General features: G+C 37.5%; 4 protein-coding genes, 1 long non-coding RNA gene and 1 other non-coding gene across 8 annotated transcripts; 5 read left to right on the forward strand and 1 right to left on the reverse strand.

Moving 5' to 3' along the window:
* Positions 1-1,231: 1,231 nt before the first annotated feature.
* On the reverse strand, positions 1,232-2,616 carry LOC118435737. The gene is made up of 3 exons (XM_035852139.1): positions 2,370-2,616; positions 2,201-2,279; positions 1,232-2,130 (listed from the first exon to the last, which is right to left on the reverse strand). Exons 2-3 carry the CDS (start codon positions 2,264-2,266, stop codon positions 1,435-1,437), a joined length of 762 nt encoding a protein of 253 aa, XP_035708032.1. The 5' UTR covers positions 2,267-2,279; positions 2,370-2,616; the 3' UTR covers positions 1,232-1,434.
* A 19,869-nt stretch (positions 2,617-22,485) lies between these two features.
* LOC118435974 lies at positions 22,486-22,591 on the forward strand. Its single transcript, XR_004835090.1, has one exon. It is a non-coding gene; the product is annotated as a U6 spliceosomal RNA (small nuclear RNA).
* Positions 22,592-26,133: 3,542 nt separating this feature from the next.
* On the forward strand, positions 26,134-31,137 carry LOC110849838. Of its 2 annotated transcripts, none has more exons than XM_035852173.1 (5): positions 26,134-27,192; positions 27,268-27,317; positions 27,740-28,376; positions 28,898-29,463; positions 29,821-31,137. In XM_035852173.1, the coding sequence occupies exons 1-5, from the start codon at positions 26,246-26,248 to the stop codon at positions 30,228-30,230; spliced, it is 2,610 nt and encodes an 869-aa protein (XP_035708066.1). In that variant the 5' UTR covers positions 26,134-26,245; the 3' UTR covers positions 30,231-31,137. The 2 variants fall into 2 exon arrangements, with proteins under 2 accessions (XP_035708066.1, XP_021952988.2); XM_022097296.2 differs by having other exon boundaries at positions 27,268-27,287.
* A 1,343-nt stretch (positions 31,138-32,480) lies between these two features.
* LOC110850138 lies at positions 32,481-33,806 on the forward strand. Its single transcript, XR_002547934.2, has 4 exons — positions 32,481-32,770; positions 32,849-32,895; positions 32,958-33,100; positions 33,180-33,806. It is a non-coding gene; the product is annotated as an uncharacterized LOC110850138 (long non-coding RNA).
* Positions 33,807-34,202: 396 nt separating this feature from the next.
* LOC118435665 (lazarillo protein-like) lies at positions 34,203-41,907 on the forward strand. 2 transcript variants are annotated; one of them, XR_004834953.1, is made up of 8 exons: positions 34,203-34,325; positions 35,757-35,817; positions 36,450-36,854; positions 39,840-39,925; positions 39,991-40,124; positions 40,191-40,321; positions 41,521-41,613; positions 41,681-41,907. XR_004834953.1 is itself a non-coding variant. In XM_035852039.1 (5 exons), the coding sequence occupies exons 1-5, from the start codon at positions 39,794-39,796 to the stop codon at positions 41,815-41,817; spliced, it is 627 nt and encodes a 208-aa protein (XP_035707932.1). In that variant the 5' UTR covers positions 39,727-39,793; the 3' UTR covers positions 41,818-41,907. The 2 variants fall into 2 exon arrangements, 1 of the variants encoding a protein (XP_035707932.1); XM_035852039.1 differs by lacking the exons at positions 34,203-34,325; positions 35,757-35,817; positions 36,450-36,854 and having other exon boundaries at positions 39,727-39,925.
* Positions 41,908-44,131: 2,224 nt separating this feature from the next.
* Positions 44,132-48,131, forward strand: LOC118435825. The gene is made up of 4 exons (XM_035852271.1): positions 44,132-44,274; positions 45,161-45,385; positions 46,712-46,822; positions 46,910-48,131. Exons 2-4 carry the CDS (start codon positions 45,221-45,223, stop codon positions 47,693-47,695), a joined length of 1,062 nt encoding a protein of 353 aa, XP_035708164.1. The 5' UTR covers positions 44,132-44,274; positions 45,161-45,220; the 3' UTR covers positions 47,696-48,131.
* The last annotated feature ends 23,958 nt before the right edge of the window (positions 48,132-72,089 follow it).

Here is a 72,089-nt window from a genome sequence, read left to right on the forward strand (position 1 = left end):
ATTAATTGATCAATCAGTCAACCAATTACTTAATTAATTACTTAATTACTTTAGTTAATTAACTAAATTAATTTGAGCTTTATAGCGCAAATTAATTCTCAGCATTCTCAGCATTCTCAGCATTATTGCGCTACTTATGCATCGTGCTTTGCCGCACTTTATTTACATTTATTTGAATTCTACACATATTTGAACTAATGTAATCCAACCAGGAAATTTTATTTCGATTATTTTTTTTATATCAGAAACATTTTAGTATCAAAATGTTGTCCAGATTTCAGTCCTTGCAAAATTATTTACGTACAATTCATTCAATGCACAAAAAGTTGAGTAAAATTGCCACCAAGACAACTATTGAGTAAAATTTACCCCGCCAAAGTTAAAATTTACTCAAGTTTTGGCAAAAATCTTTCAACGTTGGATAAATTTTAACTTTTATTGTGTAACTTTTACTCAATAGTTGTCTTGGTGGCAATTTCACTCAAAATCGAGTATATTTTGCTCAATTTTTTTAGAGTGTTGTAGTTTAATCCCAGATTTATAAAACTCCTTCTCTCCAAACACACACGACTCAACCAATCTTGATAAAATCATGCCACCTTAAGTCACACAAGCTGCTTCCTCACTTTCCACTAATCGTACCTTCATCCCCTCAATTTCAACATTTCTTTCATCGCTCCTCCCAATATCCCCAGATGTCTCCAATACACCCAACTTTATCCCACTCTCAATCCACTTTTGAACCTCAAAGTGTCTCATCTTTCTCCTCATTTCATCAATACCAAATGAGTACCGGACGTTTGGAAAAGTAGTTGCAATTCGGTCCAAAAATTTCGCCGAATCTTCCCATTCCCAACAAGTACAGGTGGCTCCCCCAAACCCACATCTTAAGCCCGACCAGACCCTCTCGCCACGCAACTTGAACCTATCTCCGGTTGGAATTGGAACATCAATCTCGCCCAGGGTCTCACAAACATCGCCATTTTCTCCTGAGAGGAACGACCCATACAGAAAATTGGCAATGGTTTCAAAATGCGTTTCCCTGTCTTCTTGTGTTCTGACTTTTTCATAAAGCCCTACCCTGATCCCGTGCAAAACTGGGAATTGCTTTGCGTAAACAATCTTCACACACTTGGCTACATTTTCAGTTTTAAACTGCAGTTGTGGGAGCATATACTTGCAACCCGTAGATTCACTTGCTCCATATATAGCTATCCTAAAACCCCTTAATCTCGGCATGACTGGAATAAAGACAGACTTGTAGTCGGATATCAGTCGAATATGCATCTTATTGATACATACGTGTTCCAATGTGGGGGCAAATGTTCGGAGCAAACTTATACCAAAACGTCCTGCGTCGTGTGTGACGTTAAACTCAAATTTGGTAATTGACCAGACCGGCCGGAAGGTGGGTATTAAGTGGCCAATATCTTCCTAAGGAGCTGTATACTCTATATCCATAATTCTTAACGCGCTTAGTCGAGGAAACGGGTTTGCAATAAGCTGCATCTCAATGGCGTTCCTGTCGGGGTCAAAATACTCGAGAGTGGAAACGTTGGGGAAAAGTGGACCAAGTTTTGCAACAGTTAACCCAGTCGCGTTCTTTGCAACACTCCATGAACATATCGACAATTTAGTAATCGATGGCAGAGGAGGTCGGCTACTTAAGCCTGTTAAGAAAGGCGACATATCGGCAATAGTGGTGGTTACCAGAGTATCAGTGTAATGATAATGATGACACAGACTTAATTCTAGAGCGGATAAATTATGCCCGAATAGGTGTAAAATTTCGAAAAAGCGGCGAAACTCAGGACCCCCCTGCATAATGAAGGGGAGAAATAAATGCTTGATTTTTCCTCGAGAATTTGAAGCTAATTTGTCAAGTTTAGATAGAAACTGTTGAAATTCCTCGAAATATCTGTAGCATGTGTGGAGCCGTTCGTGATAATTACCTCGGACGCTCATTAGTGTGACGTACTCTTCAAATTTGGGATATCCGGCGTATCCAGTTAGTCTAATGGAGATCCTGACGCGGACATGTTTTCGAGCTTCGCCCTCCCACGTGGCATTGACCGTGGAGCAGGTGAGAAGATCCACGGTTGGGAGAAAGGACATGATTCTTTCGATGATCTGCAAATACTTCTTTTTAACCTACCTTTTTTAGTGGTATGTAGTAATTGTAAAAAAGTATAATTCGAACCTCCGGAAATAATGGGGGAAACGTGGAAGTTTCAATGTCCAGATTTCTCGTCATAGTTGACATCATTGTGGATTTCTAACTTTTAGAAAATACAAAAAAGAGTAATAAGTCAGGTGAAATGCAAAATTAATTGTTATTAATTGTTATTCGAAATTTGAAAATCTCTTACATTAGTGGGAATTACGGATGAAAGAAAATGCGGCAGGTTATTTGCTTTCTTCCCTGTTTTCATTAGGTTTTTGCAACCTATCTTTTTAACAGAACCAACTCAGTAGGTGCACTGACCAGGTAAATGTTCCAGGCAGAAAAATCAGACCAAAAAGTTTCGTGTTGTCCGAAAAGGGTTGAAAAATAGCTTAGCAGAAAAGTTTTGTGAGTTCTAAATTAACAAATGTCTAATAATTAAGAAATGAAGAAATGAATATTCCGTTTTGGGTTTCCTCTCTGTAAAAGGGTTCAAGTGGAATTTACCCATGCGGTAAAAATAAAAGCCTAAAAATAGAGGTTTTTTCCAAGGGTTTCTTTCAATGCGAACAAAATTATTTGTATGCATGCAGAGTGAATTAATGCACCGTAAAAATCCGTAAAAATATATGAAATGAAATTTAAGAAATTAATGAAACTTAATGTATGCAATTTAGTTTATTTATGAAATTTAGTCATATTTTCAAGAAATTGAAGTATTTATGATTCAGCCATCCAAAACTGCTGCGATTTTATACCTTCCAGCACCACTTTTAAAATAATTAAGGTTCTGAATGAAACCTATTTATACCTAAAATTCCCGAAATTAGTCTTCAATTTCTAGAAATGGTAGCAAAACCATGAAAACAGCATAAAATAGCACAAAAGTTTCTGAGCGAATCAAATATTAACAAAAATTGAAGTATTATTTGGACTAAAATGATTTTTTTCTTAATTTTCATTCACTTTCGTGCACTTTTCGGGATTTTTGGTGGGTGTTATTAAACGTCAAAAAACAGTTTTATGCCTAATTTCGTGCCGGTTTTATTTAACAGCAGAAACCCTGACATGAAAATGGGTCATTGTTTCCCATTTCCAATATCAATGTCGAGTTTGAAGTCATTTTAGGAAAGGGTCATTGTCCCACCTTATCTTCCACATTTATCCAAAATATATTTATTTCCACCTCATTGAATGAACATTATTAGTATAACAAGATTTTTAACCCTGTCAGACATTGTTATCTTGTTGAGCACAAGTATTTATACTGCTGTGAGATACACTCTTAGCAACCTGGTAATAAAAAAAACAAGCGGAGTAGATATATGGCTCTACCGTGACGGAAGTAAAAATTTACACCATGTTGGTATAGATCTAGTAATAAAGTAACACTTTTTGGTAATAATTTTAACACTAATTTGTGTTACTTTTTTTACTATATATTAAATTTACCTCTAAATTCAAGAATTATGACGGCATCCGGCCAAAAAAAAAACAAAAAATTGTGCCCTCGTCACCTGATCAGTAAAAAATTGACTCACTGGGCTTGCCATCGATTAGTTAGAATACTTGATAAATTATTCATTTTTATCCTTCACAACAGAGCAATTGACACTTGGTGTATATTATCTTCGTTCGTGTTATGCAAAATGAGGCACATATTGACATATTTATTACATATTTACATCGTAAACGAACTGCTCAATGAGTGCGTCAACATTTAGATTACCTGGACTTGATCAATTGTGATGAATCACTTATGTATCAACATCCAGTTTCATTAATATCCATTTATAATAAACGATACCATGTTTGCATTTCGACTATTCCCCCTCGAGGAGTGGGAGGAGGTCAAAGGTGGAAAAATCGCACAGTCTGCGATTTTTGGCGCAAAGGCGGGTCAATATTTTTTAAAACGGTTTTCGCCAAAAGTTTACTAAATTTTTTGTCTACAATAGTTTTCGAGCGTTTTTTGAAATTCCATAAAAAATTTCATATTTCTGGACTTATTTTGGTATTGAAATTTCAAATTTTAAAAAATCGCGCAAAATTGTTGCGAAATCATTGAAAATTACCTTAAACTAGTAAAAACGGAAAAAATTCATATTTATCTGGGGCTGCTTAGTTCCGTTAAAAAATGAAAATATTGCAGTTGGCAAATGTACCCAAACAGCCGTTTTTGCCATCTTCTTGACAAGTTTTTCGATGGAAAGCAACATCCGAGAGTGGGTGTGGCTGGGTAACAATACGTAGACTTGTTAGCCCTAGAACCGCCTTTCACCGATTTTGGATATCATGAGTTACTACAGAATTCCACAGGGTCAAAGTGGGCCACCTGTCACTTTCCGATTGGGCGTATTCACGTCAAGCTTGCGTCTCTTCATACATTTTCCAACTATTTTCATTTTACCATGAAAATATTTCTACATATTTTCATTTTATCATTTTTTAACACCGTTGTTGGTACGCTACTGAGCCGTCATCCATTCATGCCCAACTACTTACAAAATTTACTTTTAACAAATTTGAAACAACTTACAATTTCAGTTTTTCAAATTTAAATTGAAATTTCTCAGATGTATAACCTCGAATAAGTGAGAGTTTTGTTTATTTTTATTATTTAAAACATTAATTTATAAATTCCTCAACGGCAAATAAACATGGAAAAACTTAACTTACTTTCCATTTCCAAAGCTTTGATAATTTTGATATCCAATTCAGTTGAAAACGAAGAAAAAGACCCGTGGGAGGAGGAATTTGAAATTGCCGAAATTTTATTGGATAAATTGTCTGAAATTGTTCACGACTATGTATTTGTTGAAGAGGAAGAATTTACCGAAGGTAGTGTGGAAGCATAACTTTGGGCTTACTATTATTTTTTATTATGGTATTAATCCGATGCAAATAATTCAAAATAGATGAAAGCAGAATTCAAAGTTCTGAACAATATGCAGACGAGCATGGAAATGATATTGTGCAAGACGAGATTCCTATGGATTACAAGGTTAATGCAATAAATGCGTTCGATTCAAATAAAAAATGGAAATATTCGAGCTTTAAGACCAAATTTAGGAAGGTCAAGCATAGAAGTTACATAAACCGATGGAGAAAGCAAATTGCGCAGGGTAACTTTATTATATTCGTATAAAATGCAAATACAGATTTTTCACTCTAAAAATTCTCTAAATTTTTACTCTATTTGCGTTAGGTGGAACAAAGTTTATAATCATGAGAGACATTGAAGAGTATGTGATGCAAGAATTTAGGGAATCTAGGGAGATGTTTTTACCAATTCAAACGAATGACATCCGAAGATGGGCTTTACTCAAGGCTAGAGTATATCCAGATTTCAATTTCAAAGCCTGTGATACTTGGATAACAATTTTCAAAAGAAGAAACAAAATATCTTCCAGAAAAATTCAAAAATTAGTCAAACGAATGCACTATAAGAACGTGCAAAATATTTTAGAAAACACCACTAAATTTCGTGACGAAATAAGGCAAATTATTTCAGCTTACGAACCATCAAATGTATGGAATATAGACCAGACAGGGTTTAAGTACGAAATGATCTCGAATCGAACTTTGACTTGGAAAGGGGAAAGGTCTACTTTTGGAACAGCTTTCTCCCCGAAAAATAAAGCCACACATTCGGATACCGTGCAGTATACAATCGGGTATGATGGATCAATCTTACCTAAAGTATTTATTTGCTTACAGGTAATTACATATGTGTATTTAATATACAATTTCCTACCAAAAATTTTGTAGTAATTAATAAATGGAATGAATAGGAACCTGGCGGATCATTTGGCCCAAATGTGCAAAAAAACCTTTTTCATGCACCAAATATTGTTGTAGTTGCAAGCAAATCCGGGAAGTTGAGTAAAAAATTAGTTGAAGATTTTCTCGATGAAATTATCACCCCCTGTGCGGAGTACAATCAAGTACTATATTTATTGGATAATTGGACGGGACAAACTAATATGCAACTTTACGAAGACAGATATGAAGAGCAAGAAACATTTGACTTTAATGTAAAATTTATTCCGGAAAGCTGTACGGATCTGTGCCAACCATTGGACACCTATTTTCATCGTCAATTTAAATTCCGCGTGAAAAAATTTTACTTCCATAAAGCTTTACAAGAAAAAGGGAAAACCTCACCTTTAAACTTGCGTAACGGTATTTTAAAATTGCATTCATTAGCTCATTATATTTTAAGTGCTCCTATATTTGTCTCAATGATTCGGTATTGTTGGTATTCGAGCGGGTTGTGCGGTGATGCCGAAAAACCCGAGTTTCAAAATGTAAGCGAAGTTTGCTTTAGAGACAGAAATTTTAGTTGCATCCTGAATTGTGGTAATGCCTCATTCATTAGATGTAGCTGGTGCTGTTTATCTTATTGTTTTGAGGACTTTTATGACAATAATCATATGGTCACATGTGCTATGAATAATTAATGTTTTCTTATACTAAACTATATTTATAGTTGATGAAGTGTATCACTTTTCGGAGTCAAAATTAATGCGGGAGGAAGAGAATGTTAATTAATTAAATTCAACATGTACGAGATGTATTATTTCTTATTTAAGCCGTAATTAATATTTTATTCTGGTTATATTTTATTTCACATCACTGCGTATGAATGTTTTTGTGTGAGTGGGAAGCCTGAGTAAAATTGATGCGAGCGGAAGAGAATGGAAGTGGAGTTTTCTTTCTCCGCCTGAAAAAACTCGCCCATTTTTTCAACTTTGACCTCAAATATTTTGACAAATCCCAACCATCGCACAAACTGCCGGAAGAAACGATCATTTTTTTGACCTGGACTGCTTATTTCCAAAATTTGAACCAAGTCTGAGAGTTGCACTTCACACCATCGCATTGTAAGCGTCTTTTATTCCGTGTCGAACTTATTGGATATTTTGATATTTTTTCAGTGTTTCGAATGCCCGAATTGTGGCAAAAGATGCAAATCAAAAGGGGAAGCGAGAAGTCATTCGTCATTTTGCAATAAAAGGAAATGAATTGTCCAACTAGATAAATTTGGCCCAGTATTTTTTACCTGAATTATGTATGTCTGCACAATTTTCAGTGTTATTTAATGGTCGAGATTTTTTTAAAAACATTGGCACCTAGTAAATTTGTAAATGTATAAATTGGTTCGTTATATTTAAACATGATTTGAAATTTTATTTTATTTATTTATATTTTTTTATACTCGTTTCCTTTAATATTTACTGTCCGGTTTAAATAACTTTTCTTATGCTTTGTACCAACACTGGTACCATTGGTCGACATGAAATTCGGGCCGATTGCTTATTTAAAATTTATTCGTACAACTACATTTATGAACCTTTTGAAATAGTATAGTTTTCACAGTTTTTTTTCAATTTTTCAATCGTCTTTGTAATATTACTTTTAACCGAAATTGTATTATAGATTTTAGTTCCTAATAAGTAAATATTTGTCAGTAATGTATGTACACATACGAACGAATCCGTCAGTCACATGTACTCGTGTGGAGGTTGAAATTAGTAAGGTGATAAATTTATTCAACCCGGTGCTATCTGAGAGATTTCAATTTTAGCGAAGGGAACAATACAGGAATTAAATACCGCGGGCAGGTAGAAGCGAATGTGGTGAATTGTGATAAAACCGTTCATATTGGAGAGTCTGGTCATGCCATAGACACAGAGTTGGCATTTCTTTCAAAAAATTACCCATCCCGTCGCCCATTTTATTAAGGTAAAGAAATTATTAACCAACATGCATCCTATTTGATTTGGGAAAGCGAAAGAAATTCGACGGCACCGAAATATATGAAATTTCTAATAAATACGGGAACCTTAGGTAGAATCGAGATAGAATAAGGTGAGACAGAGATATTTAGGCAGAATTCCAGTTGTGAGGGACAAATTTAGAGATTTTGAACCCTCCAAGCTCACCGGGTCAATTGTGACTGTTTTATTTGTCACTTCCGTATTTTTCACTTCCGTTGTGGACAGACATTTCCATCTTATATTTAATAAGATGATCCCTGTTACGTATATTTAGGAGTAAAAAATGAATTATCTGGGGGTAAATCTCATTTCAACAAGTATCCATTAATTGTTAGCACTCTCAATTTTCGTGATTGACGGGCATCTATGCAGTTAGTATTTTGAGTAATCACGTTTCAAATTAATTTATAAAGGGTAGATAGTTTGCCAACAAGTATATTTTTTTTAATTCTATTACGTATCTACACAAATTTCATACACAACCTTTCGTATTTACCTAGATTATACAATAATTGATTAAATGCAAGCGAAATATCTGACAAAATTTACATAAGTCGTGACAATTAATATTTTGATTTTACTTACTTATATGTCCGACTTGTTATAGATCATCCCCACATGTAAAATTTTACGAAGAATTCACTCACTACTACATAGTAAATGAATTATTCGAGTGGCAGGCTTTTTCCTTCCAGATTCTTTTGCAAAATGTATCACTCAAAATACAAGAAATTTTTAGTTCAAAACTTGGCCAATTAGGCAAAAATCCACCGATTTTGTTCAAGTTGACTTGGACCCATGCAACCCATGTGCTCACACAGTCGAGGGTTTATCCGGGTTTACATATACATACATGCATGTAAAAATGCAATATTTCAATGTTTTTAACCAGTCACGGGATCACTTTTTCGAAAAAATATGAAAGAACAAAAATGTCTTATTTTTCGATTTTCTATAAGAAAAAATCAGGCTAATTTCAAAAGTGGCTTTAGCATGTATTGTAAGGGATAGGCTGTCCAGAGGATTCCACCCCGTTATAACACGAGCCGTTTGAACACGATTTTTTGAACACAGCCCCATTATAACACGGTCCCGTCTCATCACAGCCCCATTATAACACGATACCATTATGACACGACACCATTTCAACACTGTAGCAATTGTGGTGCATGAATGCACCCAAGATTCCAAACGATCTCATAATCTAAGCAGGTCCCCATAATATTACCTTACCAAATTAATAAGTATTGGGTCCCCAGAATTTTTAGCATAACATAAAATTTTTTGTTACCATAAAATTATAGCAAACCAATGTAATTTTAGAAAAACTAAATGCACAAAATGAAAGATAAAATCGTTCTCAATTATTCCTCTCTTGTTTTATTTATATAATTAAAAAATAGGTACATAAAACTATTGCAAAATAAAACACGGTTTGGCCCCGATAGTTTCTACGGTGACACCGGGCACTGCACAATTAAAGCAGTATTCCCTCCGAATCAGTTCAGAATGGGTTCCAAGGTAAAATGCTATTTCTGTCCGAGGCTCTTTAGGAGTACCTCGGCCAGATCTAAGCATGTAAGATCCTACCATCGTGCTTTGACCGGCCACGAAACCTTTCGCTGCAGTATATGCAGTAAGGAGTTCGGCCGGAAGGACAAGTACGATGCCCACCATAAGACCCACTTTTCCTCAAGGTGGCCGGGCAGGCCATCGAAGAGGAAATAAGTGGGCAAGTAGGCTGGAAACCCAACGGCCCTTTTCAGGGCCTCGAAACGTACAATGAAGATAATGTGACAGCGTCTTTTACCCGCGAGACGATCTATTGGCATATTACCTACCGGGAAATGTCCCCTTCGAGTAAAATAAGGGGGACCTAATGATTAACAGATTACCCATGGGTAGATTTCCCCTTCGAGTAAAATAAGGGGACCTAATGATTAACAGATTACCCATGGGTAGATTTCCCCTTCGAGTAAAATTAGGTTACCCACCGGGTATTTAGTAACTTACATATATGTCGCATATACCTGACCGTTAATTTTACCAATCCATTCATACGCGTCATTAAAATAAAATTTTTCGTTAGGTCCCCACATTTTCCTAATATTAACTTGCTATTTAACTTAGCGTATGATAACCGATCCCGACCATTCGACCGGGATCGGTTATGGTGGACTTCGAAGCTGCTGCTATTAATGCAATTAGAGACGTACTGCCCAACAGTCAAATTCGCGGTTGCTATTTCCATTTCCAACAATGTCTATGGAGAAAGGTTCAATCTCTGCGAACGATTTCTGAGAGGTATGTTCATGCAACCGTGTTTCACCCCGTAATTAATTCCGGGGACCCAATCTATTGTAGTAACCGAGTTTGACCCCGTAATTAATTCCGGGGACCCGATTGTTTTCCGCCTCTAGATATGATTGGGTTTGCTCTATGACGCAGGTACCGCTCCGACGATAGTTTTGAATTGACCATAAAGCACTTGCCCGCCCTTGCATTTGTTCCCTTGGCCGATGTTAGGAACGCATTTGACGCCCTAAAACAACTTTTCAACAACTTTTCCGGAGTTTCAGATCGGGGGAGAAATGGAGGAGTTGTTGCAATACGTCAGCCGCACGTGGGTAGCCAATGGAGCAACCTTCCCTCCAGAATTATGGAATACCTATGACGCCACGATGGGAGGAAAACACCGCACGAATAACAACTTGGAAGGGTGGCATCGCCGTTTTGCATCAATGATTTCGGCTAGCCATCCCACTTTGTGGAAGTTTATACAGCATCTTATAATTGAAGAGGACTCGTCAACAAGGGAGTGTGTGCGGCTAGAAGCAGGGGGCCAACCACAACCATCTAGGTTAAAGTACAGGCTGCTAAACGAAAAACTACAGACCTACTTTTAGTTGTATTGGATTATCCAAACAGACATATTGTTTCGTACGTAAGATCCATCGCGCAGAATTTAAAACTTGTTTAGATCTTGAGTGTAAGTATTTCACGGCAATAAATACAGGTCCAGATGAATAGAAGTTTACTTTATTTAACACGCATAACCAGGTTACTCATTAGGTCCCCCATATTTTGATCGAATGGGAAATATACGCTAAGTTAAATGGCAAGTTAATATTAGGAAAATGTGGGGACCTAACGAAAAATTTTATTTTAATGACGCGTATGAATGGATTGGTAAAATATGCGCTAAGTTAAATAGCAAGTTAATATTAGGAAAATGTGGGGACCTAAGGAAAATTTTCATTTTAATGACGCGTATGAATGGATTGGTAAAATATGCGCTAAGTTAAATAGCAAGTTAATATTAGGAAAATGTGGGGACCTAAGGAAAATTTTCATTTTAATGACGCGTATGAATGGATTGGTAAAATATACGCTAAGTTAAATAGCAAGTTAATATTAGGAAAATGTGGGGACCTAAGGAAAATTTTTATTTTAATGACGCGTATGAATGGATTGGTAAAATATGCGCTAAGTTAAATAGCAAGTTAATATTAGGAAAATGTGGGGACCTAACGAAAATTTTCATTTTAATGACGCGTATGAATGGATTGGAAAAATTAACGGTCAGGTAGGTGCGGGCATGAATTAAAGTTATTAATTAAGGGGACCCGTAGATACTGAGGGAGCATGCACAACATACTAAGGATGAGTGAGAAAAACGTGTTAAGATGGGGCTGTGGTGAGACGGGGTCGTGTTGAGACGGAGCCGTGTTATAATGGGTCCGTGTTGAAAAAATCGTGTTCAAATGGGTCCGTGTTGACATTTTTCGTGTTGTTCCGGGGTGATACGGTCCAGAGACCCGGATAAACCCTAAGCAATAGGGCTTCCCATGAGATGAGACTTCTCATGAGATTTGAGGTGAGACGAGATATGAGACGAGATGGGACGGAATATTTCGTCTCGGTTAAACTGAGACGAGACGTGAGATGAGATGAGACGGCCTTCATCTCATCTCGACTCATCTCGTCTCATCTCGGTCTCGCCGAGATTTCACGACACACGCCGAATTTACGAGTAGGTAGGGTTTAAGAGTTTATATCTTTCAAAGTTTTTAACTTCCGGGCAAATTTTACTATTTCTATCTCACTACGTACTGGAAAATGTATTGCTGGGCAAACCCAACTTATGTTTGATCGTTATAAATATTTATATTTATATTTATGTAGTTTGACCCGTTCCGAGTCCCTCGTGAACAATTTGAACGTGTGATATGCGGTTTATTGTAACGTATTTATATCGATGAATGTCAATCTCGGGGGGTCTTCCTGAAAACCCCTCACGTTACGATGGAATATCGTTCAAAGCTTGTCACTTTAATAGTGCCCAAACAAAATATAGCATTGGTCATTATTAACTATTTTGAATTTTCGCCATAAACTTTCCGCCAAGTTTAAAATTAATATAACCTAACTTAATTGGCATCGAAGATGTTTACGTTTGACACATTTTCATAAATCAGTTTGGTTTCTACCTCTAACCTTACCTCTAAATTTAGCTTAATGGCATTAAGTAAATGTTAACCTATAGGTTAAAAAAGACTATAGTATTTTTATTTGCTATGTCTTATGGTTATCGAGATATCTCGGTGAGATTTGAGATGAGTCGAGATGAGACCGAGATGAGATGAGACAACTGTCGTCTCATCTCAGCTCGGTTTGGCTGTCTCGATAAGCATTCGAGATGAGATGAGATGGCCCGTCTCATCTCATCTCATGGGAAGCCCTACTAAGCAAGAAACTGCAAGGTGAAAAAAAAACGGAAAAAGTGCAAAGAAACGCACGCCATCTAGCACCATGTAATATGAACAATAGTGGCGGGAGGTAGTTTCTTGCGCCTTGAATTACTTGCGGGTGAAAATAACTGCAACAAACCACTTTCTTGCAGTTATTTCTTGCAGGTGGTAACTTGTTACACCCGAAACACTGCGCTTCATGTCTCGACTAAACTAAAAGGAGTAGAGGGCTAAACACATGAAATAGTTGTGGCATCTCTAACGACTTTTTTATATTGTTTATATTCGTACATATCGTCTTCATGCGAACATATCCTTTATTCCTCTACAGAATTTGTTGTATTTTTGTTTAACAGTATGTTATCCAGAATTTAAAAGGAATACTTATCGAAAATAATCAAAAATTACTCAATAATCGAAAATTACACACATTCATACCTACCTACCATAAAATATAACAAGTTAAACTTCCAATTAAAGATTTTTATCAAGTCCATTTTACATACACGTGAATATCGAAGATCATGAGACTTATTTCGCCACGCGATTATCCTCAAACTTTACCTTGAGCAATTCCTGGGTCGAATTTACTTTCATATTTTCATTCGACTCTTGTTTTTCTCGAATTTTATTTTCAAGCCGTTTGAGCAATCCCACGTTCCATGAAACCATTGCATATGGGACAATTCCACAATATAAATATGTAAATAGGGATAACCCTATATTTCCTAATTTCGGGGTAGCAGAACCTTCCGAGTGGGGCTTTGTTGGACACAAGTTGTACAATATGACCAAGATTATTCCGCAGTAGAGCAGGGTAGAGAAAAAATTCGTCACTTTTATAAACCTCGCCCTCCACCTCGCCTCACCCGCGGTGGTTGCCAAAATTGAAAATATTCCCGAACAATGGAGAAATAATGAGAGGGCATAGAGCACGGTCAAAGTGGGGGCCATGTCCAGAACTAATTTCTTCCCGGCGGCGTCTGGGTCGGTTTGGCTTAAAATTATGAAGTCTTCCGCTGCACCAATCGACTCGGGATGGTTCGCAGAGTCGACCCAAATTTTTGTGGGTAGAAAATACTAAAAAAAATATTATGTTAAAGGTTAAAAGTTATTTCTTGCTTTCAAAAAGTTTTTAGCTCCATTTCAAAATTGCAAACAAGTAGTCGCTATTAATTTATGAAATATTTATTTACAACTATTTATTCACATTGTTAATAAAGTTGGGTGAAATTATCACTAACACAAGTAGTGAGTAAAATTTAACCAAAAATCTTTCTAACTTGGATAAAGTTTAACTTTTATTGGGTAATTTTTACTCAATTGTTTTGTTAGTGGCAATTTCAGAGTAAAATTTCCTCAATTTTTTTAGCGTGTATTATTCATGTTTTGCTTAATTGATCCTAAACTCGCTTGAATAAATGGATGAATATATTGTCCCTGTACTGTAGTAAATTTTTAGGAAAAATTAAGTTCTTCCCTCGTAAATAAACAAGAAACGGTTGCATTATTTCCTGACCACTCTCTGTTTGATGCATTTTAAAACTTTAAAATTGCTTTCCAAGTTAACAAATGCGTAGAGATTTAGGATAGCGTGTTTGTTGAAAATAGCCATTGTCAACTATTTCTGAATTCTTTATTTATTTTTACAGGTCCAATTGCACAAAAGAGTCCAAGTAGTGTAGATGAGCGTGTACGGGCAATTAGCTGGTGACAATCGTCGTAGTGGGAGAGAAGGACTGACAGAGTTTTTGACGGGTTCATGTGAAGTTCACATTGGAAAGTTTGTTCATTCCGATGGAGTGGAAAAATTTGATTCTTAGAAATGTGAGGAAAAGGGTCCCCGAGTTAAATGGATTTAAAACTTGCTAAGAATTTAGGACCCGTTGGTTTCAATGTTGACCTGAAAAGGGTTGTTTTTTGGTTGAGACTGTCTGAGGGTGCTTAGCTGCCAAAACAAGCAGACTGAGGAGGAGACCACGCCAAGGTGATAATGACAGATCCTGATGCCCTTTGCATATGTGGTAGTACCAGGTGATAGAACAAAAAGTGTCAAAGGGTTTGATGCCATGGCCCCATTTGCGCCCGCCACACCCCTTTCAAGGATCGCCCCATGCTAAACTAGCCGCACTAAAACCTTCGCCAAAAATCCAATTTTGCTCGGATTAAAAAAAAATTATATATTCTTGAACCCAGAGAGTTACTGTATCATATCCAATATCAAAATCAACTTTTCGGAATTTTTCACTATTTTCTAAAATTTCCTGACCAGGGGTGTGCCTTCGAAAAAATCAATATTTCAAAAAAGTTGAGTTTGATATTGGATATGATAAAGCAACTATCTAGGTCAAGAATATGTAATTTTTTTGAAAATCCGAGCAAAATTGGATTTTTAGTGAATTATTCAATGAGCCAAAACGGTATTCTCGTGTTTTTCGCACCTTTGAGTGGGTGTGGCGGGCGCAAATGGGGCCACGGCATCAAACCCCTGCACACTTTTTGTTCTCTCACCGGGTACTACTACATATGCAAAGGGCATCAGGATCTGTCATTATCACCTTGGCGTGTTGTCCTCCTTAGATACACTTAATTTAACTGGATTTCATCCATAGATTAATTTGCGCTATAAATGTCATTTTGCCCTAATCACACTGGGACCAGACCCCCTGGCGCCGAGGGGGTGTGGTCCAAAAGTTTACGGGATCCTCCCCCTGGGGTCATGTGTATGATGCCGCAAACCGATTTTGATTATCTTGATGCGTTCTCGAGTTTTAGTGTTGACGGACGGACAGACAGACAGACGGACAGACTAACTATACGATTGCATTAAGTAGCTTGCGCTACTTAATAATGGAAAAATACGACCATCATCGATGCAAGTCCCCTATTGAAAAATAACCTTTTTCAGGTAGACAAATTTCTCGGGTATGCCGCTCTAACACATGCACTACATATTCTGCAGTAAAATCTACCTTATTTTGCGTCCAACTTTGTAAACTTAACAACAAATTATGTATTTCAGGGACATCACATAATTACAACGAGAAGCATTTATTTAATTATATGGACCCGAAACCCTCCGAGGAATAAACCGACTTTTAACACAAAGACTTGTGCTCCGATTTAATTTCCAGTCACGTTTTACCAATTTTAATGTGTGCCAGCATCTTTGTTACTGGACGCGTTCTATTTTTTACGATATCATAAATGAACACGTAGTTCAAAACATTGCTCAGACCTGACCTCTAAATGAAGCTTTTCATTCTTCAAAAATTGTTAAAATTTACTACAAAAATTTTATTACATGATTCACTTCGATTCCATAGTTACATAATGGGTTATTGTTTTGAAACATACATAGGTATGTACATAAATATTATGTGGAGGAAAGGGAGAGTTTGCATTAAAGTCAAACTCTCACGTATGTAGATATGCATATGCAGGGTTGGGGGTTTGTGCTTGGTAGAGTACGAGGAGTAGCGATGCAACTCTCTCGATACACTGCTGCAGTAACTCTCACTTTGCACAAAGCAGCCTTTTGCAAAGTAGGTACCCGACGCAGAAATACTTTGTTCACAAACAAAATGCATGTTTGTACATTGTGATTTTGCACAGTCAGATTTCCTGGAAGGCCAGAAATAACCGCGGGTTTGGGCACGTACACCGCGCGCTTTCACGTCCGCTCGCATATACTTAAACGGGCACGGTCCATAATTCTTCCTATTATCCCCTTTACATTCCGTTATCCACCATAGACTCATCCCATACACCTTCGAAGCTGCACTAGGAGGGCCGTCATGAAAAATATCTTATCTCGTGTGCAAAAATTCAACACTTTTTCTAAAACATGTACCTTCCTGTATCCAATTAGGTCATCAGTTTTCTTCTGTTATCTTGTTATAAAGGTTTCACATTCAATCCAAAGAAAGGTTACGCCCGTCAGGAGAACGATGACGATATAGTATCCCATCCCAGAAGGGATTTGCATGTAGATGAGGCATTCTAATTTTGCAATAACTGGTTTCCAAACGACGTTGATTTGCAGGTTCTTGTCCAAGCATAGGATGGAACTTGACAGTCCGGGCTGACAAGGGACAACCAACACAAGGATTCCGTGTAGGATGGATACTCTGAAGTAACCAAGTTCGATCATGTCAAAGAAATATGCCAAATAGGTGAGGAAATTCTTCGATTTGGCATCATTCAAAGAATTTATCGATGCATAGAAGGACAAGAATGAAACAAAAATCCACTATTTACATACATATTTGATAAATTTCATACCTGACGAGGATAATATGTAGTTCAGTAGTTGCACTCGCACGTAATATGATGAGATATGGAATCGTAAGACAAATGTGATAATGTCTACACTAATTATATAATGCACCGCTAATCACGATTTCGATAAAGTTGACCATCACGGTTGTCATCGACCATAGCTTTCCAGTAATTACGAATACTTGCGGAATGGTGAAGGCCAATACCAGCCTTTCTTTGGTTTTAGAAACATTACTTACTTCACTAGATTTCTTGACCAGTTTTACGAAAATGGTGCACATCCTGTTAGCTAGCTTTATATGGTGATGTTCGCTGAAAAGAAAAACTTTGCTCATTTTGGGAAATAAGTTTTTGAATGAAGGTTTTTGAAAATAAATTTAAAAAAGGGGTTAATTTTCCATGACGTGGCAAGCACCCTTTAAAAAAATATTTCACTAAGGTATTTATATAGATTAAGTTTTCCAAAGGCACACGTATCGTTGTCTGCGTAGTCAACGGATATCTTCAATTTCGTTTTTAGCCAGGGAAAATCATTGATTAAATCAATATTTGTTGATACATTAATGCTGAGTGACATTGGGGTGGTAATATTCCACGAAATTTCGGACGTACATTTTATTAAATTTTCACTAAATTTGAAATATATTTCATTAAATAATGTTTAGAAATATGGGTAGTAGGGTTTTATGAGCGTTCGTGCATCCTCTTGCAACGAATTTTCAAATCGAAACCTTTGTTTGTTTTGTTTATCAATTTCTCGTTATAAAGTATTGACAAGGCTGCACGAAATCTTAAATTCTTAATGAGATGAGGCATAGATTAAATATTTACATGTAATGGCCTGTATTTCATGTCAGCATTAAAATTATCATCACATCTTGAGACGCGACGTGATTTATTTAATTAATTTACGGGCTGGTTGAATTATCCATTTCCATAATTCACTATTTAGACAAGTTTTTATTTCGGGTGCCCGGAGAAATATTTCAATTGTAATTTTGAAGTGAGTTTCAATTTTACAATGTAAACAAAATTTTCTCGTTGTGTAAGACCTGTCCCTGCGAAAAGCAAGTACTTCTAGAATGGGTTGACAACCCATGGCTTCCACTCGCAACATCGATTTTGTGTTCTGTAACGCATGTTTTCGTTTTTCATCAAACCTAGACCACCGTCAATCATGTCATGATCAGAAAGGTTTTCAACGGTCACATGCAGACCCAGGTTGGGTGCGAGTACAAAAATACGTTTGATAAGTCAGATTAAAAACAATCTCCTCCATCCTCCACGAATTAATTAAATTTACAAAAGTCCGGCCAATTAGCAGACAAACCATATTTCCACTCCGCCAAACCTACGCATTGGCGGATTAATTTGTAAATTTCACACTAATTAAGTTTGTGATCGATTGACGCTAGTTTCGTACAAATCTGTGAGTTGTAAGTTGAAATCTCACAAACAGGAAATCAATAATTTTGAACATCCCGAATCCGACCGAGCTACGCAGGATATGCCTTCACTTTCACCTGTTGCGAAGAAAGAACACATTTTCCTGCGAAATCCATCTTTCTTTAACTTACCTGCTTTTGTGAAGTAAATATTGACGCGTATTATGCGTGTAAATCGCATCAGTTCCCCCTGCTTGGTACCAGTTTTTAGCCAGACCTTATTTCACACTTATCGCAAACTAGCCTATAAGCCCGTCTTAAAGACGGGCTACATTTTGTTTAACAGTAATGTAACAAAATCAAATTAGAGCATTATCCAGTTGACTGGACTCAACGAAAATTATGATTACGGCGTTAAATAAGAGCACAAATAATTGAATAATGTGGTCACAACAATATTAAATTTTTTTAACGTTGCTAGGGAATTTTTTGGTAGAGAATTTTTTTGACGTTGCTAAGGAATTTCTTTACGTTGCTAGCGATTTTTTTAAAAGTTGCTAAGGAATTTTTTTAACGTTGCTAAGGATTTTTTTTACGTTGCTAAGGAATTTTTTTGACGTTGCTAAGGATTTTTTTTACGTTCCTAACGAATTTTTTTAACGTTGCTAAGGAATTTTTTTAACGTTGCTAAGGAATAATAGGAACCATAATAATGATAACCATAATAAGAACCATAATAAGAACCATAATAAGAACCATAATAAGAACCAGAATAAGAACCAGAATAGGAACCAGAACAAGAACCAGAATAAGAACCATAATAAGAACCATAATAAGAACCATAATGGGAACCATAATAAGAACCATAATAAGAACCATAATAAGAATCATAATATGAACCATAATAAGAACCATTTTGAGAAACCGTATCAGTGCTCTGATTGGGTCACCTGGAATGCCAACAGCCAATCAGATTGCAGGAATGTCACGGAAAATTTCACGGGACGGATTTTTCGAAATTATAATATAGATTATGTTCATCTTTTGTCCGCTTATTCTGCACCATTAATGCAAAATTATGCAAAAATTGGCTATCAATTGTATCCGCATATGCGGCACCATTGGTGCTAAATATTGTCAAAATTTGGATTACAGGGTGAGCTACTTCTAACGTTACAACGGTTTATTATTGTTTAAATATCGGCGAGTACTCGGCCGGGTACCGGGTACCCGGCGCATATTTCAAGCCGGGTACCGAGTAGCCGGGTACCGAGTAGCCGGGTACCAGGTAGACACACTACCCGGGGCATCCCTAATTTTTTCGACTTATTCTACATTGCGCGTTGGATTTGAAATATTGACAAATAAAGAAAACGTTGATTTGGTTTTTCGCCCAAAACTTAACCCAATTTATAGGTAAATTCCTCTTCAAACTCAACGGTTCATAACTTCGTAGCGAGAAAAATTTGAAGAATGGATCAAACCGCGATGTTCCTCACTTTCAAAGAGTATTCTCGATGGATGCAGCATTTCACGTCGCCGCCGATCAAATGGCACCCAAAGAAGAAAAGGTTCGAGTATCGGACTCATAGATTCAAGTATTACTTATGGTGCTTGCACACCTTTATTGGTCTGGGAGGCTGCACTGCGGGTGGAGTTGGGGTCATATTTTTGTCGCAAATGTTCAATTTTTATAAACCACTCCCACTCGCGTACATATTCTTGTTTGTGGTACAGCTTTCCACAGCTACGGCTGGATTTGCGATAAATGTGGGGATCGTTTTGTACGGCAAGGACTTCGTGATGGGTTGGAATACGTTGAGGAGAATGGAAGCAAACTTACAGAATCAAGGTGACCATCAAACACATTAATGATAAACATAACCAGCCAATTCACGCAGGCTTTGGGAACTTTGTAAAATCCGTAAATTCACGAAGGGCTTGGTAAGATTTTAAAATCCGGAAAGTTCAAAATTTAAAAAAAAATTTACAACGACATATTTCTAAGAAAATAATTAACGATAATATTTATCATACAATTTTTGAAGTTCTCAAATTGAGCCTTCGTTTTATTTATAAAAGTTTGCAAATGACTTTAATTAACTTACGGGTTTTCACGTTCACGTTACCAATCATCGACTATAACTGTGATAAATTTGATTATAAATTTAATATTTCTACAATGTTTAGGTCACGACCATCGCGACTCGTGTTCCCCTCAACGAAACTATCTCTGGATAACGATGACCTTGTTTGTCTGGGCGTTTTCCACGTATCCCTTCTTCATCTCCCTGTCCGCCATTTTCTTCCATTTGGATCCATACTACCATATTTTATCCATGCTTAACATCAATTCACTTTACGCCCACCTCTTCCGATTCTATTTAATCTGCACCGCACCAGCCGAGCTGTGCAGATTTCTCGCCTTCATTGTCATCATTTCTATCAGCACGTTTCAAATGTTGCCAAGCTCGCTGGATCTTCTACTTCAACAGAATGCCAGCCCTTTCAGCGTCATGGTCGGCAGAATGAGCGGGAATCCGGTAGAATCGCAGTATCGTCAAGTGCAAATCGTGCTACTTAGCATAGAATCATTTATTGGCTTTGTTTGTCTTATTGTGCAAGGTTTAGGATTGGCGAATGGTATTCTGAGTATCTTTCTAAGTTTGATATTCTATGCGACCCTCCCAATCTGGTTGTACTGGATATTTCCATGTATCGCAGTCATGGTCCTAATTATAGCGCTTGTAATTATGAATTATTTGCACAATGTGGCAGACTATTCGGACAAGTTGTTCCGAATTTTGGACTTTTTTAATTGAGAATTACAAGACTACAAGGGGTTGGATATTTACCCACATTAACTTATGTATCAAATCAATCAATATTAGTCAACATGCAATTATCTAAAAAAAACTGCATCAGTGGCTGGCGGACCGTATTATATCCAGTTATGCATACTCAGATTTCATAAGAATGATAACACTCTATGTTTTAAAGACAAAATGGGCAAATTAATATGTACATAGGAAAAGTAGTGCATAAATGTCTATTACATGCAATTTCATGGATGGAAGTTCCATCAACTTCATGATGTTTCATGGAACATGTTAGCATTTGCTTTGCAGCATCGTGTATCGCTTTTATGTACATAATAGGCTGCAAAAATGTATAAATGGGCAGTATTTTTTTTAAAAAAAGCACAAATAACAATTCGCATATGCATAAACTTCAATTTACTTTTCATCAATCTCTAAAATTGCATACTTATCGACGATAAGTTATCGTAATTACATTGTAGTTCGCCTTGTTTATGATTCTGCTTCATGCAACAAGTTTTTAAAGCATCATGTATTACTTTGCATCCTGAGAAAATATTTTAAAATAGGCAGTATTTTTTAGCATAGCACAAATAATAATTCGTAGGTAAACTGTAAATGAGTTATTTTCCAAAATTTTCATGCTTATCGTATTTAATTAGACTTATCAAGATTACTATTTTAGGAGCAGTTTTAGTGTTTGAAAAAGAGGCATCTTCCTTCTCCCCAGATCACGTGACGTATGAAAAACAGGAAAGATATTCACACTCTACGTCACCAGCATCCAACCCCTTATACATAAATAGAGGTGGATTTATATTTCACTCCTTGGTAACTTACGCCATAGTTAAATTATAACATGGGTGCAAGTTACCCAGAAATTGGATTTTACTTATTGCAAACGACCATTTGTCCTCTCCACGTGCTCCATGAGTGCTCCCACGTGGGAGGAGAATTTGGACAACAGGAAAACCTGCACCCAGAAAAATCCGTGCACTGCTGTCCAAAACTCACAACTCGCCTAACCTGGAAATACATGGGGCATGTTTTTGGTCACCCTGATTGCTCATTGCATCCAATAATCCCAATCGCATTACCAATTTTCACCCTTACCCTATTAATTTTGGATACTTTTAATGCATAATTAGTCTCATAATGACTTGATTAATACAAATTTCTGAACTTGAATGGGTTAGTTTGTACGGAAATGGTGAAAATTGCATGTGAAATAAGATAAGGTTGGGGGAACTGAAGAGGTGAAAGAGTGTTATTATAAATATGAAAATCCGTCAAACTCACTTTGTCCTCCTTCGGGGGGACATATACTAAAATTGGAACGATACAGAGAAGATTAGCATGGCCCCTGCGCAAGGATGACACGCAAAATCGTGAAGCGTTCCACATTTTTTTGCAAACTTTTTATTTGCCAAAATTTACACAGAATTTGTTAAAACTTTCACGGCAAAGCGTATTTCATTTTGAATAGGGTGGCATTAATTATTTTAAGATAAATTGTCTCGTCCATTGTCAAGGACAAAATTGTTCGGAATAATTAAAATTATTATTTATTTATTTCAACACTAAAATTAGAAAATCTGATAAAATATGAGGGTTTATGGCATGTATTGAATGCATTAAATTAATTTTTCCACCACCACGTTTGATGTTGTTTGCATTAATTGCATTTTGCATTAGTGGAGTTATTTGTAGTTTGCTCCAAAAATTTGTTGCTTGCAAAAAAAACCGAAACCCCGACATACCTGTGTAATGGATGACCGGTTTCTGTCCGATAATGTCTAACGTATGTATTGATGTATTTGAATCGAGTTGATATTTAAGAGGAGGAAATATTTATTACCGAGGAATATTTACAGTGATGAAAAAATTTTCAAACTCTAATAAAATACTTATCCGGTGAACTTTACCTCCCAGAAAGCAGCAATTCATGAACAATATGTTAGGTAAGCTAATACATTGATTAGATATTGACATATTTACATGTGTAAATAAGTACATGGTTAGATTGTAAATTTCATTCTCATCTTCCCCCACGCCTTCGAACTTACGGATCTACCCCACACATGCTGAATCACACGCAAATATACGTATGAGAAGCGGACCCACAACTTATCTTGAACCACGGTTATCCTTCGGAAAACTAATTTCGAGTTACGTATATTTAAAAACGTTCCAATGAGTAAATTGTATGTCGTTGCTGCGTAGTAATAACAGGGATTTATGCACCGCACATATCTACATATGTACATCCACAAATAGCTACATACATACTTATGTACTTTTAAAATATTTCGCAAAACTATAAAATGCTAAGAATGGACGGATGTACCGAATAATATAATAATTATGCAAATATGAATCTATGCACACATAGAACTGGTGACGATGTACATAGAATCGCCAAATTTGCACGGTGCAAATAAGTAAATACGTAAAGATATGTATCACGTTTATCCGTTTTGTGTGAGCATAACCATCCATCTGTGGTAACGCAAGTAGGATATTCCGACTTTGCTAATGGTTCAACATTTCTTATCATGGGGCCAAGGTTATAAAAAATAAACTGGAATTGTTGAGGGGACAACATTCTCGCGAGATGAGGTTGTCATTTTGATTAATTTAATGGCTCTTATTTACTGCTCGATGGATTTGGTGGATCTTCATGCTATCCAGTCATGGAATTTTCTATTACAAAACTTACTGTTTGTTTGCTCAAATATTTAAAGCTGGTGTTACGCAAGTTCTCATACATATGTATATGTAAATATGTACAAAGGGATGCAAGCGTACGAATGATGTAATTTTTGTCAGGCCGAAATTTGGTCTTCTAAATTTAGGATGAAAGCTCATATGCCAATGCACTATGGGCCAGGATCCCTAAATTGTGGCCAAAAATACAATTAAGCCTGAAGTGAGGTCAAGTCTCAGGTTACCCCATAAATTGGAAAGGTCTCGGCGGGAGGATTCAGAATATATATACTTTGTGAGGTCTGGGACCACCCCCTGATGATTTAGAGACCCATGAATGTTATTGAGTTTTTGTCGATAATTGCTATGTTAGCTCCCAATCTACTGCTGTGTTAACGGCTAAATACCTGCAAAACCAAAACTCAATAATATTCGTCGGTCTCTAAATCATCAGGGGGTGGTCCCAGACCCCACAAAGTATATATATTCTGAATCCTCCCGCCGAGACCTTTCCAATTTATGGGGTAACCTGCATTTATGGGGCTACGTGAGACTTGACCTGGTGACCTTTGACGGGTTAAAACAAGGTCATGCAGGTCGAATTTCGGTTTGAGGGTAACTTGAACATTGTTCAGGACCATCAGGGCTGCAACATATCAAAAAAATCAGCCAAATCGAACCGACGAGCATTTTGCCAAGCTTTGTGTGCATTGTGGAAACTTAGTGTTTGGGAAATCAAACCGTGAAGGAGTCTTTGTATTTGTATGGAATAATTTTTGTTTGACAATTTCATCAAATATCGGTTAATATAAACTAGCAGTTCCTCACAAGGTGCTAAAAATAACGAAATGAAAAGTCCTAGCGAAGAAATTCCTCCTCGCGCTGCGAACTAATTATTTTAAAGTCATCCAACTGGGGATGGCCTAGTTCAAATTCTGCTTGATGGTCGCAGCAGAATATATTCCCGACACTATTAGATACCGAATAGTACAAGTAGTGGCTCAGATAGGGGTGGATCGGGGCGGATCAGTTAGAAGATGTCCGAGCCCTATATCCGTAATGTATTACGAAAAGTTTGTCAATTTTTTTCTCTTTAATGACTTTAACGATGACCTTTATATTTTGCATGGATAACAAGTTGGTTATGTAGAACACGATGGCATACGTCTTTTATCAATTCGAGATAGTGCCTTAATGGCCACAATTTAGTGATCCTGGCCCATAGTGCAATGGACGGCATAGAATTTAACTTGTGACATTTCGTACATCAGAATTTCAGAAATTGTCGTGTTAATTATCTCTCGCAAATTGTTATAGTTTTTCACTAGTAAGTAATTCTATGACTTTTGGTATGTAAGAAAAATTTTTGCTTGTTGGTATCTGGATATTAGCATTTATGTTGTAAAAATTGGTGATAAAGTTTGGACGTCAAAAACATGCAACGTTGGTATTTATTTTATCAGCGTTATAACTTTCAGATTGCTTGATGAGTTTTGGATTTCATCAGGGTCGGAAAATCAGTGAAATCCGAAATCAGTGAAACAAGTAATATTTGAAATCTCTAGTACGTGAAATTTAATTTAGTAGACAAGAACAATACGCAATCACTAATTTATATACATATGTACGTATGTAAATACATATTGCGTATATTTTCTTACTTCGTAGTAAAAATGTAGCATATGTTAAGCCTGGACTTATTTATTTTTGTGTTAAATAATTTTTTATATTACACGGTTTTTCTGATACCGATCCAGAATGAATTTAGTCAAAGGAAAATAAAGCTTCAAGTTTTTACAGTTTTTACAGTTCATGTTTTTAAATAATTGTGGTTACTTGTTATGAAATATGACGGGAATAAATATGACGAGTGCTTCTTTTTGTGCGAAAGTAATTACTTGTATTCACCCATGGGCACATATTTATTTTTGTACGCATATATATTTCATTTTATGCCAAAAATTTCAATAAGTAAGTAAATTCTTAAAATATCGTGTTTCTTGATACACATGGAAATTCCGTGATGGAATTTATTTGTACGAATAAATTTATCGGCCCAGGTAAATATGATTGCATTTGCATATACGTATATCTAACACTTGCAGAAATAATTGTTCAATGAGTTGATTGTGAGTTTGCTTCCCACTTTAGATTATTCACTATCTTATCTCTGGGGTTTACTTGTTGCCCTGTTTATAACGTTGGCAGGACGGTTAGATTTATCTGGTATATGTACTTGCCACGTAGGCAACAAACCGACAATAAATAAAATTGCGCAGTTAACTTTGCTGACAGAATAAAATTACTCACCTCCGTAATTTTCAAATTAATTTCTCCAGTTGTCCTGAATCGTAAAATGGCCTCTTCATCTAAACAGTCTACTTTTGAGTCACCCTTGATTTACGAAACCTGCCTGGGTAACGGCTCGTTCGGCATAGTCATAAAAGCCTTGGATTCATTTTCGACTGCCACCGCAGTAAAGTTTTTATTCCCATCCACCGATCCTAATGATTCCAAGCAGCTAGCAAATATTTCTCGCGAGTGTGCCATTTCCCGTACACTAGCACATCGCAACATTGTGAAAGTGTTTTCGGTTATTGACCGTAAATTTTCCATGCTCGAACTGGAAAACATATTCCCGGATTCAATATTACAAAACGAGGAACAAAAAGCACTAAAAGATACATTTCTCGGCAAAGCAAAGCGGGAAGGAGAAATTTCTGTAATTCAAATCCAAATGGAACTATGCGGCGAGAACTTACGAAAGTGGCTAAATTCTCCTGATTCGAATAATAGCCGAAGTCTTAATAGAGTTCAACTTACGATCGTACAGAATCTTGTTTCTGGTTTGGACTATTTGCACGACAAACAAATTATTCACCGAGACTTTAAACCAGAAAATGTTATGTTCTCTAAGGCTGGATTCGTACTTCCGGTAAAAATTGGCGATTTTGGGCATTGTCGAAACATTCATTCCGTCAGCAGCAGAACCAATAATTTAACAAGTGGGGTGGGGACACAAGACTACATGGCGCCAGAAGTCTTCACGAACAACTATGGCTCTCAGGTTGACTTGTATTCTCTGGGGCTCGTGATCTGGGAGGTTATCGAGCCGATTTCATCCCGCAAAAGAAAAAACCTTTTTGATCGCCTCGTGAACGATAAGGAAGAAAAATTAGTTCCTAATTATCCTAATTTTCCAGGCGGTGCTCAAATAATCATAAATTTAACTAAACGAGGGGTTACAGAAAGGCTGCAGAATATAAAGCAGGTCATGACCTTCTTAAATGAAATGGATTCAAAGTAAGGATTTCTAACCCACCCACCAGTTATATTTTATTAACATCTAATTCATTGGCTTCTAATAAAATGTTACAGCTTCTCAGGCGACACCAGAAGTAAGGAAAGTTTAATTCTGGACATAATTGGTATATGCAGACTCAGTTTATACTCGTGATCCACTCTGGAAATTTTTTTGTCCGCTTGATCTTAAACGCAAGTAACTAGGGCTGGAAACCCCGGTTTCTTTCTAGAACTCATGTTTGTGCGGCATTTCCGATAAAAACATTCCGAATCTCATTAACAGCTTGAAAAGGATTTGTTGTAATGTAAATTAGACCTGGTTTTTGTTTAAGAAATTTGATTTTGAAAAAGTGAAAACGGGTTTATCGGATGACCGGTTTAAGAAAATTTTCAAAACCCAAAACCGGTTTTACCATACCTTCCATTTTTGCCATATTTAGAACCCTTATTCAATGTGTGTTCTTACTTCCAGCTTGAATCGCTACAAATCGTTGTCTATATCCTTCTAAGAAAACATACTTGTAAGAATCAGTATTTATTTTTATAGATATGTCTTCCGAACGTAGTCAGATCGATGCTAAAATTATTGCATCAACCATCCGAGGGGAGCCTGTCCAAATCGTCAACTTTAGACGCTTTCGCAATCAACGGTCCCAACTCATCCTGAACAGAAATAATCTAGAGGTGATCCTCCGTCAGGTAGGAAATACCCCCATCTGCCTCATCTCCATCGCCGGTGCATCTCGTCGAGGTAAATCATTCCTCCTCACCGTCATTCTAAACGTGCTGGAATGTTTATCACGAGGACAAACGGATTACTGGGACCATCTCGACCAGATGAATAGCTTGAGCGGATTTCATTTCAGAAATGGCAGTGAACCTGACACTGTGGGTTTATGGTTATGGTCGAAACCATTCATCATTACGAAATCGGACCGTACTAAAATTGCCGTGATGCTGATGGACACCAAGGGAATATTTGGCGCCTTCCCGAACAAAAGAGACTGGGTCATGATTGTCGGTCTCAGCCTCCTCACCTCTTCCTGCCTGATCTACAACTTATTCTCCAACATACAGGAAGACGCGTTGAAAATACTTCACAATTTTGTCGAATTTGGAATGCTTTATCTAGAAGAGGATCCCACTGCGACGAGTGTCTTTCAAAAACTCATCTTTCTCATACGGTATTATACATATTTATGTGTGCTTTCGAGTGATAGATGTCTATCAATGACTAGAAAATACTGTTTTCAAAATAATATTTAATACTAATTTACGTCTGACAATGAAGGTCTCTCAGCTCACAGAGTTTTTAGTGTCAATCAGTGTCAATTTAATTAATCGCAATTTGCCAATCGCAATTTGCAGGTTTGACGGAGATACATATTTGCAGTCGAAGAGGAAAAAACGAGCTCTAAACTCGACGAATTTTAAACTTTCCGAATTTACTGTGCGTTTTCTCCTCTCTGGATGCTAATATCTCTGCCAAACGTGACCATTGGCAGATCTGATCTGCCAGATCACGTCTTCACAAATTTCATATTAATTACACTCATGATCTATTGACACTAGTTTAGTTGCTTAAAATCTGCGAACTTGTGTTGCGAGACCAACATTGTAAGGTACTAATCCTCAGTTATCGAGTACAAAATATCTATTCATTACCAGAAAATTTCATTAAATACAATAAAATTGGCCATCGTAGGGACTGGGGTTATCCTAACCATTGCACTTACGGGCCGCTTGGTGGTTCCAAGTTTCTAGAGGAGCAACTGGCCGTAACTCCCAACATGCCATCGGAAATTAAAAGTGTGAGGCAAACGCTGACCACATGTTTTGAAGATATTTCCTGCTTTCTCATGCCCAATCCGGGCGAGGCTGCAAACGAGCATAACTTTTCCGGAGCTTTGAATACTCTTAGTAAAGCATTTCGTGAAAACTTGCGCATCTTTGTGGACAATTTGATTTCATACGATGACCTAAAACCAATCAAAATCGGGAACAATATCATTGACGGGCCCGGCCTGGCAACTTATTTTGAAAAATACATCCAAGTTTTCAACGGTTGTGGGAAACGACGGTTGTGGGAAACGATCCCACAACCAAAGTCGCTTTATCGAGCCATGGAGGAAGCCAGGTTGCATTTGTGCGTTACAAAATGCAGCAACCAGGCCAAGGAGAAATTGGAATTGTTACAAAAATCATGCGAGTACATCCCAAGCCATGAATTCAAGCTGACTTGCGACAAGTTTCGGAGTGAAGCTGTGACAGGTATGCATATTTATGTGGATAATTTCTAACGTAGTTTCTACTCATCGTCAAAATAACCGAATTTGTAATCGTTTCTCGGCTCTGGAAATTTATTTAAAACTTCTGGACTGCAAGTTTCTGAAGCAAGTTGTTCCCAAATTGTCTTTAAACATGCACTCCAGATTTCACAGTGTTTGAAGAAGAGGTCGCAAGTTTAAGAAAGCTTAGGAAAAATTAGACCTAGTGCAAATTCGTCGTCCAGAATTTAAGAATAAATTCTCAAAGCTACGAAACGATTAGAAATGTATTGATCTTGACGATTTTCCTGATGAGTCGTACGCTAATAATTTGTTATAATCAACATACACTTTTTATCAGAGTTCATGGCGGAAGGGAACAGGCGTAAAAATCTAGTGTTGGTCCAACCATATCGTGCCATACTTTTGTCGAATTTAGAATCTTTATTTGAAGAAAGTTTTGCCACAAATGAGGCATCCAAGAACGCCATTCTGAATCAAATCGTGGATACCCACTTCGCACAGTATAAGTCAATTTTGGTAGAGAAAACGCGACAAACCCTCCTCGAACAAGACTTGGATGACATATTGAATTCTGCAGAGAACAGCTTTTTGCTAAATGTTGCCCAAAGTGTAGGAGGAAGAGATGCCGAATTTCAGAGAGAGGCTGAAACCAAGATTAAAGAGTTAATGAGCACGGAAAACACAGCAGTGCGACGCCAAAATTCCGCTACAATGAGGGAAATTGATTTTGCATATGCCAAAATTTAATCCAAGAATACCACAGTCTTATGATCCTTGGTTTGGGCAACGATCTAAAAAATGTCACTATCGAAAAACTCATTCAAACTCACAAAACGTGCGAGTCCACTGTCCTTCCCAAATTCCAAGGTCGCCTCGAACACGAGTCACAAATAATCCATGACCACTTTCGCACTCAATTCAACTCTGAAATCAATCAGGTTCTACGTGAATATGAAAAAATAATCAGTACAGCTCGAGTCCAAGCTCTACTGATAAGTAGAGCTTGATAGTTTTGATTTGAACGCACTTGTTGTTTTTATTGTTGTTAGTCCCGTATGCAAGTGTCAATAGAGATCAATTCATTACAAATTGGTTTACACACCCTTAAACGATTATAGCTATATCTCTGCAAGGCACGTAACTAATTATTTTAATATGTATATTAAAATAATTAGTTAAGTTAGTTTCTATGTGTACATAGAAAGAAGAAATTTAGTAACCAAATCCTGGGCACTAATCGTAACTCTTTTAATATTCAGTGTGAATAAACCACTTCCAAAAAAACCTCGGGGGAGGCTTGCTTAAATGAAGAAGACAAGCTTTTATCATCCTGCACTAAAATAATGTACTAACTAAGTGTTCATCGCATGGTCTGCAGCTTCCGGTAAATATGCAAGCCAAGAAATGATATGGACCAGTTCTCACCCTTGCTGTACTCATGCAGTAAATAATCCATATATGGAATTATACGCAATTTTATTTTCTCCCATTTTCATATCGTTTGCCAAGTCGAAACCAAACGTTTTAGAGATGTATGAGGTTGGACAACTTTTATCATGCATATATCTGTACGATAAAAGTCAAATATCTGTATGCATTTGAATTTTTATGTCCTGCGTTATTCTCTAATAAATATAAAGTTGGTAGTTCAAGACGGAATTTTTGAAATATTTTCATGTCGGTCAATAATCATACTACGGTGTTTATTTATTTATGACTTTTTCATTTCGAGCACGCCGACCCCCCAATTTTGTAGGGTTACTTACCAGTACTAGTGGTTATTAAAAATGTAAAAAATGTTTGCAATTTTAGAAAATATTTTAGACTTTTCGGCGAAAACTTATATTCGTGAAAACTTCACGAATATAAATATTTCGCCAGTTCTTCAAAACTATATTTTGTCGTGATATTTTGATTTTTTAGCATGTCGCCAAAATTCATCAAATCTCCCTTTCTTCCCTTAAGAATTTGTAGGATACTTCTGACTGCTTACGAAATTGAGTACAATAAATCTAAGTCTTTCCTAATTAGTCTCAACTTAATAGAAGGCCTAAAATTGTTTCGGCGTATACAAATAATATGGCACTTTATTAATTACAATACCAAACATTGCACGTACTTTAATTATTTACACATAAAGCACACGTACAATGTCACAATCAGTTAGAAATGATGCATTTATTAAAAAAATTGACGCCGCGAATATTTTGCAGCGAAAGTTTCTCGATTACATTGTGAACGATTTCGGCATGCTTGGCATTGCCTGCAGACCATGAGCCCATCCATATTACGTATTTATGGACCACATAATCTTGCCTATTTATTTATACATGTAGGATTTCCGTGCTCAATGCACATACATAATCCCAAATTCAGTCATAACTTTTTTGTCATTTTTTTTGCACCATCTCCATCCACTCAGGTCATACTTGGAAATTTCTAGCTATCCTATTTACACAATTGATATGATATCTTGTCAAATAACTCTTTCCACGACCCGATTAAACATATTCGTAACTATAAAAGTTATGTAAACGAATTTTATTCAAGGTTAAGATCAATGATTGATTTTCCAGGTAAAGGGCGGCTAGACGAGAGGGGAAAAAAATAATGCGTCATTGACTAAAACTATTACAGGTGGATTTGTTTCTTTTTATCCATGTGTCATGGGTTTACGAGTGATTTGGTCTTCTCGTCTCATCCACCCGAGGCATTTCATGTACGTAACAAAGTCCACTACAAGTGGGAAATGCCTGCTAATAAAATCCTCTTAATTTTGCAGCAGTGTAGATATGCCATATCGTCGTACTAATTCCGAAAAGACATAAGTGCACTCAATGGTAAATTCCTAAACAACGTAAGTGCACTCGATGCTTAATTCCGAAACAACATAAGTGCACGCCATGCTTAATTCCGAAATGACATAAGTGCACAGTAAAAACTAATTTTTACTATGCACTTATGTCATTTCGGAATTAAGCATCGAGTGCACTTATGTTGTTTCGGAATTAAGCATAGCGTGCACTTATATCTTTTCGGAATTAGTACGACGATATACATAATTTGCCTATGCATGCCTTTACTACGCACACCTTAAAAAAATTAACCAAACGGGTATAAAAGCACTCCGACTTGTGAATCTTAAGCCATTCCGAATATCTAAAACTGTGCATCCAATTTTCTCACATATCTTTCATAAAAATACGTAACGACGACTACGTATTTTTTGTCATCATTTAGCATAAATTTGTCCTCTTTTTCGTATTCCTCCTAACCATTGGACAGGGGTAATTTAATTTTTAAATAAATAGAACATTAAACAGCAAAAAAGTCTACTTATTTTAAGTCTTGTTTTACTCTAACAGAGACCTCTTATCGCATGACGACGCGGTGAATAAGCTTAAAGAATGGGGTACAATTTTCGTAAATCTCTACCGCATAGAAACGTTTCTCATTAAGCGTATTATTTTTCAGGAATTAAACTCAACTGCTATGATGCTAATAGAAATAACAAGCATTGTACAAGTTTGCAAGGCATTCGTTCCGATACTATCGAGTGGCTCATAAATTTTAAGAGGACGAACGACTGTGAATTCGTTGTCACTGGGGGAACCGAGGTGCTCAAAATTTGAAATTATCATTCATCCAGCTCAATAGTACGATAAGTAAATAATTAAAATTTCATTTTATCAACAGCATGCCCACCGGGGTAGTGGGGTCAACACTCATGATGTGACCTTCGAATTAACGATTGTCTCAACAAATACATACATCAGAAATAATTTTCAATTCGTTTGCAACACCAGCTTGGGGCCAAAATATTTGTCCGGATCCGGAGCAATTCTACTGAATGAGACAAATTATCCACGCCATTTTGATGCCCTCTGGCCTGCTGAACGAGTGACTAATTTGAGTCAAGTTAGACGCAATACTAAATGCAAGTAGAAATTGTATTTTGAGATCTCAACAACAATTTGATTTGATCATTTCTCTAAACTTGTGAGTTAATTGGGGTCGAGATAAGTTTTTTCCGCTGTGAAAAGTGTAATGCTTAAATATAAAATATAGATGTGTCCAAGGTTTTGAATTTTTTTTCCTGTTCGTTAAATTATGCTTGGATTTTCAGTGATTATCCTCCTTGTCGCCATGATGAGGACGTCTTCTCACGTTTGTAGACATAGATTATGGGAAAGCAGCCGAAATTTTATGAAAAATAAAAATAAGCACGTGATAAAATTTCAAAAAACTTGTCATTTGTAATTAATAGAGATTATTTCTGATTAAATAAATCATTTTTCCGATTGGCTTGTCTGATAAACTCAATCTCATCGTTTCTCATATGTCTACTTTTGGGATAATTTACACAAATAGCATTATTTAAATAATGTTAAATAAGTGGATGCATTCACTACCATACAATTTTATATCTTTTAGGGGTAATATGAATACTCAAGTTTAACCGAATTTTGACCCATGCGTGACCACAATGCCAATTGTGTGTAGAAACACAAGCTGAAATACAATGTGTCAGGCTACATAAATTTAAATAACAAAACTTTATTCACGGCCTATGCTTTCCAACAAGAAGCAACCTTTTCTAAAAAAAAGGTGTTTTATTTTAAAACTAGACTTTTCCTTACCCTTCCACAAATCAGAATTCACAGAAGCCTAAAAACAAAATATATGTAGAAACTAAATATTTGTTGGTTAGTAGCCATTCGTCTCTAATCGAGCAAGCAACTAAATCCGTTTCGTTAAAATAAACGTTTACTTTCGTCGAATTTTTTATCTCGTCTGGTGGATTTTCAGATGTCCTAACGAGAATTTCCCGAAATATAAAAGGTATGGAATTAACTAATAAATACACTCGTGTAATCAATTATCCCGTTAGGTTTCCCATACATATTTAGTAAATAAAATCTGGCGTAATTAGTGAGACAACAATTTTGCATAGTTACAATTTGTAAGTTACAAATACATAGCAAGTCGCATTTATATCAAGGTAATCTACATATTTAACCTAAAGAAATTGTTTGGAGATGTTCCAAACATGTTAATGAGTTGTATCAGTTTAATAGTAATAAGACTCACAAAGAAAAGATTCCTTGAGGTTGGTAATTTTTTGTGGGGTAGGTTTGATATCAGAAAATCATAACTTGTCAGTGTTGTTTAAAAATAAGAAGATCCAATCCCCCTGGAAAATGCGACTCTCTATGGAAGACCACGAAGGATAGTTGTTCTATGTGTAGAGGGATTACAGCAAAAAAGGGTCGGTGAGATATCACAAAAATAATTTGAAACTTTGCCAAAACGTAGAAAACATTAATGGAAAATTAATTTTCCTATAAAGCTTTTTTCACCCTTAACATTTTATTCAGGGGTCAAATTTTGAAACTTTTTGGCATATTTAATTTAGAAAAAATTCGTAGAAAAATATCTTCTATACACAAATTTTCGATATCTTACCCTTTTGACATATTCTTAAAGGACGAATCCCTTAGAAGGGCTTGGGTACGATACTACCAAGTTTATGTCAGAATGAGCCACAGAGTTGCCCAGCAGCATGGGTATCTACCCACGTATAAATAAATATCGTAAACAAGTAAAGTCAACCTGAAATAGAGAGCCATGTGCCAGCGGTTTCTCTAAAATTTTCGATTTTCGAAATATTTCCGAGTGGTGAGTATTATCTCAATTTCAGCCCGCTCGCAGTGTGAATAAGGTGGGCACGTGTTTTGTTGGGCAGAAATTCCATCACGCTTAATTATCTTATTCTCAATTAATAGTGCCACTCGATCACCAACCTAATGACCCTTGAAAAATGCACTCCCATCTCCCCGTCCCCGGTGAAATTGCATAATTTTTTTTGCATAATACCTTTTTTGCCTAATGCCAATTTGCATACTTTCCTTTTCTGTAAACAGCAAGATTGCATAATGCTGCTTAGCATAATTGCTCCACCTCGTACGTGAAGTGCTGCTTATGCAATAAAAATTCTGCAATATGTGTGTCATGTAAAATTGTTTTATGCAATTTCACCTAGGACCCCATCGCGCGTTTTCTCACCTATGTATTGGATACCACTAGGCGTCCATCTTCGTTCAACCTGAACATTGGCACATATTGATTATCTAATTAAATTTGCGACCGGTTGATATTAGCGTGGCCAGAATTATCTACGCGAGGAGACAGACCTCCATTATTAAAGTTAGTAACATTTTAGTGACATATTTACATGCATAATTTTTTCTTCTTCTTCCATGAATCGTATAGCGAAAAAATTATGGATATTCAACCCGTCACAAACACCCACACGGTCGCACTCCTACCTGAGGTTTGTAATTTCTAAATAAATTTCCCGCTAAATAATTTTTTGTTTTAATTTTCCCGTCTCACCGAGATCACCTTTGCATTCTACAAAATCGGACTGCGATCATAATCCAGAAAGTAAACGTATGTATATTACTTTACCGCCGTGGTTATAAATTTATCACCACTGGTAAAAGTTTATAACCAGTCGACGTCAAATTTACTTGTAATCACGGCTGTTGAGTGACATACGTTAATTTTGAGTTATAATATTAACCCAATTTTATAGAGGGTAGTCTTATTAGTACTGGCATCAACAAAGCGGTAAAAATTATTGTTCCCAGTATTTAAAATTCACTACCACGAAAATGCAATGTCTCTCTCACGGTAATGAATTTAAACAATAATTGCCAACTTTCCTAGTGTTCATTGAAGCTCAATACATTTATCGTACTACGCACTATAAATAAATAAAGTTAAGTAAAATTGCCGCTAACACAACTATTGAGTAAAATCTATCCTAACAAAGGTAAAATTTACTCAAGGTTGAGCAAAGATCTTCCAAAGTTGGATAAATTTTAACTTTTATTGGGTAACTTTTACTCAATAGTTGTCTTGGTGGCAATTTTCTTCAAAATTGCCAAATTTTTACGATAGATTTTACGAAATGTGACCTCCTTTTTGCCAACGACCAACCTGATCGTGTGCACCCAGGTCAACTCAGGATGGGAAGATGCAGCCAGAATTCATCTCCGCGCCCGCGTCATGGTCACCTTGTCGGCTGAATGTAGCAAAAGTTATTTAAATGTGATGCACGTCCGATCAAATTACTACAAACGGATCGAGTTATGTTGGAAACGCGATGAACAATTTCCCCAGTTTCTCCCGCAGTTTAAACATTTCGCTGAACAGTGCCGGGGTAAAGTGAGACACATGAGTACCGAATTCTTCCTGGGTGGGGGACCAGACTCGGAGGAATTTTTACACATTATCAAAACTCTAGGGACGCAAGTGACATCGCTGAACCTGGAACTATTCTCCGTGTATCCTAACGAAGCAGACGTACGTAAGAAATACTACTTCTATAATAATTTCAGTCGTTGCATATTTTATAACCATGCTCTGGTAATAGCCTTAACCTTTTGACTCGTGTCGAAGATAATGGTGTCTTTGTATGTATAAACTCAACTCTATAAAAGGGCTGGTTAAGTGAGACTAGTGGTTTCAGATATTTTAACATTGAGTTTTCAAGATTTCCCGCGAAATCTAATGCTAAATATTTTTAGATTGTAATCACTAGTTGAGACTTGGCTATAAATATGCGATAAAAGCAACAAAACAACCTCCTCAAACTTTTACCAATCCGATAAGAAGTTATTACCAAATCATGTACAAATATATGAAACTCTACTAAGGTTTAACAATTAGGTTCATACAGCATCACTCTTAGAAACTGGGTATTGATCTTCAGAAGATTTCAATACCAGCACACTGGTATTATTAACTGTGACTTGTGAATAATACCAGTGTGCTGGTATTATTCACAAGTCACAATGTGGTATTAAAATATTGCAGAAAATTAATACCCCATGTTTCTACATTGAGGGTACTAACTTGTAATACTAGTGAGGTAAAATAACAATATCGATTTGGACCGATTTTATACCACATTTACCCAGTCTCAGACATGTCCGGCATAAACACGTACGCGGGATTTGCAAACTACTCACTTGCAGTTTGGAAATCGTTCTTTTGGACAAGTTCTTCAAGTTAGTTTGCGGAATTATTTGAGGGAGAATAAATAATTTATTCCGATGAAAATTTTGACACTTCCATATTAACGGGTAAGCCTAAATGTATTTTGCCGTTCTTTTGCCTTCCGGTTTATAAATTAATATTGTTTTTTTTATCTTTATGATTAAGTTCCTCGACTCTTAATTGTGACGAAGAATTTCTTGAGGGACCGGAAGCTGTGAACTTCCTTATCATCAGTTAAGTGCATTTTTTCTTGATTAAAATCTTAAAATATTGACGATATATTTTTACATATATGTAATTTAAAATATTTATTTTTAGCGACATCATCGAATTTGCCAACGAATTTGCCAGCCACATCGAGTTTGCACTAGGTAAGGAAATTTTAAATTGACGAATTAAATTAATATGTAGAAAAAGTCCCCCAGTTGTGAATTGTTTACACGATTTATTTTTTGAAATTACATGCGGTTTTGGATCCGGTGACCTCAACTCATCTGCAGCATTCCGTGAGGACATTTTATAATTTTGTAATTTCCTTTATTTCCACCTTTTGAAATATGTATGTACTTTGTTGAGTTGTAATTGAGTACCAAATAAATATCGTGAAAATCAATACCAAGCTGTATCAAACTGTTGTATTTCTTTACCACATGGTATTATTTCACGTCTCAGGGAAGCAGCCATTTTTGGGCGTGTTTTCCAGTTTAAATGCTAACAACTTGGCTGAATTTATTTTTCATAAAATACTATGCAGATGATGTAATTCTGTAAGCTAAAGGTACTGACTCAGATACAATTTTGTATGTGCTTATCACTCAGCGAGAAAACGTGTGTGATTTGAGTAAAATTTACGGTGAAACAGGAAAGATAATAAATAATTGTTACAACTTTAATTTGATCCGATGACAATTTCAGTTGTACGATTTGGCCTATTAATTCCACCGGGTTTTCAGTCTATTGTATAAAATTTTACTGATTCTATCGAACTTTGATGGGTTTTGGGGTTGATTTAAGGTTTTTTTTTGTTGAGGGATTTTGAAACAAGTTCCTTTACAGTATTCTCTTCAGAGTTGTATATTTCCCGTCCAAAACCTTCGCAACACTGATTCTCTTGTTTTGCTTGTAAAAAATAAATTCTTAGAAAAATTCATTTCAGCCGAATATTTAACATTGCAGGGATAATTCCAGTGTTGTAGTAATTAATTACAAAAGTAATTAATTACTTAGTTAATTACAAGAAAAAGTCGGAAAGTAATTCGTAATTGAATTTAATTACTTCGTGGCAATGTAATTGTAATTAGTAATTAATTACTTTGCTTCAATGGTGTTTCAAAGTAATTAATTACCCAAGTTATTAATTACTCCCGACAAATTAAAATTTTAATACTTATTGTGTAAAATCTTAATTTGCGAGATCTATAAGACTACCGCTTAATTTTGTTCATTGTAAAAAATCCGATAGTCGTTATATATGCGTACTATAGAATTGATTTGTTATTAATTTCCTAACAGACCAGTAGTAGTTTGTCTCTGAGTGATAAACTTTTCATTACCATAACGTTACTAAACGGTAATGGCAGTTACTACCATGCCGGTAGAGTCATATTTCATGTATTTATGTACTCCGCCCAGTAATGATTTAATACCAGTTTCATAAGATTGTTATTTACTGGGTTCCCAGGGTCAATTATTCATTTTTTGTTACAAAAATGTAGCATATTTTACTAATTTAGTAATTTGAACTGTATGAATATAAATTGATTTAAATTTTAATCGTTAATTACAATTCTTTAATACGTTTACCTCCATGATTAAATAAAAATTGTAATTAATTTGTAATTGAGTAATTAATTACTAATTGCTCAAGTAATTGTAATTGTAATTAATTACCCGACTGATGTAATTAGTAATTGAGTAATTAATTACTTGCTCTCATTGGGTACCAAATGGTAATTAGTAATTAATTACATACTCAAGTAATTAAGCAACACTGGATAATTCATTACACCTTGTACATTCAGACCATTGTAAATGTAGAGCAATAGGGGTGTATAGGATTCTGCTTTTCTGCGATTTCTAAATTTATACTCGACTATTGTAAATTTCTATGCTGTCGACCTTTCTCAGAAAGTTTTAGGGTCATTGCATCTTATTCTTGGTTCATGAGAGGATTGGGTTCCGCTCATTTCTTTAAATTAAGAGTTCACTCGCCTATTTCTCCCACTGTACGAATACGCTATAAAATGACGTATTTTTTTAAAAACGCAAAATTACTTTACATTTTCCTAGTATTCTTCGTTGATGTGAAATCTCAACTATTTTTCCCTGGCCCTTGTCCAACACCAACGTCCCTGCCAAACATCAATATTACGAGGGTACGAATAATGTCTAATTTTCATTTCAAAAGTCAAAGTAATAAATGTGTCCTCAATTGGTCCAGTATTCTGGAACCTGGTATCTCTATCAAACCTATGCGTCCACCGTGCAATTATTCTTCTCCTGTCAACTTGGAGAATATTACCCACCACGTGCGGATGGGACTTGGGATGGTGTAACAAGAATGACGGAACGAATGTAAGTAGACTTTTGATAAAAAATTTGTTATTAAAAAATAGAATATTCAACAATTCTAATTTTCAGGACCGGAAATATAATATCAGTTCCTGGCACTGTAAAATTCTTTAGTACTGATGGCTCTGCCGTTTTTACGTCGGATAATCACCTCTTTTCAGGAAATTTGCCAAATATTGGAATTAATTCTCCGGCGGGAGGTATATAACTTACGCATTACATATCCGTGCATCAATCTTACTTTTAAATAGGGTGCTCGTCCTGGGAAGTTGATCACTTGGTATTTTGGCCTACAAGTGGTCATAAAACGATTCTAAAAATCGCAAATTTTTGAAGAATATTACAAACAGATCTAGCATTTCATATCCGCCAGCAAATAAGATTTAAATCCATCGTCCATCTCGTATTTAAGTTTTTTATTCACCTCCGCCATTTGTGTTTTTCCGGAAGGATTTTCAACTTTGTTGCTAATTTTCTTCTACGATAACCGAATTTTTTAAAAAGTATCAACTTTTTCCTAAAACTGGGAGTGTATCTTCTTGCATAGAGCTCAAAATCATTCGATCGGGCGAAGATGAGGGAAACTCGGGTAGTTTTCGTATTTTCACATCAAATTCCCATATGATCCAATGGTAACTAAACGCGATATTTCTTTAGAAATTTTAAAGAAGATTATATTTTTACTTCTGTCTTCACTTGAGAAGGATTTTCGGCATTGGAAAATTGCCTTCCTGGGGTTTCTATCGTGTTTTTATGGGCGTAGGACTCGTCGGCAATGATCAATTTTGTTGGTCAAGTTTTGTTGTGAAGATTGGGAAATGTTGCGTTTACCATTCTATGTTGAATTTCTGTATGCTTTTTGCATACTCTTTGACCCCCAATATATCTGCCTTAATATGATATAAATAGTTTGTATTTATCTTAGATATCTCGGCCGCACCAGGACGTGGAGGGATACTTTTTTAAAAAAATATTCAATCGTTTTTAATTTTCGTTTGGCCGAAATGATGTTTTCTGATCATGATGCTTTTTTCAGATTGGCATTTTCGGATTCGCCATACTTTTTTATGTATGTCTCAATGTTTGCACGGCCACACCCTTCTTCATTGAAATGTAGTCAGGCATTCTCATCAACTTTGAGAAAAAAATTCTGGTACTTACGCAAAACTCTTTTCGCGAGTTCTTCACTTTGAAATTGTGTAGGAAATTTGTTTTCCATTGAAAACCAATGAAATTTTCAGGATATGTAGTTAGATATGTTCATAATATTATACAAAAAGTTAGAATTCCTAAGACTATTTCTTCACCATCCCGTTACCAAAACACCAAGTGATCAACTTCCCAGGACGAGCACCCAAGCTAGACAAATTTTGATACAAATTGATTTTCTGGTTTTCAGTAACGCTTACAATAAATTACATCGTGTTAGCAACGGATTATTCCTCCTACGCGGTAGAATGGACCTGTTATGACTTTGGGATTTCGAACTTCCGTATGTTTCTTAAAATTAGTTTTACTTAATAGTTTGAACTTATTTTGATCTATGTGTATATTTCCAGAGTTCTTGTGGATATTCTCCAGAGGGGCAACGATTTCTCAGAGCAATTTACAGAATATTCGAAAAGCATTGAATTCTCAAAGGATTAATTCTGCCTGGTTAAGGGATCAAGACTTAAGTGGGTGTCACTTTTTGTAGTGACAGGGTTTCCATTAATATGAGAATAATTATATTTACGAAGTATAAAAAATAATATTCTACATTTGTTACGAACAATCTTAAATAAAATGTCATTTACGAACTTTGGAAATGGTTAAGCTCATTTAAACGTCAATTTGTTTCTGTATGCCATTGCCTAATCTCAATAATATTAATTATCGCTAGTATTGGTATTAGTACTATGGTCCGTATATTCAAATTAAGGCAAATGTTGGTTCACTTTATAAATTTTGAATCTCAAATACTCTGACATTTTTCAACCGATTTTAATTTTTTTTATTCACAACTGACCACTATTAACTTATTAGTTGTTAACATATTTCCTGGTCACTGATGTCAATTAGCGCATGCATAAAGGTTTAAACCGAGTCAATTAAATAATAAAATCATAATATATGTATAAACATATATATAAATATAAACATATATAAACATATATATAAACATATATATAAATAATTAAACATCCACGTCTGATTTTATTATTTAATTCACTTGGTTTAAACCTTAATTCATACGCTAATTGACAGCAGTTAATAAAACTGGCCTAAAATCTTTGGTACAAATAAATATGAGCTAGGAGGTCCAGACCACCGGCACTGGAAGCAGAATATGTGGTTTCTGTACGGTTTTGAAGTGAGATAGATAACATTTCATAAACACGAACAATATATAGAAAAAAGGAAAAAATGGACCGAAATTTTCAGGTCAAGGGAATTATAAATTTTGACCCAGGAGGTTCATACTTCATGTCACTAAGAACGACCTTAAATGAGGGGCCCATGCCAAGTTTGGTCAAGTTATCTGTTTTGGGGGCCGAGAAAAAGCTGACCCAGCGCTGGGGTCCTTTAGGGTCGTCTGGGGGCGAGGGGGTGGGGCAATTTGACGAAAAATTATTTTTCCGATTTTTTTTGCCGGGTTGTGAGTCCATTTCGGGTACTTATTTTTAAATTAAAAAATAGAGTGACAGTCAATGTATACCATGAGCGAGAGTCCGTCAATACTACACTCTTAGGAACTTGGTAATAAAAAAAACAAGCGGAGTAGATGTATGACTCTACCGCGACGGAAGTAAAAATTTACACCATGTTGGTATAGATTTAGCAGTAAAATAACACTTTTTGGTAATAATTTTAACACTAATTTGTGTTACTTTTTTACCATCTAGTATTGTTTTAATACCAAATCATTACTATCGCGGTAGAGTCATATATGCACTCCGCGCAGTAATGATTCATTAAAATTTTGTTTAGAGTGTACATAATGTGAAACAACGTAAAGTGCACGTGTTTTAAACGGAGGATCCCGACCGAGTAAACCCAGTTCTACATATGTCCATTTTATTTAGTTCTTCGCCAGAATTTTGGAAATAATTCCTGGTGTTTTGTTTTTTTTTGCAGAAAAGTTATACTTGCGGATTAAAGCGCAGCTGGAGTTACTAAACCGGACTGCTATTTATGTTGGACACTGAGATGCTAATACCCGGAACACATATCGGGTTAGCTGCCGCTGAGGGACCCGGGGAAAGTATTGCTACATAAGGATCAAAGTTTACTAAATTATGGTGTGAGGATGGACATGCTTTTGCCTGGTTGTGGAGCTGGTTGCACATAATACTTGGGCTAGTCAGTGGTAGAGATCACCTAATTCTTGCCAGGTTTCTCGCGCATGCATACACTCTTAGAAATCCAGCATTACATACAATAATATTCATATATGTATGACTCTGCAAAAGCGGTATTTAATACTGCCTTGTAATAGCTCAGTTTTAAAGTTTTAATTTTTATAGACACGTATACGCAAATTTTATACCTAGTGGTAGCAACAAGTGAATTTGCGGACACATATGTATGTATGACCACCTGCATACGCATTTATACATAAATTCAGCAAAAATGCGGTTTTCACGCTATGTAAATATTTTGCAAACTTTCGCCACAATCTTTCCCCGAATCACTTCGCAACCAACCCGAAATCTGTTCCGGGTGTTAGTATCTCAGTATTCTCGCCAACATAGCAGTACATTTATCTCCAGCTGCTGCTCTTTAATCTGACACGTACCACTTTTGTGAAAAAAACACAGACCACGAATGCGCAAAAATTCCGAGAATTATAAAATAAAATGGACATCCAGCTGCGTTTTTTAGGTTGGGATCATAATTTTAAGACAAATAATCAATTCGTATACTGCGTCCTCCCCTACATCGAAGCGCAACGGGGGAGGGGAATTAATTATTAACGGGACCGTGCATAAATATTTTCACTAATTGTGTTTAATAATTTGCACAGTACACTTTCGGCCACTCGTATCAACCTTGTGGGGACGGAGAAGAATTCATATTTTTATTAAGGATCCGATCATTCGGAAACGAGAGGGAAGGAGCCCGATTTCAAATCTTTTGTCGTCATGGGAAATTCCGGATTAAACGGGTGTCGGTTAGTTACATATTTTATAAAAAAAAATATCTAAATAAATTCTTGTGTTAACATGGGTTTTCAAAAACTAGTATTTTCAAAGACTTGCTCACCAGTATTTTCGAATTTGGTGAGAATCATACTTAAGAAAAGAGGGATTATTTTCACTATTTGTTCTCAAACGTATTGGGTGTACTCACGTCAATGTTTCGTACATAGAATTTTTTGCGAAATAATTTACAATATTGTTTTGCAACATTGTTTCGCAAATAAATTTCATAACATGCAAAATATTGTAAACTTGCAATAAAAAATTTCACATTTTTTGTCGCCGTGGTAAATTTAGGATTAAACGGTTGTCGGTTAGTTACATCTTTTATGAAAAAAATATTTAAATTTTCGTGTTAACATGGGTTTTCAAAAACTCGTATTTTCAAAAACTTACCAGTATTTGGTGAGAATCATATACTCTTAAAACTCCGGCAACAAAGTATTACCGGCCAGAGTAACTATGTGACTCTACCGCATCGGTAATAAATTAATTAACTGGTAAAAAATTTGTTATCAAACTGGTAATATTTTCAAATCTCGCGGTTTGATTTATTACTAGTGTGGTAGTAAATTAACTACCAGTCAAGAACAAATTTTTTATCATTGCAGTAGACTCACATAGATACTCTGGCCGGTAATACTTTGTTTCCGGAGTTTTATGAGTGTACGTAAGAAAAGAGGGACTATTTGCACAATTTTTTTGCAGCTTTATTGGGTGTATTCACGTCAATGTTTGGTCCGCATCTGACACATAGAAGCTTTGCAAAATAATTTTCCCATGTTGTTTTGCAAGACTATTTCGCAACTAATTATAAAAACATGGAAAATATTAAAAACTTGCCATCAAAAATTCCAGAACGCCAAAAACTACGCAATATTCCTAAACGAGACCGAAGTTTGTGATACCACGGATGGAATGAGGATCTCACTCGGGGACATTTTCGTCGTCGCGGAACGTGTCCGATTGAAACCTGCCGACCAACCCTGGTGGAAACCAAAATGGAAAGTTTTTTCAAAGAAAAATCTGCAGAGTAAGAATAGTCCAGGATATTTTCAACACACGTGCGTTTTCAGCTTCCAGGTGCGTGCAAGACATTGAACAGTTTGAATGAAAATATGATGCGAACATTAAAAGAGGAGGCTAATTCTTGACGACATGTCAAGAACCATCATTCCCGCTCAGTAACCTCGGGGGGCGATGGTGTGCCGTAAAGTTCACGACTAATCGAGATCTACTTGCAAGGTGAAAAATTGATGTTAATTTTGAGGTCACCTGATCCCGAACGATGGCTAGCAAGTAGCCAAGAATTAGCATCTTCTTTTAATGTTCGCACAATATCTAAGTATTTATAACTTTTTGTACGTCTGCAAAAGTATTGGCAAATCAAGTTAGCTTATTTGCTGTGGAATTTATATTTCCTAAAATAAATTCATTAGCATGTGTACAAATGTACACGCTTAAAAATAATGCCACCGTTTTGAAAAGAAATGCATTCTCCATTCTAAATTAAGCAAACTATACCAAATCCAGACTACCGTTAACTCGTTACACGTAAAGTAAAGTAAAGTACTTAAAATTTACTTAATTCAGAGTGCATTTGATTTACAAATGGGTAGCATTATCACAAAAACATCCGAAATCAATGTCATTGAAATTGACTAAAATCGTGATTTCAGGCAGCGTGAGCAAAGAGGCGCCTTTTTGGGAAAACATTCATGCCTTTTTGCCGTTTTGCCTTTTTCAATGCCCAATTGCCTTTTTTCGTGCCTTTTTGCCCGTTTGGTGCCTTTTTGCCTTTTTCGGTATATTTCTATTGGACATTGCCTGAAATATTACTATTTACAAGAAACCAGGACAACAATATAATTGGCTTACTTTTCGGTTTTCTAAAATTTTACTAAACTTTTACTTCTCCAGAAATACTTTACATGATTATTGACGTATGTACTCATGATAACAAGCATTTATGAATATGCCTATACCACAAGTTGTGTATAATTTGTTTAGTGATGTCGACAATCATCTAGCTCTTGCCAACAAGACATAATTTAATTGTTCACATGTCAACAAACCCATGAATTGTAAAATATTACAACTTACTGTGGAATTATTATAGCCGGTCACCTCATTTGCATATTTTGACGCATACGCGAGAGACATAGAGTTTATTCAACATGGAATGCCCGTATCGTCGAAAATGGGCATAGTGAGATTTATGCAAATGAGGTGACAGGCCTAAATGCAAGGATAATATGTACATATCATACGATCGTATGATCCCATTGCCCCGATTTTACCAAAAAGGCATTTCGGGCAATCGGGCATGCCGAAAATTCACGTGCCTAATAGGCAAAAAGGCATTTTAGGCACGGCATGCCTTTTTGCCCTTGCACACTCTGATTTCAGGCCAGAAGCATTCTGACAACGTTCGACCCAAGTGAGTATTATTCACTACCAAAAACCGAATATTTCCCAAGTGATTCAACCGAATCCTACAGCGCACTAGAGAATACGTTGGTTAGAAGAGATTTTTTTTTAGATTTTACCATAATTTCCAATTTAAGCTATTAATGTTTTCTTGTAAAATTGTCAAATTTTTTTTAGATCCTTTCCAAAATTTTTTCCCACTTGGCCCCCTCAACATTAAAGAATTGCCGCCTAGTGTCATCCTTCTGGGAAAGTGAAGCCGTTCCCATGCTGAAGTCCCGGTCCGAAATTCGGTTCCAATTTTATGCCTACCGCGAACCTTCCAAGTCGACGAGATTTTTCCTCTATAGACATGAAATGTTACCCTTCGCCCATCCCAATTGGCACGTGGACCTCATCGATACCGGTGAAACGGTCATGTTTTGCAAATTAAGGTCCGATTTCGATAAAGTTCTCGAACAAAATTGTGGACCGATCCGCCGACTGAGTTGTGTTTACTGTCCGACAATAAATAACGTGCTGTTGGTTAGGTTGTTGAATCGCCTGGCCGGTTCGTCGGATTGGAGATCGGAAAGGTATGGAAATTTGACGCGTTCCTTGATAAAACTAACTAGGAGGGTGTCCGCGCTGTATTTGAGGTCTTACAGTGCCCCGATGAATGCGCATTATTTGCGGGAAATTGTATCGAGTAAGGAATCATATCCGAGGTTGAGGGATGTTCGGATTAGAAAAATTAATTGGGATGGGATGGAAGCGTTGCGGGGTTTAAAAGCGGGTTTGGTTAGACTGGAGATTAATTGGTTTTCTGACGAGTGTGAGATTCGACAGGTGGAAAAGGTCGTTCAAAGACAGAGAGATTCGTTGGAGTTTTTGTATCTAGAAGTGCCCCCGGACTGGGGGGTTTTTGATGTAGGGGAGATGCCTTACTTGAAAAGGAAATACATTTTGTTTAGACGGGTTTAAATAATAGATGAAAATGCTCGACTCCTTTTTAGGCCTCTTTCTTTACTCTGAATTATATTCATAGCCTAATAGACTCAGGAACACACGCTGTTATCTACAGTACGTAACTTAAGTATAGCTACAATATACTAAAGGTTCAAAAGGCTAGATCTACAACCTCTTGTTTATACCTAATTATATTCATACGTACATTGATTGGGGACCCATTTCACGCATTTCTTAAAGGTTTTAAATTTAAATTTCAGAAAATGATGTAATTTAATGAATTTTCAGATGAATTAAATTTGTATGAATAAAATACAAGCTTGATTTTATAAAATACAAAATTAATGAATTTTCCTTTGTATTGTAATACAGATCTGAATATACATATTATTTAAATTACACAGAATTTAATTAAGCAGGAAATGAAACCTCCACAGATATTGGACATTTAGATTATAATATTAATAAACCGTTGTAACGTTAGAAGTAGCTCACCCTGTAATAATGATTTTAGCATAATTTTGCACCAATGGTGCAGAATTGGCAGATAAAATAGATACGCAATTTTGGCATAATTTTGCATTAATGGCGCAGAATGGGCGGACAGAAGATACACATAATTGTGATATAATTTTCCATCAATGGTCGAAAATAGACGAGGAAAATGCATCCATAATTTTGACATAAAATCGTTACAAATTCGAAGTAAAAATTCTAGTTATTTTTTTCGGTTCATATGCACGTTTGGTGTGTTTTGCATCTATTTTCCCAATTGTTTGGCACCATTTTGTGTTGCCGACTGTTCGAGACCAATGGTGCTACTAATTTGCTAAAATTTGCACCCGGGGCAAATTAATTAGCATCAATTGATGCAAACAACTCGTTAACAGACAGACAGACAGACGGACAGACAGACAGACGGACAGGAGGAATTCAATAGCTCCGGTGCTACGCAGGGTGAGCTAATAATGATTTCAGTATAATTTTTCACCACTGGTGCAGAATTGGCAGATAAAATAGATACGCAATTTTGGCATAATTTTGCATTAATGGCGCAGAATGGGCGGACAGAAGATACACATAATTGTGATATAATTTTCCATCAATGGTGGAAAATAAACGAGGAAAATGCATCCATAATTTTGACATAAAATCGTTACAAATTCGAAGTAAAAATTCTAGTTATTTTTTTCGGTTCTTATGCACGTTTGGTGTGTTTTCCGTCTATGTTCTGAATTGTTTGGCACCATTTTGTGTTACCGACTGTTCGAGACCAATGGTGCTGCTAATTTGCTAAAATTTGCACATGGGGCAAATTAATTAGCATCAATTGATGCAAAAAAATCGTTAACAGACAGACAGCCAGACAGACGGACAGACAGACAGACAGACAGACGGACAAGAGGAATTCAATAGCTCCTCTGCTACGCAGGGCGAGCTAATAAACCGTTGTAACGTTAGAAGTAGCTCACCCTGTGAGAATTATTTGACATAATTTTGCACCAATGGTACAGAATTGACGAATAAAATAGATACACAATTATGGCATAATTTTGAATTAATGGTGCAGAATAAGCGGACAAAATATATACATAATTCTGATATAATTTTGCACCACTGGAGGAACATAAGAAAATCAACCATAATTTTGACATGAAATCTTGACAAATTCGAAGTAAAAATTGTACTTATTTCTACCGGTTCTTCCGCACTTTTGGTGCGTTTTGCATTTGTTCCCTCAATTGTTTGGCACCATTTTGAGTCACCGATTGTTCGATATCAGTGGTGCTAATAATTCGGTCACAAATGCCAATAACTCGCTTTAATTGGCATCAATTGATGCAAAAGAGTCGTTAACACACAGACGGACGGACGGACGGACAAGAGGAATTCAACAGCTCTCCTGCTACGCAGGGTGAGCTAATAAAATGTAGTTTTCTCTTTTCGATGTCAGCCGACTCTAACTTGAAGGAGCAAAGAACAAACATTATCGTAGGCAAAATTATACGTGAATATGAATTTGGGGCTAAAATGCTTTTATAACCAGGTTGTTTACATTAAATAGTAGTAGTGGTAGTCATTTATTGTCACACATTCATTTAATTTATACAAAATTTAGAGATCAATTTGAACCCCGATTAACAGGAAATACTCAAATATGATCTATGAGTCAAGAGTTATCACACTCAAGAAATATCACAAATGCCAAATTCTATGTCAAATTGTAGTTTTGGACGATTGGCTCGCACTCTGGGCCAATTAATAAACATCAGTATAGACATTCAGGCTATCATGCTGCCGAAACGCTTGACTAGTTATTGAAGTTTTCTGGAGTGAAATGATGAATATTTTTCCAATCATCTCCTCAGGATGGACAACGAAAAATGGGGCTACCACAATACACTAAAATTGTTCCATAGACAATATAATAAAACTTTGCTTAGCGTAGAGTATGTTATTTGTCAACTAGCCTATTCAATAATCTATATGCATAGAATGCCAAAACACATATGTACACTCTTAAGCAAATCAGTAAACATGGTATTGATGTGTGACTTTACCACCATGGTAATGATTTGGTTAATTAAACAAATTATTACCATATGCTACAAAATTTAATACCACCTAGTAATAAAATGAGTACCACATAGTATAATTTCATTACCGAATCTATACCTGGGTGGTACCACTGTTTAATACAAAACCGTTATTTTTTTCTAAGAGTGTATCTATTAACAGGTACATAGGTATTTCATACCCGCATGTACATATGTACATATTAAGTACGCATATATGTACATGCATATGTACACATGTTGTCTTGTCCATAAAGACCTCTTTGTATAACCAAAATTTACCCAGTTCATATTATACGCTAATATTTCAATTTCGGGAGAAATCCCGGGATTTTTAAGGGCTAAAAACGGGAATCGGGATTCCCGGAATTTATAAAATCGTCCGGGATTGGGATCCCTAGCTCTGACGACAGATACTGCCGCATATACTCTCAATGTCAATGTTTTTTCAAAAAAGCGTGAACAAGGGGTCGACGGTACCACCTACGACGTTGATTGTGATGACCAAAAATAAAGATGAATAGTTGTTCTACAATGTGGCAAGCCAGATTTTCAAATATTTCCTTTATTTTGTAATTATTCGACGGTACACTTTATAATAGCTTTATAGTGTAAATGGCATAAGGATTCGAATCCCGTCAATTTCCATTAAGCTGGTCCAAGGCGACTCGTTTGAATCAATTCGTCAAAATCGTGCCGACAAAAAGCATCCAGGTGGCGATAATCATGTAGATCCCGAAAAAAGCTTTCCTCCCTCCTTTAACTCTTGCCTCATAAATGGACTGAACAGGGGTACTTTTCAAGTGATAGTCGTGTCCAGGGTACCCACTATGTAATTTAGATTTGACTAGGACACTAGATGAAGGATTCATTCACATTTTCGTGTAAGACTCATATTTGGCGCCGTGGCGTGGCGCCAAACTTAAAAATCTCCATTTTCGACCAATTTCGAACCTCGATAACTTTTGCAATTTCCGTGGGATTTTCAAAATTTTGGGCTTAAAATGATCACAAACGTCAAAATTTTAAGAAATGAATAAAAAACGAAATATTTTTATTTTTGAGATATTTTAAACAAAGTTTCGCCAACTCCCAGTCTCTCAGAAAATCGCAAAATTTTGAAAAAATTTGAAACAATCAAAATTTTGAAAAACTTCATGGTATACGCAAGTCGAACTCTTTTTCATGATTTTTGGAAATTTTTGCGAAAATCCGCCCAGGATTTCAAAAATTATGGCGGTTTTAAAAATGAAAACATTCAAATTTAACGAATGTGGCGCCACGCCACGGCGCCAAATATGAGTTTTACACGAAAATGTAAATGGATCCTTCATCTAGTGTCCTAGTCAAACCTAAAAAACATAGTGGGTACCCTGGACACGACTATCACCTGAAAAGTACACCTAGTGAGACAATAGTACTGAGATCTCCAAAGATACGCCAATGCTCAAGAATACGGGCGAGGATACGTCTCCACTCCGCCGTGCGGTCAGGATTAGGACAGCAAGTAGAAAACATGCTGTCAAACTAAGCCAAGTTGAATGGCCTACTTAATGCCGGAAACACTGAAAAATTTGATTTTAAACATGATAAAAACCCATATATCTCTGAATTTGATAGGAAGATGGAAACTTTCCCCCTTCGCGTGCCTCCAATATGTTGAAACCAGTCTAACTGATATCGTAGGGACAAGTTCAAACTTGTGTAGTTTTGAAGCAGGTCGTCCTCCAACACCTGGAACACAATGAACCCTTGAAGCGATGTCAAGTCAGCAAGCCGCCGTACCCCATGGTGGGAATTTCAATATCAATGACATCAAGCAATTCCTGCAAAGTTGTTACGTTGGGGCCAAAGGTGCCACCCGTCGACCAAAAATATTTATTCAGATTTGACACATTTTTGCCGAGTGTACCCAACAGATGGAGACAATCGAATGGAGCACACTGTAAACTTTACCAACGTTCAGACCGTTCCATCCCATTTTGGGTTGTTGAATGTGGTGATTGTTAAAGTAGTTTATTGGCACTAAAGAGAAGTCTTCGATGGTGGACAGGTCAATTAAAATTATCTCCATTTGGTGCAGAGTAACAAATATGTTAGGATTTGTGAGAAACGTTTTAATCTCACGGGGTGCCGCGGTCATTAGAATAAAATAGTGTGAGCTCGTCTCAGGATGGATGAAGGAAGGAAGTTGCATAAAATTCTGATATCGGCTTCCTTCAAACAAGCCATAGTTTTCTGGTAGAATTGTGAACGTTGCCCAACAATGTCTCGCAGGATTTAGTTTTCGCACTATGGAGGATTTATCTTGGATTATGAGACCGTTTATTGTTGTATTAATCACATAGTCGTATGCCAGCGATATAATTGGGACAAAATTAATTGAATTTGTTCCCCATGCCCGACTTCTTCCTGTGAAAAGCATAGTTGTGCAATTTTCAAATGGAGCAAGGTGCTTTGCAATCTCATCACGATATTCGGCCTTGTCGTCATTGGCGTGTTCACCATCTTCTACAATTGGCCAACCGTATGACGTTCCAGCTCGGAGTAGGAACAAGCAATGAAGTAGACCTAACTTAAATTACAGCATAATTTGCTTGACTAGCAAATACCGTAGAAATGTAGTTGGTATTTCGGCAAAAATTTTGCTCGCTAATTTACACGATACAGTAACAAATTTTTAATGAAATTGTTTGGTAATCGTGTGGGATTAAACGAATCCATTGGGATCGAAAATAGGTAGTAAAAGACCACGTAAGCTTGGGTGGATATGCGCTTTACAATAATATCTATCACAGGTGTCTTGTTATTTGCACCTAGAATCTTCGTGCAATGAATAGATTGTGTTAATATTAGATGTTTACGTCTACATAATTTCCACAATGTTGGGTACACAAGTTCAGCAGTTGAATTTCCCCCTAACCTGGTTCGTAATCGACATTAATATTGTAACGCAATACCTATGATACATAGTTGGTTATGAGAATTTTGAACCTAGTTATACAGAAGGATTACGAAAGTATGTAGGAGTAACTTGGTAGAAAGGCCAAGTTCTCAGCAAAATCCACTGCTCAGTTATTATTTTGTACTGAATGGGGAAGTTCAGTGTAAATATGTACATATATTTGCTCGATAGTTGAGCAATTGTAGGCAAACACAGGGAGGGTGGCGACTGAGGGTAAACAAGCTATCGTTTTATCGGAAAGTTCTAAATAATATGTACCTAGATAGCTATTTCTTAATATTTAAGTATTTACTCACGTGCACCAATATTTAATTATGGGGTTTTATAGCATAAACTTTTTATTTCTTTTTCAACCTTTACAAGCGTAGCAAGTTTTGTGTATTTGTTTCTGAATAAGACTTATCCACTTGGAAGGGAAATTTTGATGTACACAATGTTCAGAAACTAGCAAAAACTGATTAACAAAATTAACATTTTACATGATTTAAAAAATGTTTAACATAAATTCTAAGAACCCTGATGATTCCGTAGTTGATGGAACCAAATAATTTGCTTAATTGAAAAACCTGAATCCATGTTTAACAGTGCTTGACGTTTCCTTGACGTGCAAAATAATCACTCAGGTGTCCGCGAAACGGATACAAGGAGACTATTTTGACACTCTCTTGTGTCACTCTTATTGCACTAGTTTTCCAGTTTATGCAAAAGCTACAATTTAAAAACACAAGTTTCGTATCAATTCCGCCTGTAATTTTAACCTTACACTGCTTGACATTTAATCCTATCCAATTGTCCTGAAACGTTGGGGTTTCACTAGAAACCTTGGAATTTTCACTCTCACACAGTGTGTAATCAATACTCTGCATCTCATTGATTAACGAAACTTTAATGTTTACTTTGGTCAACTGAAGTCGAATAATTGTTACCAAAATTATGCTTGGGTCGAACATGATGAAATCGGACAAAGTTCGATTGCGATTTCGTAACCAATTCGGGAGTTGTTGTTCATGCGAATTGCGTTCAAGTCGGATTATCCTCTTAGTACTTTTAAAACTATTTATCCGTGACTTCAATATGTCGATATATATATATTTGTTCAATATATATATTTGTCCAAATTTTTCACCGAGCTAGTCCCTTTAGACCACTAGTGGGTAGTGAAGTGTCATTCGCCGTTGGGAACCACACCCGGGATTTTTTGGTGAATTTTTTGTGTGCCCATTCTTCCCAACGTGGATCACTTCGCCCCGACCCCCTTAGCAACCGGTTGCTAAGGCCTTTTTCTTCCGTTTTTGGTGGTTTTTCAACTTTGGCCGACTCGGGAAGGACCACCCACGATACAAATCGTGTAGGGGGGAGGTCCCTGCGCCCCCAGAAGTGGCGCGGAGTCTGAGCGACCACTTTCTGACGGGGCTGGCCTCTCTCTGGCATTTTAAATGCCTAAATCAGGCGAGAAATTATTAAATATTTCAAATCTTTTCGTTTTTTCTGCAAACGGCTGAGAATTATCGGGATCCTACTAATTTATTTTGTTTCCTTGAGTGGGACTAATTGGTCCCTCTTCGCGCTCAAGGCCCCTCGCAGCCATGTCCACTACAAAACAAAACGCCGAACCTCCTTCGTCGCAGCCGCCGCGGGACGACTCCTCACCTGCGCCACGTCCACGCGGCCGACCGCGAAAATCGATTCTTGATTTCGCTCGCTCTGTCATTGGAATAGGCGGAGACGAGCATTCTTCGAGTGAAGTGGCGACACCGGCCCCAATTTCCGATGTCGAACCCCCTTCCACTTCAGACTCGTCACTCAGCGTCCCCCGTCCATGCCGATCGTCTGTCGCGCCTACTTCTCCCGGTGTTACCAAAAATGACACCTACGCGGCTGCCCGGGAATGGGTCCGCACGTCCTTCGTGGGTGTCAACCCCAACACCCAATCTCAAGTTCGGCTCAAAAAGGCGGACGTTTTCACCCGCTACTCAATTTTTGTCTCTCGGAGAGGGGAGGGTGGAGTCACTGAGGCCACCCTCGGGAAATATATTAAGCAATTGTTCCCTGACTCCACAACCCGTCGCGTTGGAGCCAGAGGAGACTCCCACTACTGCTACGAGGGCATCCAATGGGTGGATGCACCTCCTCCGCTGCCTCAACAACAACAACACGATTGGGGGGAAATCCTCGCTCGACTCAAGACCACCACGCCCACCTTGCGAAGGGTCCCGCGAGGTGCGAGAAGACCTGTGGCACAGTGTCTCACGAAGATTTTGGAGCAAGTTACGGAGTCAGGCGACGAAGAAAGTTGGGGAAAGCTGTTGCTCTTCCCTTATGCAACACTCCCTGTTACGGCCGCGACCTAATCTTCACAGAAATATCCTCGTGATAACTAATGTTCTGCAAGATAAAGCCTCGTGCCGTAATGAAACTAATGCTTGAAACTTGAGTTGACTTAAAACTGGCCTAAATCTTGCCAAAACGGCTTAAATCGTGCCAATTAAGCTTTACTTTTCTTAAGGTAGCGTATACGTAAATGAATAACTAAAAAACTTTTAATTAAATGCTTTAATTAATTAATTTTTGAGATTTATTCGAATACTTTTACGAATACAAAATGGAGCTTCTTGCTTGCTCTCCTGCTACTTACTTACTTCCTTCTTGCTCTCACACACATTCTCACAACGACAAAGAAGGTCCCCTCCGCCACTCAAACTCATATCACCATGTAAACTGCCACCTCGTTATGGGGAAATTGCACACTGACATTCATACTTTATACTAAATACTTAACCAAATTATCCTCTAAAATTGGATGAAATTTATACGTAAAATTATTAATTATTAAACTTATGCCTCGCCGTGACACTCCCCGTCCCCCAGAAGGAGGACCGCGTCAAGAATTTGACCACCTGGGTCAAGAACAATACTGACTTGTGGGGAAAGAGCGACTTCTCCATCCCACGGTCCCTCCCACCGCGCCCACCTTCCAACAAACCTCCACTCGACATGACGGCGAAGAAAGTGGAGGCGAAACTCGCCGACGGCGACATCAAGGGAGCAATCCGCCTAGCATGCTCCGACGACACCATCGCACCGTCCAACGACGAAACCCTTGCCGCTCTTCATGCCAAACACCCGGCCCACCCACTACCAATTAATTTCCCACCAGCACTTGAGGATCACGTAATTGCCCCAGTGCTGGACGAAGAATTGCTCAAGGCTATCTCTTCGTTTCCGCCAGGGTCGGCGGGGGGTCTAGACGGGATGAGACCCCAGATCCTGAAGGACCTTTTGGGGTGTGTTCAAGGGGAGGAGGGCGATCACCTCGCAGAGGCGATGCGCGCCTTTCTCAACAAAATTCTCGCCGGTGGAGTCCCGTCAACTTTTTGCCCCTTCTTCTTCGGAGCGTCCCTCACCGCATTAAAGAAGAAGTCGGGAGGGATTCGACCCATCGCTGTGGGAAATACTTGGCGGCGACTGGCCGCGAAGATCGTTGTGGGGAGAATTACCCCACAATTAATTCAACATTTTTCTCCCCACCAACTTGGAGTGGGCATCAAAGGAGGTGCGGAGATCGGGGCCCACGCCGCGCGGGTCTACTACAACCACGCCCACACCTCCCCAAAGGCGTTCCTGAAAATTGATTTCAGGAACGCTTTCAACGAAATTAGACGGGACACGCTCCTCAACGTTGTGCGCGACCTGTTCCCGTCAATTTTTCCGTTCGTGGACCAGTGCTACGCCAGTCCCTCGTCGCTCTACTACGGGACGATCCCCATCCCCTCCCTACTTGGCTGCCAACAAGGGGACCCTTTGGGCCCCGCCCTCTTTTCCCTTGTGGTCCACCCCATCGTCGAGGCGGTGGAAACGGAGCTTAATTTGTGGTACCTCGACGATGGGGCCATGGGGGACTCACCGGACAAGGTTTTGGAGGCCCTAGCAACGGTTGCTAGGATGAGCAGCGAAGTTGGCCTCCACCTCAACCACGACAAATGCGAAGTGGGGATCCTGGGGGCGGAGCGCGAGGAAGCCATCGACATCCTCCTGCAATTCCAGCAAGTAGCCCCCGGGATCCAGTTGATGACCCCCGACTCCGCCATGCTGCTCGGCTCCCCGCTAACTAATGAAGCGCTGGAGGTTGTCTTGGCAACCAAGACCCAACAACTGGCCAATTTCTCCCAGCGGCTCCTTGGTCTCTCGGCCCACTCGGCCTTTTTCCTCCTGCGCGCGTCAATCTCCATCCAGAGGCTCATCTATTTTCTTCGTTGCGCCCCATCGTGGAGAAAGATGGACGCCCTTGTCCACTACGACGCTACCCTTAAGGACGCGCTCGAAGGGATCCTCAATTGTTCTCTCTCGGAGGCTGCGTGGATGCAGTCGTCCCTGCCGGTGAGGGAAGGCGGCCTCGGGGTCAGGCACGCTGTGGATGTGGCGATACCGTGTTTTTTAGCGTCCGCCCACAGCGTCCTGCCCCACGTAGAACGTCTCCTTCCGGGTTATCTCCATGGCAACGACATCGCCATGACAGAGGGGGTTCAGCGATGGACGGATCTTGGCCTGACGGACCTCCCACCTGAAACCGTCAGAGGAGTCCAAGCCGCGTGGGAGCGTCCCATTCTGGACAAGACTTTGTCCCAACTTTCCGATTTGGCAGTGATCCCGGAGGATATTGCCCGACTCCGATCTCTGCGCAACAAGTACGCGGGGGTCTGGCTCAACACCCTCCCATCTCCACAACTTGGCACCCTCCTTCCCAACGAAACCTTCCGTGTCTCCGTCGCCCTTCGTCTCGGCTGCGACATTTGCCAGCCGCACAAATGCCCGTGCGGAGCTCAAGTTTCCGCCCGTGGTCTACATGGTCTCTCCTGCCGCCGGAGTGCAGGTCGTTGGTCCCGCCACGAGGCCGCCAACGACGTCATCACAAGAGCTCTACGTTCGGCGGAAGTGCCGTGTATCAGGGAGCCAGCAGGGTGCTCCACTACAGACGGCAAGCGTCCTGACGGGATGACGCTTGTGCCTTGGACGAGGGGGAGGTCCCTCGTGTGGGACTTTACGTGCGCCGACACCTTCGCCCCAAGTCACCTTCCCGACACTGTGCGCCATCAGGGTGCTGCTGCCAGCAAGGCGGAGGACGCCAAGAAGAGGAAATATGCATTTCTGATGGACCGGTACATTTTCGTCCCGGTTGCCATGGAAACGACTGGAGTTTGGGGGCAGGAGGGACTCGCCCTCATTGAACAAATCGGGCAAAGGATTGCCTCCACGACTGGACAGCTCAATGCTGTCAATTTTCTACGCCAACGAGTTTCCCTCGCCGCGCAACGAGGGAATGTGGCGTCGATTTTGGGTACGCTTCCTCCAGGAAAGGAGTTGGAGGAGTTGTACTATTTGTAACCCCGTTTTTTCTGGAATTTTGTCTTCGATTTTTGCTGCGTTTCTGCGATTTCTGCGATTTTTTACGCGATTTTCTACGTTTGTAAGTTAGGGATATTTTGTGTATAACGCTGGTCGTTTAGGCTTTTTTTATATACGAATTGTAACATATACATACATACTCTGCGAATATAACTTATACTCTGATCAATAAAACTAATAATTTGTTTGAGTGGGAAAGACGACGCGACCTCCCTTGTAAAAAGTGTGAGTGTGAGAGTGGACGTTGAGTAAGTCAGTGTCTAGCAGTTAGTCGAGCGAGTAAAAAGAGCGATTTTTTGTAGTATAAAAGTATTCGAATAAATACTAAAAATTAATTAACAAGAAGCATTTAATTAAAGTTTTTTAGTTATTTAATTACGTATACCCTACATTAAGCAAACTCAATTGCTATTGTGTGCGCCGCTGAGAACCTAAGTTTTTAACATGCATTGGTATTGAAGAACAACAAAGATGGCTTCTAATATCGCACCGGCAGCTTAAGTTCGCCGTATTTCACCTACAGATTCAATTGGAGTAACAGTCTCATGTCACCCCAACCATTGATTTCATTTTTGATTGATTTTATCCGAGGCACGCGCATGACAGAGCAATAAAACTTCATTCCCCACTGCATTTCAAATAAGTATACTAGACGCAATTTCGCTAGAAATCTCCTTCTGCCCCGACCACACCCATTAAGGTCAAGGAGGTGTGGTCGTGATCTCGATATTAATTTGCTGCACCATATGGGGAAAACCGAATTAAAAAATTTATATTATAGCAAAAGTTGTATCAATTTATCTATGTAAGTGTTTTTGATATAACCACAGCCCCTGGCTTTAGGGGGTATGGCAGTCAGGTCAAATAATTTGTATCGGTTTCGTGCCATCATAAGGTACAATCCGGTTGAAAATAATTAATTCGAGAAAAAGTATTTTGCCACACCCCCAGCACTAGTGGGGGTGGTCAGATTGACCCCATCAGAGAAGTCGTCTGTTACTTCTATTACGTCATATACATAATTAAGTTTCGGATGGCTAATTAACTTGTTTCAGGCTTAATTGTATTTTTGACCGAAACTTTTGAAACCTGTCCCACTGTGCCGTGGCCCATTTGTAAAAGGTGTCCGTATATTGTGTCAAGAATTTTTTACCTCTAGCAAATGAATGCATAAATCAAAAGTTGTGAAACTTTTGTGCAATATTGATGCTGAGTGTACCGAAGTTTTGTAATCCTTCAGTGATCTCGATACACCTTTCATACCTGTAGCCTGAAGATTTTGTCGCACACCTCTCATGAGCGCTCTGCCACTCACTTTTTCTGCATCTATGATGATTTTTCTATGACCCGAAGAAATTATTCCAAATTTTTGGGCGTCGTTTTTTCTGAGAGTATTGTGTTAATGCCCAAAACCATTCAATGGGTCGACATTTACGTGCGTTTCGAGAGTTTATTGTTCTCGACAAAATCAACTTTTTACACTTTTTCAAAAAAAATTCGACGATTGTTTTTAGCTCAATGTCTTTTACCTTTATTTGATTTTAGTGCAATTTTAGTTTCGTATGTTTTCAAGCCTATGTTCCTGGCTTTGATGTGGTGAAGATAGGATTTTGAAATTTTTACTTTTCTGGCTCCACGTCTCACGAATGTGTTGGGGTCTTCTCTATAGGTTTTTGGACGTTTCTTGTCAGAGTTTTGGTCTACTGGCAGACAGGTTGACCAGAGAAATTTTATATTTTGAAGTTTTGCGATCCTCACATATGTCCACGATATGATTAATTTTTGTCTGGTATCCCTGGCGGAATAAAATGGTCTCTAACCTTTTTCCCGTCGGAGAAATATGCTTTTTCGAACGAGTGGCAAACTAATTTTGCCATGCCTCTTAATTGTGTGCTCTCATTTTTTAACAAAGAAAGTCCAAAATTAAGTCCAAAATCAATTTTTAACTGATCGAAAAAAATAGGGATATTTGACACTTACAATATACGGGCACCCTTTATTAGCTCACCCTGCGTAGCATGAGAGCTATTGAATTCCTCCTGTCCGTCTGTACGTCCGTCTGTCCGTCTGTGTGTTAACGACTCTTTTGCATCAATTGATGCTAATTTAAGCGAGTTATTGGCATTCGCGGCCGACTTATTAGCGTCACTGACATCCAAAAATCCGTAACTTAAAATGGTGCCAAATATTTCAGGAAATAGTTGCAAAGCGCACCGAAAGTGCAGAAAAACCGGAGGAAATAACTATAATTTTGACCTCATGTTTTCCATGATTTGATGTCAAAATTATGGATTCATTTTGCTCGCTTATTTCATCCCATTGGTGCGAAATTATATCAAAATTACCTGTATTATTTGTCCGATTATTCTGCATCATTAATGGATAATTATACCAAAATTGTGTATCTATTTTATCCGATTTTTCTGTATCATTGGTACAAAATTACACCAAATCATCATTACAGGGTGAGCTACTTCTAACGTTACTACGGTTTATTAGCTCGCCCTGCGTAGCAGAGGAGCTATTGAATTCCTCCTGTCCGTCTGTCTGTCTGTCTGTCTGTCTGTCTGTCTGCCTGTCTGTCTGTCTGTCTGTCCGTCCGTCTGTCTGTCTGTCTGTTAAGGAGGTTTTTGCATCAATTGATGCTAATTAATTTGCCCCATGTGCAAATTTTAGCAAATTAGTAGCACCATTGGTCTCGAACAGTCGGTAACACAAAACGATGCCAAACAATTGAGAACATAGATGCAAAACACACCAAACGTGCATAAGAACCGAAAAAATAACTAGAATTTTACTTCGAATTTGACACGATTTTATGTCAAAATTATGGATGCATTTTCCTCGTTTATTTTCCACCATTCGTGAAAAATTAAATCACAATTGTGAATAGCTTTTGTCCGCCTATTCTGCACCATTAATGCAAAATTATGCCAAAATTGCGTATCTATTTTATCTGCTAATTCTGCACCATTGGTGCAAAATTATGCTAAAATCATTATTACAGGGTGAGCTACGTCTAACGTTACAACGGTTTATTTTACCTCAACACCGGATTTGATAAATCTTCCCTGAAATATCATCAAGATGCCAATCACAGGTCATTAATCATGAGGAATAAACTCGGCTGCACACTGCTCAGAAATCGGAAAACCATCACATGGTGCGAGCAGACCTTAGCAAGACATGCTCGATTATTGGCAAGTCTCGTTTTGGAGAAGGTTGACTATTTTAGGCGATGAACGAAAACAATACTAATCGAGGTGTGACTGGCAGGAGAAATGAAATAAAATTTTCGGTAAATATTTAACCATTTAAGACATGTGACCACCCATTATCCACGATTGAAAGCCATATCTTATTAGCTTGCACGGAACTATAAATCATCGAACCAGCGAGGCCGACAGGAAACGATCCGACAAAGTTCAGCCTCCATTAATACAAAAAGAAAAGGACGGCGATCACGGGATTATCATAAATTGAACGATGTAGTAACCTTGACCCGCAAAACTTGGATGCCGCGGGGAGAAAAAATTGCAACTCGTACCGCTACCTTCACTCGTTGAATTTCTAAAAGAAGAAACTAATTCCTCAAAACTTGTCAACAATCGTCCCACCAAAGTGACCTAGGTGACCGTAAAATTTCGATAAAGTTTTCGCCTTACAGCTCGGGTTCAATTAATCGTGAATTTGAGGTCACACAATCGCCTACTAAGGTCACCGAGGAAGGACGATGTTAGCCGATTTTTCAAAAATTAGTTTCATCTTTTAAAAATTCAACCATAATTAATACACGAAGTCCAATTATTCTGGAAAATCCAACAAATTGGAAAATCGGGGCCCAATTTCTAGGCAGTGGCCAAATTCTGGTCCAAAATTATTTTAAAAATTATTTCTGATGATATTTGACCTAATTTTCACGATTTCGAGACAAAAATCAAAATTTGCAAAATTCGCAAAAAATTCGCACATTTTGGTTTGTAGCGCAAAAACCATCAATGCACGCGCCAATATTATTGCGAATTCTTTATGTACACAAAATTACCCACATTATATATCAAGATCGATGGAGCGCCGTAAAAACAATATTGGATGGTACGTATAGGTACTAAAAAAAATGTCGTTACTCGAATACCTGCGTGAATTTGGACAATAAATACTACGTAATTCTTGTTTTATTATTATCCTTACTCGCATTACTACGATCATACATAGGTATGTGTTGTATTCTCATACGCCACTGTATTGTATGAGGTTTCGATCAAGGCATTCGATACACATAATTAGATTTCTAGTCTAGATATTCACATTAATTGATCAGATAAGTCTAAAGCCACGTAAGGTTAGGTTAACTTATGTCGCAGAATCCACCTCTTTTTGACTCCCCTGGCCCACTACCTTCCCAGCCTGCTAGACGAACACAATGTACGGAACGGTATTCCTTTCTCTGCTGAAGTCCCATTTAAAGATTTGTAACCTACTGAAATGCATCCCATTCGAATTCGACCAACGCTCAGGACGCCTGAGGAAAATCAAATCTGCTCGTGTACTTCGCATCTTCCGCTTGCAATGCGTCCTGGCTGTGATGTATTGCTCGGCAATGTTTATTTCCATCGGTCCGCTAACAATGTCGGGAAGATTGCAAGGATTCGCGCTATTCATTCTGTCCCTAGCTGGGTCGATTTCAAGATGGAACTATTCCATAGATATCGATCCCATACAGATCATAAATGCTTTTCTGGATTTCGAAGCAGGTACATTATTTAAGAGTGCAATACATTAAATTACATACGAGGTGAGAGTATTACAGCTAGCTTGTCGATATGTTGAAACGTGTAACAAATTTAAGAACTTCTCAAATTTCTTACAATGCGATGTGTGAAGTGCAACTCTCCGATTTGGCTGACATTTTAAAATTCAGTGGTCCGAGTCAACCAACGTTTCATGAGGCATTTTGTGCGGTGTTTGGGATTTGTCAAAATATTTGACTTAAAATTTGAAAAAGCCGGCAATTTTTACCAAGCGGTGGGGGTAAACTCCACTTCCATTCTATTCAAAAGGAAAAATCGCCCGTTTATAGATCTTGACCTAGATGTTTTGACAAATCCCAGCCATCCACTTATCTTTATTTCTGAAGCTTGTAGATCTACCAAAAATACCAATCTCAATGGAAACTAAGGCACTAAAGATATTTGTCTACCTTGTTGAATCTGGCGTATTCTCGTACCCAAGTCTTGTCTTTCTCTTGTATGACGCCCCTACTCACACTGGGCGGTTCCCACCAGTGTCTTCCCTTACTTTACCTTCGACCTAGCCCGACACTCCCACAGGATGTTGATGATGATGACCCCAAATGGATGATTAATGACGATGTCTTCAACTTATGCTGGTGGAAATGCTGGAGCTGATGTGGACCAGTAAAAATGCTGGGAAGCTTAGAGGGTCTTTCTCTGTTCACGGGAGTTTTATTACTGCCGGACTCGGCTTCAATGCTTAACTTTATATTACACGTTTTTCCTTATTAACAAAATGTCCTCCTCCTTCTTCTCACCAGTCACGTAGCCACTTTTCCACTACGCAACTCCACTCACACTCCCAGAGGGAGCGCTCGACATATCAACTACACGAGTGGTTACACTTGTTGCGATTCCTCCCCTGCACGCCACCATTCATTTTGTCAATGTTTGCAACCTGCGGACAAGCAGAAGAAACTACGTGGCTATTTCATGGGGTAGAACTTGGAGTGCAAATCTTCGAAGTTTGAATGGCCTTCCATATACTTTATTCCGCAACTGCTTGGATTGTATACATCCTATTGGCTGGGATAGGTTTCTTGCTCCACTGCTTGCAACTTCTAGATAGGTACAGAAAAAATTAATTAGAGAATAAAATTAGCACCAGGGTTTCCCGGGTTTCTGGACAGCCTAACCAAGTAGAATCAGCGGCCCAAAGTGTGTGATTTTGACGTGATTCTAACGTGAATTTCACATCAACGTTAAATACACTTTTTGCCGTTGATTCTACTTGGATATGCTTTGCAATACATGCTAAAGCCACTTTTGAAATTAGTCTGGTTGTGATTTTGCCCTGATAGAAAATCGAAAAATAAGACATTTTTGTTCTTTCATATTTTTCTTTTTGTTAACAAACATTGAAATTTTGCTATTTTACGTATAACTTCATGTTAAATAGCAAAATTTCAATGTTTTTCAACTGGTCACCTTTTCGAAAAATATAAAAGAACAAAAACGCCTTATTTTTCAATTTTCTATACTAAAAAAATCGCCCCCAGGCTAATTTCAAAAGTGGCTCTAGCATGAATTATAAGGCCCAGGCCCGAGGAAAACCCTGGTTTCAAGGCCTATACTAATTGTAATTTGTCTTTAGAGAATCTTCCAAAATCGGTAATGCCACCGACACCACCTCCTCTTTGCGGATATACCGTTATGTTCAAATCTTGGAGAAATCATTCAACGCCTTCCTCACTAAGATTATTATTCCAACGGTAATAACCTGCATTCCAGCAATTCAAATATTTGGGCTATTCGTGTGCATCACACTACATGAAAACATCCCCCTCCCTGGATTCGCAATATTTCCCTTGCTTGGCGTTCTCGCAGGGATAAATAACATCCTCGTCATTTCATTGGCTTCAATGGTGAATGTTTCCTCGGAGAGGGTGCTCGTCACGTTAACCAAAAAAATAGTTAGCTCAGAAGTTAAGAAGAGAGGCTTACTTCGGAGAGAATTGAGGTCCTGTGGCGCCCTAAAAATAAAATTCGGTTCTAATTTCATAGACAAGGGGACGCCACTTATCATGCAAAATTTCTGCATACATCAAACCGTGTCACTTTGTTTGGTAGTGACAGGGTAATTGTTTTTTTTATTCCCATTTCAGCCCATTGGCACATACATAAAAGACCAAACCGCGTTGGAACAGTATACCTAATTACATATATGTAAATATATTAATGACACAATTGATACAAAAATTTCTCTGTCGTATAAGGTATACATTGCTAACAAGAATATATATATATATAGGTGCAACATATTTATGTATCCGATTCACCGTATAACCTAATAATTTGGATACATTAAACTGATTAAGAAACTTTCTGGTCAACAATTTACGTAAACTGAAAATCGATCCCCAAATAATTTTGGGCGGATATACTTATAAGACATAAGATTACTTGACAGCCAGCTACATGCGTACGTGCATATACAACGGTAAATATTTAATTAATGGTCTTTAATTAGTTTTTGCCCTGCTGAAAATTAAATTCGCCGATAGCTATACACTGCAAGAAATATCCTCACCGGATTTACACCGCGCGGAGAGATTATGCGGCTACACCGTTTTGGTGTGAAATCCTCCCCGTTGGTGTAAATAAGATTTAGCACCAACACGGTGAGAATTCATCCCCATTCCATAATATCGTTAACACGGTGATGGTGATGACCATTGACACTGATAAATTATCGATTTTACACTGTTTGGTGAGATTTAGGAAGCAACTCTGGTGAGGTTTAAATAAAAATCGCATTAATTAAAATAATTTGTGCTGCATATTTTTTTATTGAAAAAACTAAAAAAATATTATAATAAATATTACATATGAGGTTCAATACAAACTAGCTATAAGTGATGTCTACAAATAACATACATACCATCCAATTTACAATTATTTTGAATTTACATAGCGTCATGAATTACTAAACTACTGATGTTAATTAATTTAAAGCGGTCCTGTACGGGAGATAATTTATAAGCAAACAAATTTCGATAAAAATATTTTACTTCTAGTTCCTTAAGCAGTATTAAACAACAATTATCTTCTAAAACAATAAATTCAGAAATTATGCCGAACTTTGGGAAAACTGGTCCTATCTCATAACATACAACAAAATTATATCTATAATTATACCCTCGAAACCAAACTTGATTGGTCGTAAATATTGAGGTCTTCTCATCAAATTTTTCGCAACCTTTAAATCCTCGAAGTAACTCAATTAAGTCAAAAGAATCCGAAATTTGTGACAACAGCACTGGGAAAATAATATCTATTTTCATATCGTCACTCAAATCGTGTCTAGATATAACGTGAGACATATGTTGTTGATGCCTGTTGGCCAGCGACAAGCAAATATTTTTGTAACTTTTTATTTGGCTAACTAACTGCACGAAATAATTATGCTTGCCCTCGAACCTCATTGCCCAAAGATTAATTAATGGACCAGATTTTCTAATAACATAAGAGTAATGTGTCATGAAATGATGTTTGGGAATTAGTTTACGTTCCGGAAACAATGTTTTAAACAGCTCATGGTGCCTAATAATTGATGAATGCATAGTCTCGATTGTTGACTCAGAAAATTTTCGACAAAAAATTAAGCTCATACATTCCAATAATTGTAAAATCAGCTCCCAATACTTTAACTGATCCTCAGTTACAATTAAGTCGCCTATAATAATTGGAAGAAATCTGACTAAACACCACGCTTGAGCGGCCTTCTGTCCTAATTTATTTCCGGATAAATCTAAACGAAGTGGCCATGGCTTATTCCTTGACTCTAAAAAACCGAAATCATGACACATTATTCTATTATTAATTTCTTCTAAAGTAAAGCTGCCCATACTGATTAGCTTCTGAATAACTAATTTGATCTCGTACGGCACGACTCCTTCCAGTAGGTCATGCATTATGTCCACAGTTGGACTGTCTAGAAAATTAAAATAATATAAATTATTAAGCTCACACTCTCTAACGACACCAAAATTCGAGTCAATCAGATGTTGAGTATAATTAACCCTATCCCTAAGTACCATATTATTGTGGTCAAGAGTATCTTGGGCCTCATTGCGTGATGTACAGCAAATTCTGCAATAATAATTTGCGTTAAATGACTCCATAAAGCCTAGCAAAGTGTTTCCTCCTAAATTGTCGTGAACAAGACAACAAACTGTACCAAATACTCGTTCATTACGAACTAATAATCCAACAGTTTCTAAAATTTTTATGTCTGGAATTATATATTTTAAAATTGAACTTATTCCATATTTTTTGCATCTTCTGTATGGAAGAGTGCCAATAAATGGATTTGGTTAAGTTGCGAATTGATATAATCAGGAAAATTTCTAATAATAAAATAAATACCCCCAATTTTATGTACACTACGAACTGGCCCAATTGGGTTAGCAGGTTCAAAATCGTCATAGAAAAGCTGAATTTGAATTGCATTTGGAAAATTTTTAAATAAAATATTGGACTTGAAACTTTGAGAATCACTAAATTTCTCATAGAAAGACACAATTTTTGGTGGATTTAATAGATATTTAGAGTATTGATTTTCGGAAAATATTCTTTCTAATGTCTCTAGAATAGGAACGTACATAAACGTTTCGGGAACTAACACTTGCTCTCTTTTTGTATCTTTAAGTTTTAAATCTACTCTAGTACCTAAAGTTATTTCTACTGGGTTAACAATTTTGTTTGTAGTTTCGTAAAGTTTCTGGCGACTATAACCTGTTTTTAACTTGTCCAATGCAGACAACAGTGTTTCTAGTTCCAGAGAAAAATCTGCTAAATTATTAACAATATATTTACTAGCTAATTTAATTATTATTTTGGAAACTTGGGAGAAACAATAGTCTAATTCTTTAACTACATAATCAACTACTGAATTACTTACACCTCGAGACATTAAAGAGGAACAGAAATTTGTTAGTAAATAAATAATTAGCTTGTCTGGGTCGTAACAAACATTCGAGTCTTCGACAATATCTGATATGTCGTCTGGCCCTAAACCTAGCTCGTTATTGCTTTCTTCTTCGTAAATTTCTTCCTCACGCTGTACATTATTATTGTGAAACTTTAAATGTTTCAGTAAACCACACCAAGTAGAAAATTTTCTAGTGCAGCTTATTTCTGGACAAACATGGCCTGGAAAATTAGAGCGGCCATAGTTATGTTTAAATTTTAAGTGTAATTGAATATCCTTACTATTTAGGCAGCACTTTGAACAAACCGGGCAGGTGAACATTTTAGGGTTTAACTAATTAATTAACTATCTACAAATTATCTAATAAGTTAGTTATCTCATAGTTAATTAGCTAATAACACTAAAAATTAAATGAGCTGCACAACTGGACGTAGACTTCTTTGGCTTTTGGAGGAATAGTCGTTGACTCTACATCAACCTTATAAACGTACACCTGAAGAAATTTCCATAGCCCGATCAGGCTCTTATCGTATTCCGTGGCGAAGACAAAATCTGACTTGAAGAGGGAGTCAACTGCTGCCAAGGAGGTGGTGGCGTCGAGTGGAACTAGGGTCCTGTCGAGAGTCAAAAAGAAAGACGAAATATTGGCACTGTTTTCCCCAAGGCAAATCAAGTTAGGCTGCGTCTTTTCTGCACTCCAGGTATCCAGAATAGATTGGACTGGCGTTGGTGTCTACCAAAATGCAGAAAAATAAGTTAAATAAATGGATAATAATGGAATAAAATAACTAAAGAGTATGTCAATCGATTTAATGGCTTACTCACCTTATGAAATGTCACAATCCTTTCCACAGCCTGAGAAATATTGCACCGGTTTGCTTTTCCTTTCCCGTGAGCAGTTGGTGGGATGAGATGAAGCAGGATAAATAGTGCTTTCAAAGTTAAGTCCCAATTTTCTAAATGATGGAAAAATTAGGTGATTGTTTTGAAACTACAACCTTATAAATTTTGCAAATTTACCAGCCTCTTCATTGATAAATTTATGTAATGAGGGTGACTTGGTCAAACTCGGCGCCTTCTCAACTATGCATGCAGAGAGCGCAGGCCATGTGTCAAGAAAATTTGTTTCAGCTTCAGGGTGTAGAAGATAAAACTCATAGTTCACCTAAATTCACAAATTAAATTGACATTAAAAATAGGTAATTCATGTAAATTAGACAAGCATGGATATGGGTAACATTTAAATATTCAACGATACCAAAAAATTGCACTCCTTGAATTTGTTATAGATTTTGAGAATGGACAATTCGTTCGTAGAGCGCAGTAAATTCCTATGAGGAAGAGTGGCAGTCATTAAGGCCTTGATCTCTTCAACCGCTGCCTTAGTGGAGATACCGTTAAATTTCCCTACAAGTTCTTCATAGCTTTGTTGATCCTGGTCGAGCGACACGAGTTTTGTAGACCGTGGGCCTCCTATCATTGCCGTTGAAGGTCGTTTTCCTCTTGACTTGACCACATTATTTTTTTCCTTCAAATTACGATGCATCCAGCGGAGTCGTGCCTGGATCAGTCCCGAACGATTAACGTCGTCGAAAAGTAAATCCTGTAAGAAATAAAGTTCATCAATTTAAAATTTTCAACTCGTTGATATTATTATTAATGATATTATGATCTACTATAAGATATAATGAAATAAATAAGTTACAATTCCGTCGGTAGTTGTGGGGAATCTCCAACATGGCAATATTTCCACAATTGCTAGGGCAAGAAGTTTCTGGTCCCTCGTGGAAGGTGAATCCCTGGAATAAAAAAATAATAATTTAGACTAATTGGGTGACGTCACCGTCCATCAAAAATAAATAAAAATATTTACCCTTTAAGCTGTGTCAGTTTGGTGACAAATTCCTTAATGATGAAAGAGGATGAGGCTGCGTCGACGAAACCGTGTTTGTTGCAGTCTGCGACGACGCCCGCAAGGTGTTGGTTTGACTCTAGCAAGTTTTCCAGGACCTGACAAAAATACTTTGTTAAATAAAGTACTAAATACACTTAAATATGTAGCGTTTACTACCTGTTTAAATGAATCGCTGACCTGTCCTCTGGTTGGGAATGTACGTGGGGGTAACGCCACATCTTGACGAGGAAGATTAGTAACTTACAATTTATTAGAATTAATTGCGACCAATAATTACCTGGAAATATTTGTGACGAAGATTGAGGAGTCACGACGTTGTGGGATGCAGCGCAATATTCTTCGCCCTTCACAACAAAGATAAGATTGGGGATATCGGCCTTATCGAGAAGGAATGGCAGCACCTCCTCGTCTACTTCTGCTCCTTCTTCGTCTAGAAGTGATATTTCAGTCCCCTCTGGCAAGTTGAATTTTGTTCTCACTAAAAAATAAAAATGAGAAGTCGGAAAGATTTAGACAGAAATTACAAAATATATAAAAGTGGACAATAATTTTGACTTACCTAAATTGATGAAGTCTTCGTATTTTATTTTATCAAACCCCACCACAAATTTTTTACCTCTCGACACGTTAGAAATTCTAACTACCTTCGCCACGGTGGGACTGGACATGGTAGAGCTGGACATGCCTGACAAAATGGCGGAGTGGTGAAGAACAGACGAGAAAAAACGTGGCCAATTCTCACCGGAACAGGGATGAAATTACTCCAAAAGTGTAAATATCGACCCCGCTTGCTGGTGAGGAAAAAAAACAAATGCTGTGTGTGCCGCGAGATGTCGTGCGCGGGGGTTAAATGCCACCGGATTTGGTGAGAATTATTCTCACCAAGTTTTCGGTGTAAATTTATGGGCAGGATTTACACCAGACTTTTTGCAGTGTAGATATCACCCTGTAAATGTGTATGTACGCATATATGGATTCACGGAACATCAGATATCTTTGCCCATCGTGTAAATAAGTAAGTTCCATAATGATTAAAGAAAGGCAATTGATGCTAATCAAAGAAAATGGATGATTGCGTGCTAAAGCTGGGGTGATATTTTCCATATAATTGACATTGTCACGAATGTCTACCTAAATTCAGTGGAGAATATAACGAAAAATCGAATATTTTTTATTTATATATTCGTAAGGAGTACTAATGTATTCTATAATTTCAGATGGTACCAATATCAGTATTTAGACGCATTACGACGATCGTAATTATGTGTTGACGGTTGTTGGAATCCAGTGAACATCCGGTGTAAAAAGTTATCAATAAATCTAAATATATATGTAAATATGGTCAGCTTAGGATATATACATAACCATAATATTTCAGTCATTGTGCATCTAATTGAGTATATGTTTTTGGAATTTTCAGGTTTAAGATATTATTGGATATACTTACACATATAGAATTAGCATACACAACCTTTACTGTAAGCATTTTTGCGCTACTTATGTATCGTGCTTTGCCGCACTTTATTTGATTTGATTTTAGACTGTGCGCAGCTAAATTAAAGAGCCACCGAATTTTTATTCTTTTCTAGTCTAATCAAAATAAAATCGAAGAATAGATCTCCATAAATATCTAATCGACGGAAACCCGTCCCAAATCAGTATTACGCAGTACACTCTAAACAATCTGGTAATACTCGACAACTGTAGATCCCGGATTCGAACGAACTCGAACGCACTTGAGATCATTAAATTTAATCTATCTTGAAAATTACGGTTTCTAGTAAGCCTACGTTGGTAGTTTTTTCGATACAGCAATAGTTTCTT

This window comes from Folsomia candida, unplaced genomic scaffold, assembly GCF_002217175.1.
Source record: "Folsomia candida strain VU population unplaced genomic scaffold, ASM221717v1 Fcan01_Sc005, whole genome shotgun sequence".
Lineage (NCBI taxonomy): Eukaryota > Metazoa > Arthropoda > Collembola > Entomobryomorpha > Isotomidae > Folsomia > Folsomia candida.

Coding starts and splice junctions, on each gene's coding strand:
- LOC118435737 (XM_035852139.1), bottom strand. CDS start 2,266: ATGATGTCAACTATGACGAGAAATCTGGACATTGAAACTTCCACGTTT. Junction 2,131..2,200: donor TTCCCCCATTATTTCCGGAG/GTTCGAATTATA, acceptor AAGTATTTGCAG/ATCATCGAAAGAATCATGTC.
- LOC118435825 (XM_035852271.1), top strand. CDS start 45,221: ATGAGGATCTCACTCGGGGACATTTTCGTCGTCGCGGAACGTGTCCGA. Junction 45,386..46,711: donor CGTGCGTTTTCAGCTTCCAG/GTGCGTGCAAGA, acceptor CTCTGATTTCAG/GCCAGAAGCATTCTGACAAC. Junction 46,823..46,909: donor GCGCACTAGAGAATACGTTG/GTTAGAAGAGAT, acceptor AATTTTTTTTAG/ATCCTTTCCAAAATTTTTTC.
- LOC118435665 (XM_035852039.1), top strand. CDS start 39,794: ATGACGTATTTTTTTAAAAACGCAAAATTACTTTACATTTTCCTAGTA. Junction 39,926..39,990: donor CAAACATCAATATTACGAGG/GTACGAATAATG, acceptor CAATTGGTCCAG/TATTCTGGAACCTGGTATCT. Junction 40,125..40,190: donor ACAAGAATGACGGAACGAAT/GTAAGTAGACTT, acceptor TCTAATTTTCAG/GACCGGAAATATAATATCAG.
- LOC110849838 (XM_035852173.1), top strand. CDS start 26,246: ATGGCCTCTTCATCTAAACAGTCTACTTTTGAGTCACCCTTGATTTAC. Junction 28,377..28,897: donor AAACTCATCTTTCTCATACG/GTATTATACATA, acceptor TGGCCATCGTAG/GGACTGGGGTTATCCTAACC. Junction 29,464..29,820: donor TCGGAGTGAAGCTGTGACAG/GTATGCATATTT, acceptor ACTTTTTATCAG/AGTTCATGGCGGAAGGGAAC.